Source organism: Eretmochelys imbricata, chromosome 1 (genome assembly GCF_965152235.1).
Source record: "Eretmochelys imbricata isolate rEreImb1 chromosome 1, rEreImb1.hap1, whole genome shotgun sequence".
NCBI lineage: Eukaryota > Metazoa > Chordata > Testudines > Cheloniidae > Eretmochelys > Eretmochelys imbricata.
Genome location: NC_135572.1, coordinates 231,857,155 through 231,929,243, shown reverse-complemented (window position 1 = coordinate 231,929,243; position 72,089 = coordinate 231,857,155). Strand labels below are relative to the sequence as shown.

At 44.7% G+C, this 72,089-nt stretch overlaps 1 protein-coding gene and 1 long non-coding RNA gene across 3 annotated transcripts; one reads left to right on the top strand and one right to left on the bottom strand.

Annotated features, from left to right (window-relative positions):
• Window positions 1-29,865: 29,865 nt before the first annotated feature.
• LOC144269579 (uncharacterized) lies at window positions 29,866-41,639 on the bottom strand. 2 transcript variants are annotated; one of them, XR_013346957.1, is made up of 3 exons: window positions 41,568-41,639; window positions 37,932-38,004; window positions 29,866-31,648 (listed from the first exon to the last, which is right to left on the bottom strand). It is a non-coding gene; the product is annotated as an uncharacterized LOC144269579 (long non-coding RNA). The 2 variants fall into 2 exon arrangements; XR_013346958.1 differs by having other exon boundaries at window positions 29,866-30,464.
• A 466-nt stretch (window positions 41,640-42,105) lies between these two features.
• On the top strand, window positions 42,106-46,341 carry CDKN1B (cyclin dependent kinase inhibitor 1B). The gene is made up of 3 exons (XM_077825354.1): window positions 42,106-42,938; window positions 43,536-43,666; window positions 45,129-46,341. Exons 1-2 carry the CDS (start codon window positions 42,461-42,463, stop codon window positions 43,655-43,657), a joined length of 600 nt encoding a protein of 199 aa, XP_077681480.1. The 5' UTR covers window positions 42,106-42,460; the 3' UTR covers window positions 43,658-43,666; window positions 45,129-46,341.
• The last annotated feature ends 25,748 nt before the right edge of the window (window positions 46,342-72,089 follow it).

Here is a 72,089-nt window from a genome sequence, read left to right as displayed (position 1 = left end):
CAGGACAATACTGTGCATCTTCTAAATGCTTCCTCTGTGTAGCCTGTAGGTGGCTCCCAAACTGAGTTGTCAGCAAGGTCAGCCTAGTACACAAGCGTGCTGTTTTCAGTGCAATTGCAAAGCTATGCATAACTGTACTGGGGGGTTGTATGGCAGCACACAGGGAGATAGATGCACCATTGCCTCACAAGTGAAGGCACCTAAACCTTCACCATTCTGATCCTGGCCTAGTACGTATGGGTTAGTAAACAATGAATGACTGAATTCCAATATTGTGCTGTGGGATGACATCCCAACCCAAACATCCTCGCCTAGGGCAGGGTCTGACTAGGCGCTGCCCCATGCGGAAACAAGACCCGAGCAGTCCTGGACCAAAGAACTTGTCAGACACAGCTCCAATCTTGTGCTCCTGACAACTCGAGCCAGGGATGTCATTGCACTACTGCCACTAAAGGGAATAGCAGCGGAAGCTTTTAGCCCCAACCCTGCAAGGTGCAAATTCTGAGACAAGTGTTCTCTGTTAAAGAATGTTATTTTTACAATGACGCATACATCTGCCGACACACAAACCATTATGCTACATTTTGTCCCAATAACCACTTATATGGTTTGGATTAGAAACCTAAAACCTGAATCAAATACATACCATAACTACAGAGCCAGAAGGTGGTGCTGAATTAACCTGTTCATACAAATTAAGGCCATGTCTACACAGCAGACTTGCCATGATTACAGCCTTCACTATCCAGCTCCTGATATAGTTGTACCAACACAAAAGTAAGCTCTGCCAGTACAAAGAATAGCTTTGTCTCTCTACATGAGGGTTTTGCTCCAGTACAGCTATACCTGTGGCTGGCCACCGGTGGATGAAAACAGGACAAATCTGCAGTGTAAGGATGGTCCAGCAATAAGGACACTAGCCTAGGGGAGAGCTAGGGTTAAGTCCCCACTCTGCCACAGATTTCCTGTGTGATCTTAGGTAAATCACTTAGCTTCTCTCTGCCTCAGTTTCCCATCAGTAAACAGGGAGAACAGCATTTCCCTACTTCACAGGGATAGTGTGAGGATAAATAAAGCACTTTACAAACATTACTTAATGTATCCTTGTAATATCTCTGTGAGCTAGGTATTCATCCCATTTTACAGATGGGGCAACAGAGGCACAGACGATGACTTTGCAAGAAAGTCTGTGGTAGACCCCAGAATAGAACCCAGGTGTTCTGACTCCAAGATCTGTCTCTTAATCACAAGACCATTCTTCTTTGGAAGTTTAAAAATCTTTGGTTAACTTTTTGTTTGCTTGCTTTTCTTGTGTGGGGGTAGGAGGGTAGGGTCAGAGGTTTTGCTATGTTACCTTGCACCTTTAGGGCATGTCTTCACTGCAGTTAGCTTGGTCTTCAGCGTGGGTGTTGCCCCTCAGCCCCCTGCCTTCTAATCACAAAACCCTCTCATCTGAGTGCGGCAGTGCTTTCAATTCAGGCTAGCTGGCCTTCTCTGGGGTATGGGCTAAACCCCAAGTGCTGCTTTCACTCGGGCTGGTAAACCATTTCCTTTGAAGTGTGGATGTAGGCTAAATCGCTTAAGTGCTGACAGTCCTCCAGTGCCTTCCCACAATCCCTCCTGTGGGCCCACAAGGACAAACTAGTTCTCCCATAATGCACGGTGGGTGGATTCATAGACCAGCTAAGCTTACTGCATAGAATCATAGAATCATAGAATATCAGGGTTGGAAGGGACCTCAGGAGGTCATCTAGTCCAACCCCCTGCTCAAAGCAGGACCAATCCCCAATTAAATCATCCCAGCCAGGGCTTTGTCAAGCCTGACCTTAAAAACTTCTAAGGAAGGAGATTCCACCACCTCCCTAGGCAACGCATTCCAGTGTTTCACCACCCTCCTAGTGAAGAAGTTTTTCCTAATATCCAACCTAAACCTCCCCCACTGCAACTTGAGACCATTACTCCTTGTCCTGTCCTCTTCTACCACTGAGAATAGTCTAGAACCATCCTCTCTGGAACCACCTCTCAGGTAGTTGAAAGCAGCTATCAAATCCCCTCTCATTCTTCTCTTCTGCAGACTAAACAATCCCAGTTCCCTCAGCCTCTCCTCATAAGTCATGTGTTCCAGACCCCTAATCATTTTTGTTGCCCTTCGCTGGACTCTCTCCAGTTTATCCACATCCTTCTTGTAGTGCGGGGCCCAAAACTGGACACAGTACTCCAGATGAGGCCTCACCAATGTCGAATAGAGGGGAACGATCACGTCCCTTGATCTGCTTTCTATGCCCCTACTTATACATCCCAAAATGCCATTGGCCTTCTTGGCAACAAGGGCACACTGCTGACTCATATCCAGCTTCTCGTCCACTGTCACCCCTAGGTCCTTTTCCGCAGAACTGCTGCCTAGCCATTCGGTCCCTAGTCTGTAGCTGTGCATTGGGTTCTTCCGTCCTAAGTGCAGGACCCTGCACTTATCCTTATTGAACCTCATCAGATTTCTTTTGGCCCAATCCTCCAATTTGTCTAGGTCCCTCTGTATCCTATCCCTGCCCTCCAGCGTATCAACCGCTCCTCCCAGTTTAGTATCATCCGCAAATTTGCTGAGAGTGCAATCCACACCATCCTCCAGATCATTTATGAAGATATTGAACAAAACCGGCCCCAGGACCGACCCCTGGGGCACTCCACTTGACACCGGCTGCCAACTAGACATGGAGCCGTTGATCACTACCCGTTGAGCCCGACAATCTAGCCAACTTTCTACCCACCTTATAGTGCATTCATCCAGCCCGTACTTCTTTAACTTGCTGACAAGAATACTGTGGGAGACCGTGTCAAAAGCTTTGCTAGAGTCAAGAAACATTAAGAACCATGGGCTGTACCCCCAGAAGTCCTAGTGACACACAGGTGTGTATGCAGCGCTAGTAAGTCAGGTAGGGCTTTGCAGTGTGACTGCTCAGATCCTGGCTAGGCTATAAGTATTCAGACCTGGGAGCTTGTCACCCAGGCTGACTTGGCAGTGACGGCATACCCTTACTTCAAAACCAGCTCAGCCTGGTAGTGAGCAAAAAGTTTCACTCTCTGACAGTTAGCTGGTGGCCTGTGTAAAATGAGTTTATTTGCCTCAGTCCGGTCTGCACTGAACTGGTGTCATTGCCACAAAAAAAATCACAATAATAGTCTCCCTTGCAGGCTGGCTCAGTGCAGGACCCGCAGACTATGAGTATGGGGGCTGAATTATAATTTCATCCCTAGAGGTGGCCCCACCAGAACAGGATTTCCACATAATGTTGAGGGGGTAGTGTGCTCTTCTACTGCCTATCCTGAACCCTCTCGGTGCTATAGATGGAATTTCAAGCTCCAGGATCATCAGGCTGGCACCTTTCTCCAGTGCTGCATTCACATACAATTTTGCTAGAAGGAGAAGAAAAAAATACCCCAACTCTTTTTTTACGTTTTCTCACATTTCTGATGAACTTTCTCTCTTTTGACCACCCCTGGAAACAAAAACAACCAAAAAATCAGGAGGATTTCACTGGCAATATTTGCAGCCAACACTAGGGGGTGGGGGTCTCAGAGTGCTTGTTCTTGCGGCACTTGAACACCCAGGAAAAGGAACAGCCCCATTTTTCCATCCCACTCTAAATGGAAACCTTTGAGGTTCCCCTTTTGGTACTGAAAATGTCATCATGACAACATAGCTCAAACCTGTCACTATCAGGCTTGGAGCACACTTACAAACCTCCCCCAGCGATCTGTAAGGTGAAGAGAATCCTTTTCCCCTTGCTCTCTCAGGAGTTGGGAGGTTAGAATTCTCTCAGCTCCATGCCTTGTGTCACTGGCCAGGCATGACTATTTAATACACAGTGTCTGACGAAGGCAGGATGGGGGCAGTCACAGGGGAATACGGGAAAAAATAGAGTGTGTTTGTGAATGAGGAATGTTCTCAAAGGTTTCAGAATTTGCCAAAAATAGACGCACATTCCTGAGGAAAATGTGCAGTGCATGTAAGAGTGGCGTGATACTTCTGCTACTGTTTAGGGGAAGTTGGGGAGAGAGGTGGAAAATGTACTGGAAAATATCTTCATTCAGTTCTCTCACTCGCTCGCTCTCTTGGCTTAAACACGAGAACAATTATTGACTTTCATCCCACAGTGCAAGCACATTGCTGCCAACATCTGTGTTCAAAGAACCCTTTGCACTTCACCATTAACTGAGGGCTTCACCTTCGCAATACTTAATGCAAAAGCTCATCTGTCCCATTACTGATTCTCTGGGGATTCAAAAATACAGAATGTTTAGGACCCTGTAGCTTTTCGCTCTGTCTTTTGGTGTTGTTTCTTTGTTCAGTTTTTCATTTGGGATTGTCGTGTCATGTACTGTGTCCCCACAGTATACACACACCCCCTCCCCGCCCCCCAAAGTGCTGTGTATTTGTCCCACTCTGTATAATCTGAAGGGGGAGGGGAGATTCTAACCTGTCCCAACCTGTTAGGATGAGCAAATGTGTCTTATTCTCATATTCTTCCTAGTCTCTTACTTCCTATCCCCCAAAGTTCAGAGTGACACCTAGTGTCGGTGACCTTGAGTAACAACAGAAAAACACACTCTTACATTGTTCTAGCTGTTAAAGCCAAGTATTGCCAGACAAGGTTATTTTTGCAGCAATGTGCATGGTTCCATTTTTTCGGAGGTGGTTAGAATAACCCCTCTAGGGTTTTTTCCCTTCTCTTCTCTCGCACTCCATGGGCAGCTGCTTTAAATAATAAAACACTGGTATGTTATGACCTAGAAATTTGTTACCAGGACTGGACATATCCCCCGGGTGGAGAAATTTATCAACATAGCTTTATAAAGGAAGACTTTATTCTGTAGTTCATAATGGCGCATTATTACACATAAAAGATCTACATTCCTTAGCTCCTTAGGGACCCAGTCCCACTCCCACTAAAGTCAATGAAAGTCTTTCCATTGATTTGAAGGGGGGATCAGTGCTTAATTGCATATGATTTACCTCTCCCTTTAGTCACATTCTGAGTAGTATATTTACCTGAATTTTACCAGGAGCAAAGTCTGTCTGCGTTGTTTTAAGCGTTACTGCGAAGTAACTATGTTTGTGTTCAGCTCTCTCTTCATATTTTCTTGTTGTTTTGCTGCATTATTTCTGATCCCTTGTTTACACAGAGCTTTTAAATAAAAGCAAAGCTAAGCTGAAGACTGTAGCCATGTACTTTTTGGCATGTTCAAAATTCTGTTTAAACTAATTGCTCCTAACACCTTGCTGGGTCGCAGCAAACCAGATGTTCTTCAACAAATAGGTCTCGCCACCTCCTTCATGAAGTGCATGTCTTGCCTATGGATGCAAAAACAGCTTTGTGCTGAGACGAAGTTCAGGATCTATCAAACCAGTGTACTGCCCATATTGCTGTACAGATCAGAAACCTGGGCTCTCTTACAGGTAGACTTGGAGTGGCTAGAGCCATTCCCTATGCCCCGTCAGTGCCAAATCCTGAGCATAAAGTGGTATGCCTTTGTGCAAAATGTCACACTCTTGCAAAGGTCTGGCCTTCCTTCAGTCACTCACTCTATTCGAAAGCGGTCTTGCATGCTCTATGGCCAAAATCACCCCAGCACCCTGTGCTCTCAAACTCTCCATCACCGTATGAAAGGGTGCGTGCCTTGAGCCTACCTGGCACCGCCTGCAACGCTGCCCCAAAGATTTGTGGATTCGCAGGATTGAGCCAGATCTAGGAATTTCACTACATGATGTCTGTTGTGATGCCATCAACTGCGGTCACTCTGGCTGGTGCAACGGTCCATAGTAGGCTATGCATGTTTGATGACAATGTTTGGTTACCAGGCTGCCCAAAACTGCTCCCTTCTCAGGGCTCGGGTTCACAGACTATATCCAGCCCAATTGCTATTTATAGTTCACTCAGTGTCCTTAAGATAGGGGCAGGTTCCCAGGCTGATTGATGTTTAATCATCCCGAGAAAATGAAGGGAAGAGATGTCTCCCTGCTGAAAGCACCATTCCACTGACTCAGCAAGAGGGTGAAGATCCCCACCCTATTTGTCTTGCAAACAGGCAGGAAATGGAGTCTGCCAGTTATGTGCATGGTGATGGCTGGATGGATACATGGATGGTGTCCCCTCATCCAGCTGGACAATCTACTGAACAGCCATGATCCTAGTATTAGACCTAGACAAAATTTCTGAGTTAACGCATTGTTGTCGCTTTCTTCTGAAGAACTGGTCGCTGCTGGAGACCAGGTATTAGATTAGATGGATCGATTGTGTGCTGCAGTAGGATAATGCTTGTTCCCATGAAAATTACCTTGACACTGTCTCTGAAGTTTTTAGAACAGAGGGTGGAATACTAGTCCTATTAAAGTCAATGGGAGTTTGCCCACTGACTTCAGTGTGGCCAGGAAGTCACCCTGAGTTTCAGATTTAGCGTTCATTTCCCAAGCTTAATAGTTTCCCCCGCAGAGTCACTTAAAGGATCGTGGGAGATGGGGGTGGGGGGTGGGGGAGAATGTTTTAATTTATTACAGATATGGGTTCTGTTAGTTTTGATCAGATTCACTTTGAAATGCTACAGGAAAAACATCTTATAATATCTGGGCTTTCTTCCATGAATCAAACTTTAACATTCACTTAAAAATGACCTATACCAAGCCATTCAAATATATGTGCACTACAAAATGAACTAGGCATTTTCCCTATACATAAATATGGTATGCCCCAATGACACAAATTACAAACAAATCTTAAATATCTTTTTTGGCACCCCTGGCATTTAGAGTCGTTTAAAACTGTTAGCTTTGTCCCATGTCTAAGTACACTTCCTATTTCTCGAAATAAGCCTAGATGTCTAATTAAGACTTTTTTTTTTAAAGTGGTCAATGGTGATAATTTAGCATGCTTAATTAGCCCTGAAAATGTCAGTACATATTTTGCAAGTGTGCATGTGTGAGACACACAGAGAGAATCCTGAAGCATTAAAATCCAGTGCATGCATTATACACTTGGCCCAAGCAGGCAACATTAAGTGCAATTTGCACCTTAGTATAATCTTTTAATAAGAATAGTTTAAACTAATAGATGACCTAAATATGTACTCATGCAGAGATGTCAGGCACAGTTAAGTCACTAGGGCAAGGGTTAAAATGACTTCAAAGTGCTCGCATTTGTTTCTTAGAGGATGGGTCAGGCAGGAACAGAAAACTCCATAAACCTCCAATTGACTTTAAAATTAAAAACATATGCTGAAGCCAGAAGCAATTTGGTTGGCTTTGTTCTCACCAGTAGGTGTCACTACAGTCAACACTGGTATGTCACAAGGGGCTTGTGAGAGACAAGGACTTCACATTAAAGAAACAAAAGTAAATCCAACTTTCACAAGCCTGATGTGCCTGCTAGACTGATATATTGCCTTTGCCAGCCCTCATCATTCAGTTTAAGATGGGTACAGTATAAACTCTTGTGTCACTTGAGCAGGACCATATTAGACAGTGAACTTAAGAGTTCAGTGCATATGTTGAAGATGAAAACACAGCATGCAAGTATGTCTTTTCATTTAGCTGCATTTTAGGCTCTCTTTCTCATTGAACCAGATCCCGTTCTCAGTTATAGCTGTGTAAATCCAGCATACACAAACTTCATTAATTTCAGTGGAGTTACTCCAGATCTACACCAGTTTAGTCTATGATTGCCATCTGGCCCATTTTATTCTGTATCTGAAAAAAAGAAATTGACAACCACACAAAAAACATTTTCTAGAGAATTTCTTCTTCAAGGGGTAAATTAATGACGTCTTTCATCCTGGAAGGTTTTTTCCAGGATTAAAGCTATTGTTATCATCATAGCCATCATCATCATGGTATTTTCCAAGTGGCCACCTTTCCGGGGATGTCTATATTGCAATCAGAGGCGTGATTGTAGCTCCCGCCGCTTTCATTTAGCTAGTGCAGCTAAAAATAGCCGTGAAGCCACAGTAGCCCAGGCTACAGTGCAAGCTGTACAAACCTGCGGCATCCTGGTACATTCTTGCATTCCTAGTGCTGGGGTCCGTGCTGTTGCAATGTCACTGCTAGTTTTACCCACACTAGCCAGAGTAAAGCTAGCCTGGGTAAGACGACTATGTGAGCTGCCTGCACTCACACTGCTGACTGCATACCCTTCCTCCGTACTGCCATTCATTATCCAGCTGGAAAGCATGGTATTTGCTGGGCTTTGTAGTGATCCACCTGACCTTCGTTTCTCCTGTTCGCTTCTTGAATCGCTCTATAGTTTTAGCTCAGGATTCTAAGCAGAAGTCTAAAAGTAGGGATGGGAAAGGCCTACTGGGTCAGTTGGTCCATCCCAAGGGAGGGTTGTTCTTTACTATATATTCTATGTTTCAGAGTAGCAGCCGCGTTAGTCTGTATCTGCAAAAAGAACAGGAGGACTTGTGGCACCTTAGAGACTAACAAATTTATTAGAGCATAAGCTTTCGTGGGCTACAGCCCACTTCATCGGATGCATAGAATGGAACATATAGTAAGAAGATCTATCTATCTATCTATCTATATGGATATATATATATATCTTCTTACTATATGTTCCATTCTATGCATCCGATGAAGTGGGCTGTATGTATATACATACAGAGAAGGTGGAAGTTGCCATACAAACTGTGAGAGGCTAATTAGTTAAGATGAGCTATTATCAGCAGGAGAAAAAACTTTTGTAGTGATAATCAAGACGGCCCGTTTAGACAGTTGACAAGAAGGTGTGAGGATACTTAACGTGGGGAAATAGATTCAATATGTGTAATGACCCAGCCACTCCTATTCTGTGGCCAAGATTTTCAAAAATCAATGGGAGCTGCTGCGTGCTCAGAACGTTTGAAAATCAGACAGGTGCTCAGTTATGGATTTAGAAGCCTAACTTGAGGCAGGCATTTTTGAAGATCTTGACCAAATAGTCTGGTTTTAAATGACTTAAAATGATGGAGCTTCGATCACTTCCCTCTGGAAGCTATTCAAGACTCTCATTGACTTTAAAGGACTTTGGATCAGGCCTTCGGTGATCACTCCTATGAGTTCTCATGGAAAGTCCTTATGAACTCCAGGCCTTTTGCACAGGAGGCTGTTTTGTTTGGTAATAACAATACCCAGCTGTTACCAGCTTTCCATCAGTAGATTTCCAAGTGCTTAACAAAGATGGTCAGAATCATTATCCCTATGTTACAGACTGAGACACAGCGTGAGAAAGTGACTTGCCCAAGGACACCCAGTGGGCCGGTAGCAGAGCTAGGAATAGAAACCATGTCTCCTGAGGCCTAGTCCAGGGCTCTGTCCACTAGGCAATACTGCTTTAGCAATGAAAATTAAATCAAAGGAGCCTTGCTACTTATCTGGTCTTTGCATTTAGGCTGGTTCTGGGCACACCATGGCTACATTTGTTTAGTCTGGATGACACAGTGGGTCTAAAGAATTATCCTAACTTTCTCCAAGCCATCATGTCTTCTTGTCAGTTTGCTCAGTGGTCAGAGAGCTTAATCTGACAGCATCACCTTTTTATTTAGCTCTAGTACAAGGCTGCATGTGTGGTGAACCAGATGACACGTTTTATTGGCACCCCATGGGAATTGCTGTTATCACAAACACGTAACAGATGGTTGAGAAACTCATGAAAATAAGGTGGACTATTCGAGTTTTCCACCATGACCTAATTTGCATGTAAGATGTTCCAGGAAATATGCTCCTCGGTTCAGTGGAATCTCCCACTTTCTGAATGGTGGTAACAATGCAAATTGCATCCAGCAGATGGTGTGATCTCATCTCTGGGCACAATAAAAGGATTTGGAGGGAAATAAAAAGCTACCTAACAAACAAGTCCTGTTATTTCCCTTTAGATAGTATTTGTTGGTGAACTTTGGATCAAGTGGCTGTGTATGGAGTTCTCCCCTGTGCATTGCTGTGACCTCTCCCCACCCCTTCCACTGGAGAGCTGCTGACCGGCCAGGACCTCTCTCCCTCTCCCCCCCAACCTCTGGAGAAACCAGGACAGGCTGGGACATCTCCCTCCCCTGGAGAGATGCTGACCAGCCAGCCCTCTCCCCCACTTCCCTGTCTATGGACTCGGAACTCCCTCCACCCCCTTACTGCACTCCCGGAAGTGAATCAATTCAGGGCCCAACCGGTGTTTCTGGGACTGAGCTGGACTTGGCCAGCAGTAGGACCAGCCTGGCACTGCATGCTGCCAGAGTGTTGGGGAAGAGAGGTGTCCAGGCTCCCAGAGCAGGACAAAGCTGCCCCATCCTGGGGATGTTGTACTTGCAGGCTGGCCCTGGCTTTGCCCGTGGCCTCCTGAAGAAAGAGATACAGGCAACGAAGAATGCCGCAGATTCCATTTTTTCTAGGCTGCTGTAGCCACTGCTCATGCTGCTGCTCCAGGTCGTTGGTGCCAGTCACAACTGAGTTCGGGGTGCTGAATTTACTGCCCAGGCCACAAGGTGCTGTGACTGTACAGTGCTCTAACTGCTCTGTGTGGACCCTGCTGGCTCACTCTGCAGGCTTGGGCTGTGAATTCAGTGCAACAAACCCCCACAAAATTGCCACCCCTTGCCTCATACCAGATCTTCACTGTGCAGTCTGTACATGTGCCATCAGGGCATGCCTGAGGTACACGACAGATTTGCTGTGTTTGCAATTTGTATTTAGTGACACACATTGTATAGATGTATAGATATCTGTGTGTGCTTTGACATACTTCAACCAGGAAGATGGGGAGAAAAGAATTCAGCACTCCCCCTAACCTCAAGAAAATGTACAGAGAAGGCCAGGAGGAGGGGAAACAGGCTGGGGTGTGACTTCGCGTGGTAGGAAAAGTAAGTTTGTACTCAGTAATGGGAAATGAAGCGACAGTTGGTAAGTGAGCCATGTCAACGTCCTGACCTACAGACACAGTTAAATGCTGAGACTTATATTAAGAGGTGACCTAAATGGTGTTGAAAGTGACATACTGTGGTGTGGGCCAAATTTCGCCCTGACTTCTGCTTGTGCAACCCCATTTGCTGCAAGACACTGTTTGGCCCTATGGCTGTGTGAGACGGAGTAACTTACACGTAGAGATTCATTCTGGCAAAGGTGCAGAGCCTAGCACAAGAATGTAATATTGTTTGTTATCTGTAACGTGGTAGCTCCTGGGAGCCACAGTGATGGACCAGGACCCGATTGTGCTAGGTGCTGCAGAAACCCAGAACAAAAAGATGGTCCCTGCTCCCGGTCATGGAACAATGGTTAGAACAACTAGGGAAGAGTCAGGGCACAGGACTATGATAGCCACACTCCATCCTATATGCGATCTTCAACATGCCCTGGAGATGTCCACTGCCAGGTGGGTGCTTGCAGGGTCACGGGGTGTATACCTAGTTCTCAAAAGTCCCTCACTTCCAGTGACATCACCCATTTTAGTCCCACAACTACCAGCATTGTTTACAGATTTGGTGCCCTACTCTGTTATTGCTGACAACTATTCAATTATTGAGGGTCCCTTCCAGTTTATGTCTTATGTTCCTGAAACCTCATGCTTCAGGGCTTCAGCTGGTCACCTGTAAGTGGAGTTTTTTGTCTCCTTCCTCTGAAGCATCAGGGATGGCCACAGCTGGAGATGGGACACTGGACAGGGTAGCCTGGTGCTCAGTGGTGGTTCAGAGAATTCACTCTCTTAGGTACTTGAATGGCTGGCTTTTGCTCACATGCTCATGGTCTAACCAATCATCTATGGGGTCAGGAAAGAATTTTCCCCCAGGTCAGCTTGACAGTGACCCTGGGGGTTTTTCACTTTCCACATGAGATGTGGGATAATTTGGGTATATCTCACTTGATATTGGTGACCAGTGGCCAGTGCCTGGTGCCCCAGAGGAAATGAACAGAACAGGTAATCATCAAGTGATCCATCCCCTGTCAACCATTCACAGATTTTGGCAAACAGAGGCTAGGGGCACCATCCCTGCCCATCCTGGCTAATAGCCATTGATGGACCTATCCTCCATAGAGTTTTTTTTTTTTTTAACCCTGTTATAGTCTTGGTCTTCACAACATCCTCTGGCAAGGAGTTCCACAGGTTGACTGTGCATTGTGTGCCATGGACAGAGAATAAGGGGGGTGGGGTTGGCTTTCTGTGCCAGGAGGCAAGCAACAGGAAGGTATAAAAGGGAGTACGATAAAGAAGTAAGCGCAATTTTATCTAATGTTCTGTCAGTTGCTTTCCCCTGCATCTTGGCAAGGGCTTAGACTAGATGTCCCTTGCAGTCCCTTTAACCCTATGGTTCTATGATGAGTGTAACAACCACTATTTACAGCACCTCTGTATCCCTCACTGAAGGTTCACACGAAAATGACCTCAGTGTCCCTGTCTTCCCCGCCAACTCCCAACACCGTGCACTCCCCGCTCATCAGCAATGCTCAGATTCAGCAGGCTACTCACACACCTGCCTAACTTTAAGCATGTGAATGTCCTATTGAAGCCAGTGGAACAACGATAACAAAACGTTCCGGCTAGTGAAGTGTGGCGATTTTCTCAGATCCCAGACAGTCAGAGGGTGAATTCGACATTATGTATCATTATGTAGTTATGTATCTGAAATTTGTCCAGGACACCAAGTCTAACATCACTGCTCTTCCAAAAAACATCATGGTATCTTTAGGGCCCATTCTGGCAAGGTGCTGAACACCTACAGCAAGATACTCAGTCCCCTTTCCTTCCATTGCGATTTAAGGGCCCCCACAACTCGTCAGTAAATGGGAATGATGGATGCCAAGCACATGTCGAAGTCAAGGCCCAAGCTGATAGAAGTTTAAGTCAGTAGGAATTGAGGGGGCGCAGAACCTGGCGAGACAGAGCCCTCGATAGCTACAAGTGGTCAGGGCCTCTATTTTACCGCTCATCCAAAAGGAGGCATCTCCAACAGCAGAGTGTCTGCTGACAACATACTGGGGCACTAGTTCAACACGGAGAGAGGAATGTTCCTGTCTGAAGCAGACCCCAACACCATACTACCTGGAACACTCTGTTTTCCTTTAAGATCTCCCAAAGCAGGCTCTGATTCAAGAAAGCACGCCAGTCCATTCCTATTCAGGATAGCATTTAAACACATACGTTGGACTCAAACACTTGTTTCAAGTTATTGACTTCAGTGGGAAGCTGAGCATGAGTGTAAGTGCAATCCAGAATAGGGATGCTTTCCTGAATCAGGGCCTAAATACTGACCACGATCCAAGATTGTAGTGCTGCAATTTCACTTCAAATCACAGGGAGAAATTGACTTGCCTTCCTTCCTTTTCCAATGGAGAAATTAAACTGCAATTTTTTAAAAAGTGATCAAATATATGTCAATATATGAACCTCTGAGCTCATTCCAACACACTATCCCCTGGTGCTCAGTCATTTCATAATAGCCTTGACTCCCACTGGGGTGGTGTGAGACTTCCGGAGCAGGAAGCAAGAAGATAAATTAAAATCCAGGGTCAAGTTCAGAATAAGTGTAAATGGGTGTGACTCCTTGAAAGTCAATAGAGCTCTGCCTGATTACATCAGGTCTGAATTTGTCCCCCTCCCACCCGCAGCTTACAGAACAACAGGTGCACCAGTCAGCTAAGGCTGAGAACATGGGTGCGGTGTTCTGACCTGTCATTCCTCCCCTTACCACTTCATTTTATCAAAACAAAAACAAGCCTCAAGGAACTTAAACCTGCTGTTTTTGTTCTGTTAATAAATACCAATTGCAGACTTGTTTTTCTTGATCGCTTTCTGGGGAGGGGAAGAAAATATTAGGAGCACAAAAGTGCGAGGTCTGACTAGTTTACACTTATGAAGACCGAGGGGGCTGGAGTTGATACAAAGGGTTAAGCTGACCTCTTCTGAAAAGCACCCACCTCCGTGGAGAAAGGGAACGTGACAATGAGAGCACAGGAGCTTTAAAAGAATAGCTGTAAAGAAAGCTTTGTGCAAGAGCATTTCATGTGCAGAATGATGCGCACAAGTGGACTAAATGACCAAGAGTGGGCATTGAAGCAGAACATTAAAAGCTAGGGACTAAAAAAAAGGAAGAGGAGAGAGGTTTCTAAAGAAAAAAAGGATGAGAGATGAAAGAGGGAGTGAGCAGGACACAGTAACAAAGTGGATGAAGTGGAAGGGCTGAATGGCATTGGCGGCTGTCTCCTGTTCCTGCTCTCTCTTGTTTATCAAACACCTTTGGAGTTCCTGCCTGAGGGCCACATCCTGCCTTTGAATGGATGCACCAGGCTCCCTCATGCACATCCGAGGACAAAGGAGAGCAAGAGCATGTGGAGAGGAGGTAGGGACCATGGAAGGAGGAAAGCACTTCCCTCAGGAGATCAGTAAAGCCCCTCTGTCCCAGCATTGTGGCTTGGAGGGCACAAGGGGAAGGAAACAGGAGCTATGGAGCAGCTGCTGTCTTTAATGTATTCCCCTCAAGACTTACCACATATCTAGATGGGACCAAAGGGCGCATTAGTTCCCATTTGGTGTCTTCATCCTCCTTTGGGAGGGTATTACTGTTTGGGCACAAGCCAATGACTTCATGGCTCTTAAGGGCATGTCTACACTACAACCGGAAGCAAGCCTCCAGCCTGGGTAGACAGACTCTGCTAGCAGGCATGGGCGGAGCATAAATGCCCCTTCCTGGCTAGCTCCCTGGCCCCACCCCCTTCCTCCTGAGGCCCTATCCTTATCCTGCCCCTTCTACCCCCCTCACCTGCCAGAGCCCCGAGCCCACCCCCCATGGCCGGAGGAGCCCGTGCCAAACCACCCTGACTCCTGGCCGCCTTCTGGCCCTGAGCACTGGCCCCTGAGTGCCGTCCCAACAGCCGCCAGCCAGCCCCTGAGTGCCAGTCCAACCCCCACGCCACTGGCCAGCCCCCAAATGCTGTCCCGATCCCTGGGCCAGCAGCTGGCCGGCCCGACTCCTGGACCGCTGGCCCAACCCCTGGAGAAGGCTGGACAGCACAGAGAAGCACTCCCTCCAAGAGGTTAGTACTTCTCCTCATAGGTGCCCAAGAATGATTCAGTTTGGATGGCTGTTCTCTTGCATGTTCTTTACCTATCAGGGTGCATTCACGGGAAATTCATGGGCTATTTATTCCCCTCCTATGGGTTTTGCCATGGGAAGGTATACCGTGGCCCATAATAAATATAAAGCTGAGTACTTACAATTCACAAACTGATACAAGGAAGCAGGCAAATGTTTCTGGCACTGTCTGCATTGGCCAAGGAAACTGCAGTATAAGATTCTTCCTAGAAAGGTTACAACCACTAAGGCCTGTCTATCCCTGAGATTTGGAACTGTGTACCACCACATCTGCTGCTAACTCAAGCCTGGTTTATGCTTCAAAAATGGTGGCTCCCCACGGTTTACCTGCAAGCATAGGCAAAGAATTGCCATGTTCAGCGTTGTTCCTGTAACCACAGCTGAAACCGGTTCTGGCCCCGCTCCCCCCATGCACCTCTCACAGAAAAAGCACTGAACCTTCTCCTTGTCTACACTTGCAGCTAAAACCCCATTCAGGGGATCTTGTTGCTGACACCTGTTATCAGCAGTGGATAGTTTTTTAGTGCAGAGAAGCCCACAATACCCTGGAGCTTGGCCGCCATAGACAAGGCCTTAAATTAGACTAGTTCTGTTCAGATGTATTTAGCAGTATTTAATTAGCATGGCCCTGAAGTAAAAGTCAGTGTATTGCCTGGATCACTGGAGTCAGAGAAATGTTTGGGCTGGAAGAAAAACTCAGGAGGTATCAAGTCCAGTCCCCATACTGAGGCAGGACCAAGTAAACCTTGACCATCTCTGACACGTGTTTATCCAAAACCTTCCAATGACAGGGATTCTACAGTCTCCCTTGCTATCCTGTTCCAGTATTTAACTATCCTTATAGTTAGAAAGATTTTCCTAATATCTAACCTAGATCTTTCTTGGTGCAGATTAACCTGGTTACCATTTGTCCTACCTTCAGTGGACATGGAGAACAATTGATCACTGTCCTCTTTATTACAGCCCTCTACACATTTGAAGACTTATCAGGTCCCCCGTCTGTCTTCTTTTCTCAAGACTAAACATTTCCATTTAAAAAAAAACAACTTTTCTCGAAGGTCAGGTTTTCTAAACCTTACATCATTTTTCTTGCTCTCCTCTGTTTGTCCACATCTTCACTAAAGTGTTTCACCCAAATACTCACACGCTACTCCAGCTCCCGCCTCATCAGTGCTGTGTAGAGAAGAACAATTACCTCTTGTGTCTTAAATACAACACTCCTGTTAATACACCCCAGAAGTATATTAGCGTTTTTCACAACTGCATCATATTTTTGGCTCATGTTCAACTTCTGATCCACTATAACTCCCAGATCCTTTCCTGCAGTTATACTGCCTAGCCAGTTATTCCCCATTTTGTAGTTGTGTATTTGATTTTTCCTTCCTAATTGTAGAACTTTGCACTCGTTTTTATTGAACTTCTTCTTGTTGATTTCAGATCAATTCTCAAATCTGTCAAGGTCCTTTTGAATTCTAATCCTGTCCTCCAAAGTGCTTGCAGTCCCTCCCAGCTTAGTGTCATCTGAAAATTTTATAAGCATACTCTCCACTCTGTTATCAAAGTCATTAATGAAAATATTGATGAGCCCTGGACCCTGGACAGACATCTGCAGAATGCTACTAGTTATGTCCTCCCAGTTTGATAGCAAACAATTGAATTTGGTCTTTCAATCAGTTGTGCACCTACCTCATAGTAATTTTATCTAGATCATATTTCCCTAGTTTGTTTGTGAGACTGTCATGTGGGACTGTTTCTAAAGCTTTACTAAAATCAAGGTATATCATATGTACAGCTTCCTCCCATCAAATAAGCCAGTGACCCTGTCAAAGAAGGAAATTAGGTTGGTTTGGTATGATTTGTTGTTGATAAATCCCTGTTGGCTATTACTTATAACCCTATTATCCTCTAGGTGCTTATAAATTGATTGCTTAATAATTTGTTCCAGTATCTTTCCAGTATCCAAATTAGGCCAACTGGTTTATAATTCCACGCGTCCTCTTTCTTCCTTTTGTTAAAGATAGGCACTAGGTTTGCCCTTCTCCAGTCCTCTGGGATCTCACCTGACCTCCAGGAATTCTCAAAGATTATTGTCAACGGTTCTGTGATTGCTTCAGCTAGTTCCTTGAGTACTGTATGGTGAATTTCATCAGGCCCTGCTGATTTGAATACATCTAACTTATCTAAATATTACTTAATCTGTATCAGAGACCTGTGTGTTTTGGACTATTTCTGCACTGCTGTAGTAAACTGTCCTAGCCCCATATGTTTAACTTGTAAAAGCCCAGGAAGGGAATCAGGGATTCTTAGACATTTTCATGGCACAGGCTGCATCTTAATAGAGAGATTTCCCAGGGACCTCCACACCCATTGGCAATTGCAAGACATCCCTGTGGCAGCTACAATGATTGCTGATATGGAAAAGGGACATGAGGAAAGTATTTTATTTTTAGCCTCTTTTCTTGTGCTTCAGCAGCTAGGAACAAAGAGGAGCCAGCACCATGTGAACAGCCAGCCCTCCACAGACCAGTTGAGAACCTCCAAGGTTTATCGCTCATTATAGATGCAAACCTACCTCTGTCTCACACATACCTGGTGTCATCCTGCTATTGATTGTTGCACGCCAGACGTCTTGACAAGTGCCAACTGAGAGTAGTCTATGCAGCATTCTTTCCCAAAGAATGAGAGAGACTGATAGGAAAAGACTATGCAGGAAAAAGCAGCAGATGCTGGAACCAGGAACAAGAACAAACGCCTGTCCTTCTACAGCCCCTTTGTATTAAAAATCCCTGAGCCCTAAACATGAAGTAGAAAAACATGTACCTAGCTACTTGGCTTTAGCAGTTCTTTTCTGCTTTTCTTCTGTAGTGCCTCTCTTGCTCCAACACTTTTTCGTGCAGTCCCCTACCCACTTTTGTTCCTGTCGCCATGGAACCATCTATTCTGCACCATAGTACAAACATGCCCCTAGCCCCATTTTTAAACACTGGTGAAGCCCAACACCAATTGCCTGCTTGGCCTGAAGCATGATTATACCTTTTTGGTAAACAGGTTTCAGATGGCAATGGTCTCAAGACTGGGTTTCTAACGTGGGATTTACACATTTTTGCCTGGGTCATCTCTGAGCGGGCAAGGCAGCTTAAAGCCATGTGAGTTTGAACCAATTTTTAAAAACAGGTATAGCTGAAACTTAAATTTTCATGTTGAATAGGTCTTTGTTGTGGCTTATTCCTTCTTTCTCCCATTCATTCTCCTATTTCCCCATTGGTTTCTGTCCTTTTCCTCTTTCTCTTGTTCTTGTTCTCTTTATTCCTTTATTTTTCTTTCATTCCTTCTCGGTGCTTTTTCAATATTCTGCCTCTCTCTCTTATCTCTGTGTCTAGTTACCACTTCCTGTTCTGCACCAAATTCAGCTGAATACATGGGGTAAAATTCTGGTGTAAATAGGTGTAACGTCATTGAAGTTAATGGAGTTGTGCCCACTTATACTAGAGCCAAATTTGGCTCCCGGGGCTGGAGATTAAGGCCTTGTCTGTATACAAAAATTGCACCAGCATAATGTTCCTTATATCAGTGGGAAATGCCATGTATCCACACACATGCTGTCTCTCATTGGTGGCTCTCCGGATTTGAATTGATAGAGGTTACTTTAGTTCACAAGTGACGCAACTTTTCTCAGATGGTGTTAAATCAGTTTAATGGAAGTGTGAATGCATCCCACTTCTGATTTAAGTGTACAAGTTGTCCGTCCACTGCTGTCCCACACTGCACCAGTCACTGCAAAACTGAGTCCTTGAGCAACTCCAGAAAGACCCACTGCCTCCGGGATGCCACCATCTCTCTTCAGCTGTGTCTTCACTGCAGAGGTAATTCTGGTTATCTACAAACTATGGCCCACGGGCAGATCCGGCTTGGGTCCAGCCCATGGGATTGCCACCCCCGTGGTGCCGTGGGCCCCGCGCTACTCCTGGAAGTGGCCAGCACCATGTCCCTGTGGCCCCGGGGAGTGGAGTGGGGGCAGAGGGCTCCACGTGCTGCCCTCGCCTGTGGGTACCTCCCGCCGCAGCTCCCATCGGCCGGGAACGGGGAACCGTGGCCAATGGGAGCTTTGGGGGAGGTACCCACAGGTGAGGGCAGCGCTCTGCTCTCTCCCAGGGGCTGCAGGGACGTTGGTGCCAGCCTTCTGGGAGCAGCACAGGGCCAGGGCAGGCAGGCAGGGAGCGGCACCAGGCCGGAGCCTGCACCCCATACCCCTCCTGCACCCCGCACCCCAACTCCCTGCCACACCCCACACCCCTCCTGCACCCCAACCCCTGCCCTGAGCCCCCTCCCACACCCCACACTCCTCCTGCACCCCAAACCCCTGCCCTGAACCCCCTGCCACACCCCTCCTGCTCCCCTGCCCTGAGCCCCTCCCACACTCCGCACCCCCTCCTGCACCCCAACCCCCTTCCTTGAGCCCCCTCGTACACCCTGCACCCCTCCTCTGCCCCAACCCCTTGCCCTGAGCCCCTTCCTGCACACCGCACCCCCTCCCACACCCCGCACCCTAACCCCCTGCCCCAGCCCTACATTCATGGCCCTGCATGCAATTTCCCCACTCTGATGTGGCCCTCGGGCCAAAAAGTTTGCCCACCCATGATCTACACTCAAGTTATCTCTTCTTATGTTATCCTAGCATGAGAGAGAGTGGCCACACAGCACAAATAACTCTTGAGCTGGAGAAGTGGGATTAGCAGCACACAATGGTTGTGTCAGTAGCTGAGGAGTTGGGGTAATTCTAGCTGTCTATGCCTGGATGGGCCAGTCAGCTCAAGTTAAAAGCACCACCACACCAGGGTTAGGGTTTTGTGTGTGGACAGGACTTGAATTAGGCGCAACACTTTGGTTATAACTCGAGTTAACTCTGCCGTGAAGCCAAGCAATAGGAGCTCCTTTTCAATCTCTGCAAGGGACAGGTGTGCAGTGTTCCTCTGAGCCTTCTCCATGCCAACAGCAAAGTTTGGAAGTTGCCCTGGCAACAGATGAATATTGGGATAGAGCAGGTGGGATCAATGGAGTTTGACCCTTCCACCCAGAATTCCTCTGGCCTCCAGGAAGTATCCCGCACTCTGACAGGAAAGTTGCCCAACATGCTGTGAGCCTGGTGGAAGTACAAAGCGCCCTGGGATACCTACCCACATTGCAATGCACTACACCGATTCCACACCATGCTGTGCAGGTATGTGGCTTCAAATGCACTGTGGCGTGTGCCAATGCCAAGCACAATGTGAACACGTGCAGTCGGTGCATTTAGTTACATGAGTTTAACTACATCAGTGTCACTTATCCTCATGCGATTTGTGTGTACAGACAAGGGGATAACATTCTCAAAAGTGCCTAAGTGACTTAGGAACCCAAGTCTTGTTTTCAATAGCCATTTAGGCACTTATGAGCCTACAGTATACTATCTTTTAGTGTGACTTAAGCACCTAAGTCTCTTTGGAAAAGGAGAATTAGTCTGGTATGTTACTTAGGCCCAGCTCCACAAAATTATTTACCACTTAACTCCCATAGATCTGGGCCTGAGGCACTTCTGAAAATTTTACCAAAGGCCAAGGCCTTAGACTTGGAAAAGCTGTTTAGTTCTTGCTCCTTTCCATGATCCCACCAGTAAGGATCATCTTTTTGTTCTGTAGCTGTACAGCGCCAAGCACAATGGGGCCCTGGGCTGTGACCAGGGCTCCTAAGTGCTATGATAATATAAATAATAAATAAGGCTAAGATTTAGTCACGGGTATTCTGGGTAAAAGTCATGGACAGTTTACGGACAATAAATAAAAATTCACAGCCCGTAACCTGTCCATGACTTTTACCAAAAATACCCCTGACTAAATTTCAACTTCTGCTCTGCGGGGGTCCCATGCTCCCCCCCAGCAGCTGCTCCAGGGGGACCACTCTCTGGAAGGCCTCTGGGTGCATCTGGGGCCACTGCTCCTGCCACCCCGGGACTACTGCTGCTTGGAGGGTCCCCAGGGCACCCCCAGGACTGCTGCTCAGGAGCTCCCTGAAACCAGCCACACTGGCCGCTGCTTGGGCAGTCCCTGGAACCAGCTGGTCCTGGGACCGATCTTGCAGCAGCTGGTGTGGCTGACCCCAGGGCAGCCCCCCATCACTCAGGCACTCCCCGGGGCTACCCCGAGGACCTCTGCTCGGGCAGTCTGTGGGATCAGCCGCATCGGCCGCTGCTCGTGAGGCTCCGGACATCTGGTCCCAGGAACTTCCCGAGCAACTGCCCTGGGTTGCTCCAGCACTGGCCAGTGCGGCTGGCTGTGGGGCCAACTGCTCGGGCAGCCCTGGAGTCAGTCGCACAAGCCACTGTGGAAGTCATGGAAGTCACGGAATCCGTGACTTCTGCAATCTCCATGAAAGAATCAAATCCTTAATAAATAACAATATTACTGGCACCTAACAGGAGGACAGGGATCAGAAAAATTTTACTCCAGCATGTGGGCTATATTTTAACAAGGCTCCAGGCCAAATTTGTTCTGTGGGCTGTAAATTGGCCAACCCTACTGTAAATGATTGACATCAGAAAGGCTGAATCATGAATGTGAAGTGATAGAGAACCGAATAAACATAAGCAAAGCAGCCAACTATACCCACAATAGTTACATTTAGTGCATCAACCCCAGCAACAGCCGTCCCACCTCTGCCCTACCTGCAGCAAATCCTGTCCGTTTAAAAAAACAAAGCCTTTACAGCCAGGAACTGACTCACAAGCTATAAAATCCACTTGCTTTGGTTATGAAACAACAATTGTCATATAACCATCAAATTAAATGAGCCCAAACATACAAATATAATTATTCTTAACATATCAAAAATAAAAATGAGTTTATTATAGCACAGTTATTAAAGAGCACCTGCAGCAGCTATGATGATTATTTAAAAGTCTCCTCTGCAAAATGCTTGGGGCAACTGCACTGACAGAAGTGTTGTTCATTATGGACTGTGCTTTGCTTGAAAATTATATTAAAATGGGTATTACATTCCAGGGTGCAATCTAGATCAGTGAGGGGCTGTGTCCCCACCTGCCTGCAACCTGGACTTTGCTGCTGGAGTTCCCAACCTGGGTTGCTCACGAACAGCCTGTCAGCATGCAGGCTACACCCAGAGTGTCTGTGAATAACCACAGCCCTGGTCCAACTCGGACCCAACAGCCTGTCTGCAAATGCCAGCCACACGCTGGCTTTCAGAAGCAGTGGTTACCATATGCAGGGAGACCCAACATGCTCCCGGTCCTGGATTTCCCCCCAAAACACATGTGTTCTGCACTGTCCAGCCCCCTCCTGGACAGTCCAGATATATTAGGTCCATCACTCCTCTAAGGGGATCGATATACAATAGTTTGCCAGCCACACAGTTCACAACACTGGATTAGTTTTGATTAAAGAATAAAACAAGTTTATTTAACTACAAAGAGAGAGGTTTTAAGTGAGTTCAAGAATCAGGTATTAGAGTCAGAAACAATTATAAGAGAAAGAACGATAAAACACTTTCTACTACTAGACTTAACAAACTAGACTTGGTTCAAGGTGAAGTCCCTTACCATGTTTCTAGTAACAATGCTGACCAAACTCTTAGGCCAGGTTCTGCTCCCAAAATCCAACAGCTGTTTCTTTGGTTTCTTAGGTGAAAAAGAGAGAGATAAATAGGGAGAAACAACTTAGAGTGTTTTGCCCCTCACTTTTATAGTTCAGTTACCCTTTGAGATGCATTTTCCCGACAGTTACCCCTAGTTAAAATTCAATCAGTAAAGAAGGCAGCATGGTGCCTGGTGGCGAAAGAGGATGCACGCTGCTTCTTCTCACCTGTTTGCAGGAAGGAGATTCTCCTTGTCTCCCCCCTCTTCCTCCTCTTGCTGTCTGAGGACCCTGTTTACAAATTATATGGAAACTGAGGTAGACACACATTCCTTTGTTTAGGACCTACTTGAGGACCCACTCAGCAGGGGCTATGTGCAGCCAATATCATTCAGGGGGAATTCATAGCTTTATATACGATGTTGCTACACACATTTTACCATATTACTGACCAGCAAGTTATTAGTTTTCAAATGATACCTTACAAGGCATATTTTGTACAAAGATTATTACAATGATATATAGGGTGTGAATACAGGGGTGCATTCAGTCACAATATGATTCAGACATGGTACCACCATAAAACGGTTTTTAACATGGTGGGGTGGCCAGTTTGAAAAGACCCTCACAGTGTTCCAGGCTCTGGTCAAGGACTATGTAATCTTTAGCCTGAATCTGAAAGTGATTCAGCACCATCCACAGCAGCTGACCAGACAGGTTCAAAGCCAGATTATTATTATTATTAGATTAGGGCCCCCAGTGTGCTAGGCACAATACAAGCAGAGACTAAGAAACAGCCCTGCCCTTGACAGTTTACAGTCTCAATAGACAAGAGAGACAAACTGTGGGAGAGGAAACAGAGCCAGAGAGGTGAAGTGGTAAAAAAAAAAAAAAAAAAAAAAAAGTGGGATACGAATATGTGGTGTGGAAGCCAAATCCCCCCAAAAGAACTGTTTCCAAGGGTGCAGTGGAAACATCTGTGACTGGCAGCTCAGTGCAGGATTGGTGCCCAAGCACTTGTCTACCCATGGAGTTTTTCAGGAACAGCAATTAAGGTTGTGTCTATACTATAGACGTCTGCTGCCAGGGCTGTGTCAGTCAGGGTGTGAAGAAGTGTGATCCCTGACCATGGAACTGTGCCAGCAGACGCCCCTAGCATAGCTGCCGTTACATCAGCAAAACTGCGCTCTTCCAGTGTAGCTTGTTTCATTCTGGGATGGTGGAATAAGCTATACCAGTAAAAAGCACAACTTTGCCAGTATAAACCGCAGTCACACTAGGAGCATGTGACATGAGTGCTTCTGGGTTCACAGCCAACTACTGTTAGGCTCCCAGTTGAGAGCCTCGCACACAAGGTCTTTATTTAGTTGTCACCCCCCTTCAGGCAGGACACCACCTCCAGCAGTCTTACCCAGCAGCAACAAGCAAGGCATTGGCAGCAAATCACAACAGTAGTGCCACATCAGGCCTACCTTCCCCCAGGGAGATTGTGGCAGGCAGCAGCCTCTCAAGCAGTTCCTGGCTCCAGGCAAACTTCTCTTACACAATGCAAGCGAAAGTCTATTCTACCTCCCAGCCTCCCATCAACTGAGTGAGTTGGGCTCCCTCCTTTTGACCCCTCCCTCCAAGGCTGACACCTAGGGCAGGTGTAGCGGGGAGGGGCAAACAAAGCCCACAGCAGCCCATTAACCCTTTCCTGGCCAGCGTGGGGTTTGTGTATCCCACCACAGAGCGCTTCACCGGAACAGCGCAGGGTGGTAAAGCACTCCTAGTGTAGGAATTCCTGAAAAATTCCAAGTGTAGACAAGCCCTAAGCCTGCCTTTCTCCCTGTGCCATACTGACAGTTGTAGCCAGTGAAGGTGCAGGAGCTGGAACACCATTGTTACAGGAGAGGGGGGTAGCCAGCAGCATGTTCCCCATTAGGGGTCCCCCCCCCACTTTGGAACTCACTGCTCTCCTTGCTCCAAAACAAGCCCAAATTTACTGACCTTTGGAAGAGCACTTTGCCAGGTCTGTTTCTTCTCCCTGGCTTTTAGGGAGCAGGGGAATTTGTCAGGTTGGATGGCTTGTGTGAGCACTGACTTTTGGATCTTAAACTTCGTTTATATGTTTGCTGCCACTCATTTTTTGTAGTTATCTGGGAGTACTAAAAGTATCTGCTGATTTAATGGAATTATTCTGTATTTTCAAAGGATTGTCAAGGGCACCCCAGGCCAATAGTTTCAAAAGCAACTGGCGATTTGTGTGCCTCAGTTCTGGGGTGCCCTACTTAGGACACTTTTAATGGCATTGATTTTGTGAGGTGTCTTAATTGTGGTACTCAAAATCACGAGTCACTTTTTTTTTTTTAAATGTAGCACTAGAGCCTTGGGACATGAGATCTTTCTTAGCAGTTTGCTATAAATGTATACAAATAATGCAGAGGTTATGGCCTATAACATGCTTACCAGAAATTGTCAACACAAACTTTGGTGCGTGTGTTTGTGACAGAAAGAATGCATAAGTGGGAGGATGTATGTGTTTTGGGGGATGGAGGAAGGGAAAGAAATGTTACTTCAAGTGAGGGTTTTGTTGTTGTTGTTTTAAAAATAAGGTACAAAATGTTACTGCTGGAACAGTGTTGCTCTGTGCTCTGACCCCTTTCCAAGACAAGATTTAAGTACTTACTGAGGAAGAGAAAACCATCGCATTTGACTTTCTACAGTATACGCTGTATCATTTGTTATAAACTATACAGGAAAAGAATCAAATGACTTAATAACTAAATACCAGCTCTGTAAAGCTGTGCAGAAATAACTAGGCTCCAGGGCCTAAGCTACAACTCTCCATTATAAAAGTATAGGTACAAAAGAAATATGGTTGATCTGAAATATTTTCAAGTTCTGCCAGTGATTAAATTGGGTCTTAACATCATCCCTTTTCCCCAGCAACACAGAGGGAGAGAAGAAAGCTGTTGAAGATGTTGTAGCTATCCTACTGAAGGAAAAAATGTACACATACTCTGGTGGTGGAAAAATATAAATAAATAAATAAAAAATCCAAGAAAAAAACCAAAACCAATTAGCATAAACTAAATTGATATAGGGCACTTTAAGGTCTATTTAGGTGCACACACAAGGAGGTTGTATCAATCAAACTAAATTGGTTTCTAAACGGATTCAGTTAAATCAATTCAATTTTCACATGTAGAGAAGAGGTAAAAAAAAATTTAAACCACCTAAGGCCCAGATCCTCAAAGGCATTTAGGTGCCTAATCCCCACTGACATCCCATGGGGAGTTACATGGCAATATAATTGCAGCTCTTGGCCTAAGTGATTTAGGAGCCTATGTTCCATCTTAAATAAATTACTTAGGCACCTTAGAGCCTAAATCCCATTGACTTTTAAATTGAATTTTGAAAATAGAATTTAGGCTCCAAAGTCAGTTAGGCTCGCTTGAAAATTTTACCCAAGTCTTTGTACACAGCACATATTCATTTGTCATGTTAGGACCCCGTTCTGCAAACACCAATGGATGTAGAATTTACTATTATCTACCCACTGTAGTAAACACCATGTCCAGAGTAAATGTTTGCAAGTTTGGGCCTTACTATGTCTTTCTAAAAAAAAGATACTCTAACTCAAAGTTATGGGCCCGATGCTGGGATTATTGGGTGAAATTCTCTGGTCTGCACCATGCAGGAGGTCAGACTAAATTAGCAGAATGGTTCCTTTGGTTTTAAAATATATGAATCTATCACAAACTTTAATGGAACTATTCACAATCGTAAATACTACATCCAGAAGTCAGTGTTTGTAGGATTGGGCCTTTAATTTACAGTAACTCCTCACTTAAAGTCGTCCCGGTTAACATTGTTTCGTTGTTACGTTGCTGATCAATTAGGGAACATGCTCCTTTAAAGTTGTGCAATGCTCCCTTGTAACGTTGTTTGGCAGCCGCCTGCTTTGTCCACTGCTTGCAGGAAGAGCAGCCCCTTGCAGCTAGCTGTGGGGGCTTGGAACCAGGATGGACTGGCAGGCCCCCTATCAGCTCCCCGCTCCCCTAAGTTCCCTATGCAGCAGCCATCCAGCAGGCTACCAATTGCCCGCAGTTCAGCTGTTCCTCCCCCCACTGCCATGTGCTGCTCCTCTCCTCTGCTTTAGAGCTGCTCCTGGGGGCCTCCTGCTTGCTGTGCAGGGGAGGGGGGAAGAAGGAGGCTAACGTCAGGGTGTTCCCCTTCCCTCCTACTCCTGCCCCCCACTTACCCCTTCTCCATATAGGTGGGGACAGGACAGGGCCCAGCACGAGAGAGCTTGCTGGCCACAGCTGCTTTCTCAACTTCCTGATCTTTTTAAAGGCAATGTACTTAAGAGTGGGATCAGCGTACTAAAAGGGGCAGTGCGCATCTCTCTCTCTCTCTCCCACACACAGGGTCTATGTCTATGTCTGCCATGCTATCTCCCCTCCCTCCATTCGTGTTGCCTTGTAGAGTGTGAGGCTACATTAACAATGTGTTAACCCTTGAGGGCTCAGCCAAATGCTAGTTCATCATTTAGCAGTAAGACATTCCCTGGGAAATATCCCACCCTCTAAGAGTATGGCTACACTACGAAATTAGGTCGAATTTATAGAAGTCGTTTTTTTAGAAATCGTTTTTATATAGTCGATTGTGTGTGTCCCCACACAAAATGCTCTAAGTGCATTAACTCGGTGGAGTGCTTCCACAGTACCAAGGCTAGCGTCGACTTCCAGAGTGTTGCACTGTGGGTAGCTATCCCACAGTTCCGTTGCCCATTGGAATTCTGGGTTGAGATCCCAATGCCTGATGGGGCAAAAAACATTGTCGCGGGTGGTTCTAGGTACATGTCATCAGGCCCTCCCTCCCTCCCTCTGTTAAAGCAATGGCAGACAATCGTTTCGCACCTTTTTTCCTGAGTTACCTGTGCAGACGCCATACCACGGCCAGCATGGAGCCCGCTCAGCTCACTGTCACTGTGTGTCTCCTGGGTGCTGGCAGACACGGTACTGCATTGCTACACAGCAGCAGCAACCCATTGCCTTGTGGCAGCAGACGGTACAATAGGCCTGAAAACCATCCTCATCATGTCCGAGGTGCTCCTGGCTGCCTCGGTAAGGTCGGTCAGGAGCACCTGGGCAGATATGCGTGCAGGGACTAAATTAGGAGTGATTCGACCAGGTCATTCTCTTTAGTCCTGCAGGCAGTCCTATTGTACCATCTTATGGTGAGCAGGCAGGAGATGTGGATGGCTAGCAGTCCTATTGCACCATTTTCTGCTGAGCAGCCAGGAGATGTGGATGGCTTGCAGTCCTTCTGCACCGTCTGCTGCCAGCCAAAGATGTAAAAGATAGATGGAGTGGATCAAAACAAGAAATAGACCAGATTTATTTTGTATTCATTTGCCTCCCCCCTCCCTCCCTCTGTGAAGTCCTGCCTGAACTACAAGAGGGAGAGAGATAGCTTAGTGGGTTGAGCACTGGCCTGCTAAATCCAGGGTTTTGAGTTCAATCCTTGAGGGGGCCATTCTGTGTGACAGCTGTTTTTGTTTCTCCTTGATGTAAAGCCACTGCCTTTGTTGATTTTAATTCCCTGTAAGCCAACCCCGTAAGCCATGTCGTCAGTCGCCCCTCCCTCCGTCAGAGCAACGGCAGACAATCGTTCCGCACCTTTTTTCTGTGCAGACGCCATACCACGGCAACCATGGAGCCCGCTCAGATCACTTCGGCACTTAGGAACACATTAAACACCACGTGCATTATCCAGCAGTATATGCAGCACCAGAACCTGACAAAGCGAAACCGGGCGAGTAGGCGACGTCAGCGCGGTGACGAGAGTGATGAGGACATGGACACAGACTTCTCTCAAAGCATGGGCCCTGGCAGTGCGGGCATCATGGTGCTAATGGGGCAGGTTCATGCCGTGGAACGCTGATTCTGGACCCGGAAAACAAGCACAGACTGGTGGTACCGCATAGTGTTTCAGGTCTGGGACGATTCCCAGTGGCTGCGAAACTTTCGCATGCGTAACGGCACTTTCACGGAACTTTGTGACTTGCTTCCCCTGCCCTGAAGCGCATGAATACCAACATGAGAGCAGCCCTCACAGTTGAGAAGCGTGTGGCAAAAGCCCTGTGGAAGCTTGCAACGCCAGACAGCTACCGGTCAGTTGGGAATCAATTTGGAGTGGGCAAATCTACTGTGGGGGCTGCTGTGATGCAAGTAGCCAATGCAATCAAAGATCTGCTGATATCAAGGGTAGTGATCCTGGGAAATGTGCAGGTCATAGTGGATGGCTTTGCTGCAATGGGATTCCCTAACTGTGGTGGGGTGATAGACGGAACCCATATCCCTATCTTGGCACCGGAGCACCAAGCTGGCGAGTACATAAACTGCAAGGGGTACTTTTCAGTGGTGCTGCAAGCACTAGTGGATCACAACGGACGTTTCACCAACATCAACGTGGGATGGCCGGGAAAGGTACATGACGCTCGCATCTTCAGGAACTCTGGTCTGTGTGAACAGCTGCAGCAAGGGACTTACTTTCCAGACCAGAAAATAACCATTGGGGATATTGAAATGCCTATAGTTATCCTTGGGGACCTAGCCTACCCCTTAATGCCATGGCTCATGAAGCCATAAACAGGCAGCCTGGACAGTGGTCAGGAGCTGTTCAACTACAGGCTGAGCAAGTGCAGAATGGTGGTAGAATGTGCATTTGGACGTTTAAAAGTGCGCTGGTGCAGTTTACTGACTCGGTTAGACCTCAGCGAAACCAATATTCCCACTGTTATTACTGCTTGCTGTGCGCTCCACAATATCTGTGAGAGTAAGGGGGAGACGTTTATGGCGGGGTGGGAGGTTGAGGCAAATCACCTGGTCTCTGGTTATGCGCAGCCAGGCACCAGGGTGGTTAGAAGAGCACAGGAGGGTGCGGTGCGTATCAGAGAAGCTTTGAAAACCAGTTTCATGACTGGCCAGGCTACGGTGTGAAAGTTCTGTTTGTTTCTCCTTGATGAAACCCCCCGCCCCTTGGTTCACCCTACTTCCCTGTAAGCTAACCACCCTCCCCTCCTCCCTTCAATCACCGCTTGCAGAGGCAATAAAGTCATTGTTGCTTCACATTCATGCATTCTTTATTAATTCATCACACAAATAGGGGGATAACTGCCAAGGTAGCAAGGGAGGGGTGGTAGAGGAGGGAAGGACAAGGCCACACAGCACTTTAAAAGTTTAAAACTTTAAAACTTATTGAATGCCAGCCTTCTGTTGCTTGGGCAATCCTCTGGGGTGGAGTGGCTGGGTCGCCGGAGGCCCCCCCACTGCGTTCTTGGGCGTCTGGAACTTGGGGAGGAGGGCGGTTGGTTACACAGGGGCTGTAGCGGCAGTCTGTGCTCCAGCTGCCTTTCCTGCAGCTCAACCATACGCTGTAGCATATTAGTTTGATCCTCCAGCAGCCTCAGCGTTGAATCCTGCCTCCTCTCATCACGCTGCCACCACCTTTCAGCTTCAGCCCTCTCTTCAGCCCACCACTTACTCTCCTCAGCCCGCCACCTCTCTTCCCGGTCATTTTGTGCTTTCCTGCACTCTGACATTGTCTGCCTCCACACATTCGTCTGTGCTCTGTCAGTGTGGGAGGACAGCATGAACTCAGAGAACTTTTCATCACGAGTGCATTTTTTTCACCTTCTAATCTTCACTAGCCTCTGGGAAGGAGAAGATCCTGTGATCCTTGAAACACATGCAGCTGGTGGAGAAAAAAAAAAGAGGCAGGGGTATCTAAAAAGACACATTTTCTAGAACAATGGGTACACTCTTTCATGGTAAACCTTGCTGTTAACATTACATAAATAGCACATGTGCTTTCGTTCCAAGGTTGCATTTTGCCTCCCCCCAACACGTGGCTAGCCCTTCCCCCCTCCACGTGGCTAACAGTGGGGAACATTTCTGTTCAGCCACAGGCAAACAGCCCAGCAGGAACGGGCACCTCTCAATGTCCCCTTAAGAAAAGCACCCTATTTCAACCAGGTGACCATGAATGATATCACTCTCCTGAGGATAACACAGAGAGATAAAGAACGGATGTTTTTGAATGCCAGCAAACATACACTGCAATGCTTTGTTCTACAATGATTCCCGAGTACGTGCTACTGGCCTGGTGTGGTAAAGTGTCCTACCATGGTGGACGGAATAAGGCTGCCCTCCCCAGAAACCTTTTGCAAAGGCTTTGGGAGTACATCCAGGAGAGCCGCAAATGCCAGGGCAAATTAATCATTAAACATGCTTGCTTTTAAACCATGTATACTATTTTCAAAGGTACACTCATCAGAAGTCCCTTCTCCACCTGGCGGGTCCGGGAGGCAGCCTTGGGTGGGTTTGAGGGGTACTGGCTCCAAGTCCAGGGTGAGAAACCGTTCCTGGCTGTCGGGAAAACTGGTTTCTCCGCTTGCTTGCTGTGAGCTATCTAGAACTTCATCATCATCATCATCATCTTCCTCGTCCCCAAAACCTGATTCCGTGTTGCCTCCGTCTCCATTGAAGGAGTCAAACAACACGTCTGGGATAGTGGTGGCTGAACCCCCTAAAATGGCATGCAGTTCATCATAGAAGCGGCATGTTTGGGGCTCTGACCCGGAGTGGCTTTTTGCCTCTCTGGTTTTCTGGTAGGCTTGCCTCAGCTCCTTAAATTTCACGCGGCACTGCTTCAGGTCCCTGTTATGGCCTCTGTCCTTCATGCCCTGGGAGATTTTGACAAATGTTTTGGCATTTCAAAAACTGGAACGGAGTTCTGATAGCATGGATTCCTCTCCCCATACAGCGATCAGATCCCGTAGCTCCCATTCAGTCCATGCTGGCGCTCTTTTGCGATTCTGGGACTCCATCATGGTCACTTCTGCTGATGAACTCTGCACTCACCTGCAGCTTGCCGTGCTGGTCAAACAGGAAATTGAAATTCAAAAGTTCACGGGCCTTTTCCTGTCTACCTGGCCAGTGCATCTGAGTTGAGAGTGCTGTCCAGAGTGGTCACAATGGAGCACTCTGGGATAGCTCCCGGAGGCCAATACCGTCTAATTGTGTCCATGGCACCCCAAATTCGACCCAGCAAGGCCGATTTCAGTGATAATCCCCTTGTCAGGGATGGAGTAAGGAAATCGATTTTAAGAGACCTTTAAGTCGAAAAAAAGGGCTTTGTCATATGGACGGGTGCAGGTTTAAATCGATTTAACGCTGCTAAATTCTACCTCAACTCCTAGTGTAGACCAGGGCTAACTTCACCACCTCAACCAAGCTTCACAATCGTTGTTGTGTACAGTACTAAATTGTTTGTTTAAAACTTATACTGTGTGTGTATATATATATATTTATATATATATATATATATAATATTTTTTGTCTGGTGAAAAAAATTTCCCTGGAACCTAACCCCCCACTCCCCCATTTACATTAATTTTTATGGGGAAATTGGATTCGCTTAACATCGTTTTGCTTAAAGTTGCATTTTTCAGGAACATAAGTACAACATTAAGCGAGGAATTACTGTATTTACATTGGCAAATCTATCTTTATGATTTTTTTTCCTGATACAGAACCCTGGAATAATTAATCTGAGGAAAACATGCAGGATTTATAAAGAACAGATAAAATTCAGACTACCCATCAAACAAATGCTTAGGGGGGCATATGTATATATATGCTCACAAACCCCAAACAGAGGGTCCCACTGGAGTCGGATTCCAAATGTGTTCACACGTGACGCGGTATTAATAGCCTTCATCTACCTTGTCTCTCCAATATCCTGGGACCAACAAAACTACAAGAGCACGGTGAGCACTGATAATGTCATTCAGGGAAGTGGTGTAGCTATGGCAACAAAAGACCTCCTTCTCTCGGAATATACTGCATCTATAGCTAAACCAGCATAGAATTAGTAGTCTAGGCGAGGCCTTAGTAAAATTCAAGTGATCTGTCTCTATATTTTTACAGTAGCACAGGTAATAGACCTTGGTGACATTTTTCAAATTAAATGTTTTTTCACTAAAAAAAAGATGCATATTCACGTCAACTGAAACATTTTGTAACAAATTCACCAAATTATTTGAGACATGAAAAAAAGTTCTGAAAAAGCAGAAATGTTTCATTTTTGACATTTTTAAAATGAAACATTTTGATTTTTTTTAATTCAAAACGACTTTAGAATTTTAGAAATATACTTCCACTTTATTTTCCAAAAGGTTATAAAAAAACACAAACAAAAATAAATGTTTCATTTTGGGTTGAACAAAAAGTTTTGTTTGACTAAACAAATGTTCTGACTTTTTTTTTTTTTTTTGGTTTGCTGAAAAATTTAAAAAGAAATATTTTGGATCAATCCCAAATGTTTTTTTAGGCTTGGCCACCAAACCAAAACATAAGTTATTTGCACAGCTGTAATAGCTAACATCCATTAGTTATCCCTCAGTGAAATATGACTTTTTGTCAATGAAGACATAACCTTAGGCTCATTCCCTACCACTGTGTTGATGTTTAGGACCTCATTTTCAAAGCTATTTTCAAAGCACCTAACTCCTGATGGGAATCTAAATACCTTTGAGGATATGGACCTCAGGGTATATCTACACTTAAAATGCTACAAAAGTGCAGCTGCAGTGCTGCATCTGCATCAGTGTTGCACTTCAGTGTAGGCGGGGTTTTCCTTCTGGTGTAGGTAATCTACCTCCCCAAGAGGCTGTAGCTAGGTGGACAGAAGAATTCTTCTGTCAGCGTAATGCTGCTGACACTGGGAGTTAGGTTGGTATAGCTATATCTCCCAGAAGTATGGCTTTTTCACACCCCCTGAAAGAAGTAGCTATGCCAATGTATGTTCCCAGTGCAGACCAGCCCTTAGTCCCAAGAAGCCTATCTTGGCTTGTGGCAAGGCTGACAAGCTTCTTTTAGCTATTTTTTGCTTCACTGGGGATAAAGAGGTCAACTAAAACTGAGGAGGAGGGGGCCCTCGGGAAATTTATGAGTGAAAGCTGCTGCTTAGTTACTCCTATAGCCCACAGGGGGTGAATCTGAAAGCACCCTCCGCCCCAACAGCCCAATAAGTCTCAAAGAGGGGATGCCACGACCCGTACTCTAGGCCTCCACAGGCCTTCTAAGGCCCATGATGGAGAGTTTGGGGACAGGTTAACCTAAGGTTTGCAGCAGGTGCATTCTGGGGGAAGGGCCAAGGACAAGACTCATTATGGATTGTAGGTTGAACTTGTCATAGGGCTGAAGAGCTTACATTGACTCAGGGAAAGGGGAATCATGGTGCATGGGGGAGGGACTCCCAGGGAAGTAGCCATGCAATGCAACAGCAGCTTTTCTGTTCCCATGGCTCTTGTCCTCCCGTGCAGGCCAGCGAACAGCAGGCCAGGGGGGAAGGGCGATTCATCCCCCAACTTTCCTGCCAGCCACATTTCCCCCGTTGCTATATATCTTAGGAAGGGACCCTCAATCCTGCAGACCTCATGGCTTAATTTTCAAAACTGCTGAGCACCTACAGCTCCATTGATTTCAACAGGAATTGGTGTGTTCAGTATCTTTGAAAATCAGGCCTAAAGAAGTAAGACATTCTTAGTTTTCATGGTAACTGATAAATAAACTCTTTGCTATGGACGAGTAACACTGTTGCCAACTATTGTGATTTTAACACGAGTCTTGTGATATTTAGTATTTTTGTGAAAGCCCAAGCTCCTGGACTCACTTGATCACAGGAGAATCTCAGCTTACATTAATAAAAAGTAAGTTTCTGTCCCTCCTGGTTACAGAGAGAAGATGGAAAACATGACCCCTAAAGGCTCAAAACAGCTCAGAAGCTAAATCAAAACACCCCAATTTTTTATTTAAAACAAACAAACAAACAAAAAAATCCCTCATGATTTTTAAGCAATATTGGGCTAAAGTAGTCTGAGTTTCTCAGGGCATCGCATGTGGGAAGAGTTAAGGTGGTCTGGCCACCTAACTGAATTTCCATGCTTTCAGAGGTTTGGGTTTCTTTTGAGTTTAACCTTCACTCTGGATTTCCAGGGTTTCCAACAGTTTGTTTATTGATTTCCTTTTGTTTTATGTCTACCTTTCAAGAATGTTTGTACACATAAACTACTGATACAGTCTAGCAACCCTAACTTTGGCTGAAAATGACATTTAAAATTGTTTTCAAACCAATAATCAATATGATGACAAATTTTTTTAATTGAGGTTTTCAGGTAAACAGCTTTGAACAGAAGCTTCAGTTTACATGGATATAACTAGGACAGAGGAAGTAAGAACACTCTAAAAACAATCAAAAAGCTGTACACACACACACAGCTTTCTGCCCCCACTGAGAGCCCTCAGGTAAAATTTTGGGATGTAAATAAGCAGGAAAAAAAAAATCTTTTCAGCACTTTTTTAAACCATCAGGAAGAGAACACAAATCCAGTTGTTTTTCCTTTGCAGATTACCTTTAATAGAGACACCTTCTTATTAAAAACAAGCAAACAAAAGGACATTTTCTGCCCAACCCAGAGTTCCCGGAAGCATTATACTTGGTTCCACTGGGAAGCAGCTGGTTATGCAGAAACTCTCTTCCCTTCTTTTAAAATACCTTTCATACGGGTCATAGGGGTTTGCTTCTTTTAGATTTCGTCTAAATTCCCAGATACTTGCAGTGAAATAAGAAAATTTACCATGTGGGGATGTCATGTTATAATATGTTAGTGCACTAATGATGTTGTATCATGAAGCTGTGCAATTCTGTAACATGGTTTAGTATTATTAACACAGGCAAGATATAATAAGTTTGAGGCACTGCTCTACGTTAATTATTAATATTATTACACTAGTACCTAGGGTCCCATTGTGCTAGGTACTGCACAAACACAGTTCCCCAAACAGCTAAACAGTCAAGTTAGACAAAGTATGGGAGGGGACTTGGGCAACAAGAGTTGAAAGTACCTGCTCAAGGTGACACAGCAAAGCCAGGAATACAATGCAGTCTAGTCCAGTGTCCTATTCATTGCATTTAGCACAGAGACATGACACAGTAATTTTTGATGTCTGAGATGGGCTGTAATTTTAAATCAAAGTTCTTTAGAAAATAAAATCATCTCCTAAAAAGAGTTTAGGAAGCAGCCAAACCAATTCACTTATTTATACAAGGAAAATGTTTCTAGCCCTCTTGATCCTCAAGCAATTATTACCCCTAAAAAAAAAACTTTGGGGCAGGTCCTTGGTGGGTGTAATAGCTATTGGAACTAAGACGATTACACCAGCTGAACTGTCCCTGTCTTTTTGGGCAGGGTAGTAATGTGTGTGCCTTTTGGACAGATTCAGTAATAACCATCACATATATGAAGTACTGATTTTATGAAAAAGCCTAATACATAAAGATGTAGCATTTACTGAAAGAAAACAAAACACAAAACTGACATTAAAAAACTCCCCACCAAACCCTTCCAGCAATGTCCAGTTACTGATTTAGAGGTTAGTGCTGTGTTCTGGAAAAAATCCAGGCACCATATGATTTCATGCACTAAAAACTTTAAACATTTCAGAGAAACATAACATATGACATAGGGTGTTTTTATTTAATGAATGGCTTTAAAAAATGGAGCCAGTGTCCCTTTCACAGATGTACATCTTGGGCCAAAAGCATTGCTTTAGAATGTGTCATCACTTGGGAACCTAAAGAATTGTGCTTGAGAAAACATTGCTAGAAAATAATATCCCCTTCCCAGAAAGGTTCACTTCAGACTTTGTAGAAAAACAGAACAACTCATTTCCACTGGATATAATTTATCTATTGAGAAACTTACTTAAAGGCACCAGGTTGCTGGGCACATAGTTAGAAAACTGTTTACCCTCATAGTAATAATAATAATGAATCATTATTATTAGCACTTAGCTCTTATATAGCACTTTACATCCTCCAGCCATTTTACAATCATGAAGTAGTTAGTCCTCACAATACTGCTGTGCAATAGTAAAATATTATTAGCTCCTTCAGGGGATGTGTGTGGAGATGCACTGGAATTTCTGGAAGCACATTGCACTTGACTTAGTGCTTGTCTTCACTGCTAAAAAACCCCGTCTTTTTACCTCAGAGTAACTAAATTGCATGAGCTGTTCTGACGCACAAACACAGGGAAGACCAGGCACTTCAGTTTTACCGAGAGGTAAACTCACCAAGGTAAACATCTTATATCCCCAGCTGGGATTGACTTTGGTGAGTTTACCTCACTGTAGAATGAAAGTGTTTGGTCTTCACTGTGTTTTTACTTTAGGATAGCTCCTGTGCATTAGTTTTTCCATAGAAAAATACCTGTTCATCAAAACAAACATTTCATGGGAGACGGCTCCTTTTGACAAATTTCTTGACTAAAACTAAAATTTGGGGAAAAAAGTTTTAAAATTGTTGAGACATGCCGTTTTGACATTTTTAAATGAAAATTTCGGTTTTCTGGTTGAAAACACCCTTTTCCCTCCAAAATTGAAGCTAATTATTGTACATTTTTAAATGGTCATTACTAAAACAAAACCTTTCAAAATTATCAAAATGAAATGTGTCAACTGACTTGAACCAAACACTTTTTGGTTCAGAATCGTTTTCAAAATTTTGACTTTTCATCCCAACATGGGACGGGAAAAATTTCCAAAACTTTGAAAATGTTTGTGGGATGGGAAAAACATTTCCTGCCCAGCTCTAACTGAGACTTTAACATGTTAGTTAAAAGTGTTAGCAATACACCATTTTAATTAACATATGAGTCGCGCCTTTTCCCCCTCAACCACTGATGCGATGGAAGAGAAGGTTTCTTGCATTCTCTAGCTGACCTTGCTCATCGATGGGACTAGCCCTAATGGACATATATAACGGCTCCTTTAATAAACCTAGATATGGCAGGCCAATTCAACCCACCATTCAGCATATATGCACTCTCTATGGCCCCAATCCTGCATACAATTAAGTATATGAGTAGCTTTATGCACGTGAATAGTCCCATTGAACTCAGGGGGACTACTCAGGTGCAGTATTGGGGCCTGTGTCTGGAATTATATTTACCCCATAATCATAAATTCCTTCGGGAAGGTAGCATTTTGCATGCAAATGGCTTTTTAATGGGGTTTGAATTATAATGAGCTCTCACAGCCTTGGATAGATCAAAAACAAGCTTAGTCAAATCATTGAAATAGATCATCCCCTTACCATTTTCTTCATCCTGACTGCAACAGTGCCCAGTAGAGTGGCTGTTTGATTATTCCCGCCTGACCCACACTTCCTAGATGAATTTAAAAACACAAAACAAAACAAAACACCAACCAAAAGATATTAAGTGGCTAGCTTAAGTATGCTTTGTCATTTTTGCAAGTGCCCTCCTAAATGTTAGGGGGAAGGGGCAAAATGAAGATGGGAAGCTTGCATAACCAGTTCCCAGAGTAAGAATACAATTGAGGGGCTCGGCTAACATTGCAGCCCGAGTAAGAGCTGAGAAGCAAAGTACAAGGTGGGAGATACATGAAAATCATAGCACTGCTCTGATCAGAACTCTAGATAAACTGTTCTCATTCCTTTCCTTTCTGTTTTTCTTCTCAAAGTTTTTCTTCATTTAATCCTCTCTTCCAGCTTTTGACTCATTTCTTCTACAACTGAAACACACACACACACACATACACTCAATCTTCAGGCGAAGTACTGGAAAATAATGGCTCAACAGCTCAGTTATGATCATTTCCAGCACGAGGCATAACTGAACGTCGAACGGGATTAAAAAGTACATCATGTCTCCTTCAAACTATTTATCTGAAAACCTCGCTGTTTTGCCTGTCGTGCCCTCTTTCTGCGGGAGGATGGCGCTCTGATATTTGAAGATCTTTTCTTCAGGGCTCTATAGTAGTTTTTCACGCTTTGCTGCTACTACAGCAGACGCCTGCCTCTCTCACTATTTGCTGCAGCAATCAGGGGGTGCCTGACTGTAAACAAAACACTTTAGATCATAGCAAGGTCGCTCCAGACACAGCCTTTCTACTTACAGCCTAAACTATTTAAGGTGGAATGATTGTGATTTATTTCTTCTAAGGGGAGAAAAATAAGAAAAAAAACCCTCTCCTGTTGTGAATTAGCTAATGAGCCTGACTCCAGCAGCAAACACTGGTCATAAAATGATAAGCAGGATGTAAGCTAAGAATTGAGTTGCTCCTTGAGGAAAGACCATGATAACTACAGGTCATTTGCAGATTTTCTCCAAAGAACTGCTGAACGCTCCAAATCATGTTTATCCCATACCTCTTGGAATGTCTTCTCATGTGAAAATGATTGCATTGCTGAGGCTACAGTCTTGAGTCTGCCCTGCTTTTGCACATCACACAGTCCTTTATACCAGTACAAAGCAGGTGTAAAATACTTCCACTCAGAAGGGTGGTATTTTATCCCTACTTTGCACCGATATAAATGACTGCAGCGTTACAGTCTCCTATGCTGCAAGGGCAACACGATCTTTTAGGATGGTTTACTTCTAGGGTCTCTCGTAAACGCCCAAGCTCCCACCTGCTTTCTTGGCAGTCCATTGGGTCTCTGGCTGAAAGAGGTGTGTGGCTCATTTAGGCCTTCTCTGTACTAGAAAAGTGAACCAGTTTAGCTAAATAAATTGTTAATCTGATGCAAGCCCCTCATGTAGTCAAACTAGTGCTCTTTTCTAGCATAGACCAGGTTCTAGATCTGGTGCTGTTTGGATGCTGAGTTCCTAGCTGGACATATACATGAATGGTTATCAGTTGTAACTTATCCAGGAAAGCGCCTGGAGTCATGAGAACGTCAGCTTTACTTATTTTAATTTTTAAAAGTAAGTTTTTAGACGTGTGGTAGCAGAGAGAAGTTGGAAAATGAAAACTAAGGGCTAAAACCAACCAAAACCAAACCAGAAGGCAAATAAAAAGGTACACAATTTTATTGTTTCATTGAAATCTCATAATTTTTAACATAATCTCATGGTGTATGTTTTTTGTTTGTGTTTTATTATCTTTTGGGTTTCTTTGGCCTGATTTATGATTTGTTGAATGACTGGGGCTGGCAATATTAAGACCCATCAAGCAGAATGGTCCAAGCATTAAATAGAAAACTAAGGCCAATACAATACAAAATTATGCCCACTTAACTGATGTCAGCATACAGCCACCATAGTTATTAAATCACTTGTGGGTCTGTGTGCACACTTGGCTCCTTGGGTCGGCAGTGCACGTCTTCACCAGGAGTACTTGTATGAATTGTTGTGTTAGTGTTGGCACTGTGGGACAGCTCCTGAAGGCCAGTAACAGTCAATGTAAGTGCTGCACTGATCTAATTACATCAACTGACTCTACAGTGCTTGGAGAGGTGGTGTTATTTAGGCCATGTCTACACTAGCACTTATGTTAGCAAACTTTTCTTGCTCAGGGGGTGGGAAAAAACCACCCCCGCGTGACATACATTTTGCCATAATAAGCTCGTGTGTGCACAGCACTATGTCGGTGGGAGATGCTCTCCCGCCAACATAGCTACTGCCGCTCGTTGGGCTGGTTTTATTATGGCAAGAGGAGAGCTCTCTCTTGTTGCCATAACATGGCCACATGAGCGATCTTACAGCAGCACAGGTGTATTGGTACAGCTGTGCCACTGTAATTTCATAAGGGTAAACATGGCCTAAGTCAGTGTAGAGAGGTACTTATGTGGGCGGGAGCCAAATTTAAGAGAAGATAGGTCAATGCAAGGCAGCTTACGTCGACCTAACTGTGTAGTGTAGACCAGGCCTAAAATTAGGAACTCCCTGCTCTGAAACTAATTTCTTCTAAGGCCTTGGGTAAGTCACACGAACCTCTCTCTGCCCAGGAAATCGGAATGATCATTGAGATTGAATGGGGCAAAAGAGGAAAACAGTGTTTTCCATCTTTAGTTTTCCTCTTCCTTCCTCCAGCCTTACTCCTGGTGTTGTGCAATGACTATTATTTTTATTACATCATTGCCTTAAGGAATGTTCACTGTGAAAGCTTAAGCAGCCCATTAAAAACTTTGGTCCCAGAGAGAGAGAGAGAGAGAGAGAAAGTAAAACAAACCCAGTTGCTTCAAGGTCAGTTGAATCCTCTTTCTCTCCTCCAGTTAAACTCTGGGGGCTCTCTGCTTAAAATAGTTTGTCCAAAGCAGCAAATCTGGTGGTGCATAGGCACACAGAAACAAAACCGAATTACAGTGAAATTATATCATGTTGTGCAGGATAGAGGGGAACACAAGCCCCAGAGACTGGGATCTTTCTGTTCCCATTACAAAGGCAAAGGAGTACGTACACCCTTCAGCAAGGGCTGGTGGCAGCGTCCCCGGGGGCGCTCTTAATCTCGGAGGATCCGATGTGGTCTGGAGCCCTAGCAGAACCCTCCTCCACCCCTGACAACGGGACCTCCCGTTCACAGGCAGGAGACGGCACGGGCTGTGACCAGGGCCGGGCAGGGAGCAGACGGTGTTAAAGGTACGCAGTACCAGTGGTTATCGGCTCCGACCCTGCTGGAGCTGACTGAGGCGGTGGGCGCGATTGCTGGAGCATCGAGCCCGTCAGCCCAAACACACACTGCAGAACTAGGCTCGCTCACTCACGGCGATCTCAGCCTCCGCGAAGGATGCGGGAGCCCCTGCTTCGGCTACTTCTTTGCTCGCTGGTTAGCAGGAGGTGTCCCTGCTGGCTCCCTCCTTACTTACACCTCCCTAGCTCGCTCCTTATCTGGCGGGCCCGGGGGTGCCGTAGTACCGAGGGGTCCCGCTTCCCCCTCCCCAAGCTCGAGATCCCCGCCCAGCCCCAGCGCCTCGCCGTGAACTCCTGACCTTCCCGTCTCCAGGGCGAAACCCTTGGCGCGGGGGGCTGCGAAGCGCCGGCTGCAAGAACGAAGTCAAAATGTAACCAGCCGCCCCCCCCCCTCCCCATCCCCCCCACGCCTCGCTGCCGGCCCCGCGGCAAAGCCGCTCCGCGCTGAGCCTCCGCCGGCCCCGCTTGCGGCAGGGCAGCTGGGACCTTCGCAGGGCCGCTGGCAGCGAGAGACGAATGGCAAAAAGCGGTTTGCCTCCATCTCCTCCCCCCACCCCGCTTTTCACAAATGATGACGATTAAAGCGGACTGAGCCCGAGAGGTGGCAACTGAGGCCGGGCCACCTTTAGAGCGGGCTGTTTGGAAGAGGTGAGGCGCACAGATGGGGCGGCGCCCTGCGCATTAACCAATGGATCGCCTCCGCTGTTTAAATAGACTTGTAATGTCAATCATTTTCTTCTTCGTCAGCCTCCCTTCAATCGCCATATTGGGCAACTGAGAAAAGGGCTCGTCTTTTCTTGTTTTTTCCGTCGTCTTTTTTTTTTTTTTTTTTTTTTTTTTTTTTTTTTTTTACTACACGGCAGCTTTGACATCGGCAAGGTTCGCGAGCGCAGTTTGGATCGGGGGAGCCGCAGGCTTCGCATCAGCCTGGAAGTGGGCTTGCAAAAGGGGGCTTGGCTTTTCCCCCATCCTCCGCTCTCCCCAGCGTCCGCTGGATCTGCCCCGGGCTTTCTGGTGAATATCAGGGGTTCTCTCCCCCCGGCCCGTGTCTTATGCAAGTGTTTGTTGTTGTCTCTTCTCGAGGAGCGGAGATCGAGTTTAAAAAGAAGAAGAAGAGACGAGGAAGGACATATTTTCACGTAGCGAAAGAGAAAAACACCCACCGCCGCCAGAAGAAAGAGGGTGGGGGGAAATGTCAAACGTTCGTATTTCGAATGGGAGCCCGACCCTGGAGCGGATGGAAGCCCGGCAGTCGGAGTATCCCAAGCCTTCCGCTTGCAGGAACCTCTTTGGGCCCGTGAATCACGAAGAGTTAAACAGGGACTTAAAGAAGCACCACAAGGACATGGAAGAGGCATGTCAAAGGAAGTGGAATTTTGATTTCGAGAATCACAAGCCCCTGGCTGGCAGGTTCGAGTGGCAAGCGGTGGAGAAAGGGAGCTCGCCCGACTTCTACTTCAGACCTCCGAGGCCCCCCAAAGTGGTTTGCAAAGCTGCCACCCATGAGAGTTTGGATGTAAATGGAAACTGCCCAACAACGGTGATTGTAGTCGGTTCTCAGGGAATCTCAGAGGACACTCACTTTGTAGATCAAAAAACTGATGTATCTGAAAATCAAACGGACTTAGCAGACCAGTGCACTGGGCAAAGAAAACGACCAGCCACGGATGGTAACGTACTCTTAGAAAACAAAAGCTTTTTACTTTCTGTGCTGTATCCTTGTCAGTGTTAGTTAGCGCCGTATACCTCCTTCGCATATACATCGCGCTCATGTCCTGCACACGGTAAACTGTTCGACTGGTTTACTGGCAGACAGCGTTTCAAGATTTACCCCTCCTCTTAGCTTAAAAACCCAGGACGGTCTGTACTCTCGGGAATCTTAAGTTAAATTGGCTTCTGGAGTCCATGGATCATTTGCAGTCAAATGCCCTTAAACTAACACCTCCTTCCTCCCCCCCCCACCCCGACCGTAGTAATCGCTTTGTGAATTCTGCATCCTTTTGACTTGATTAAATAGGTACAAGTTTCATAACACATGTGAAGCAAAGTGTAGAAGGATATTTTGGACAAAACAAGAAACTTGTATCTTTATTTAAGCAAAGAAACAACTCTTCTCCCCATCTCTTTCGTGCAATATTTATGACCCCTGAGGGTCATAAATATTCAGGGTCCTCCAGTCCCCCATGCAGAGCAAACATCTGGCAGCAAATGTAGAAAATATCAAGTTTTCACTTTTCTTTTTGTTTCTTTCAATGTACCCCTCCTAGATTCTTCTCCTCAACCTAAAAGAGCCAACACAACAGAAGAAGAGGTTTCAGAAGAATCCCCCAGTGCCAGTTCAGTGGAGCAAACACCCAAGAAATCCAGCCCAAGAAGACGTCAAACGTAAACTGTTTAGGTGGGTTCCCATTACAACGGTGGGGTGTTTTTTTTTCAAACCAGTGTAACTGAGTAAAGCATTGAAGGACTATGGAAGGGTCCACTCTGAGGCCATTCCAGCATCTATGATAGTAGTTTCTCTGAAAAACTTTGTGGGACTTGGTCTTTTTTTTAATACGCCTTCAAAACAGAATTTCCAAAGGGCTTTAAAATAGAAGTCTACAGATTAAATACATCTTGTCACTATGCTTTAGGAAGACTATGCTACACTTTGCGGGGTAGGGGAGAGGGAGTGTAAATGAGTGAGTTTTTATTATGTGCCATTAATAAACAATACCTTCGCTCTGGTTTAAGATTTGGGTCACTTAAGTAAGGAGGAACCTCTTACCAATTGTATCGGGCCCATGCTGGTAGAAGGAATGAGTTTCAAATACGTTCTTTCTGAACTGTATTGAACTTTCAGATGAGTATTAATGGCTTTTCCTATTGTCTTTGCACATACCAGCAAACTTTAATCGTGAGACATATAAGTAAATAAGGACTGTAAATCAAGAAGCTGAGCATTTTCTTTGTATCAGAACTGTTCTTTTTTGTTATATTTATTTATTTTTCTACGATCACACACATTGGGATTTACAGTCAGCACACTGCGTTAAGGAGAGGGTGTTTTTCAACGTAAGGGCCTGGGGGTCGTACATTTACCGATGGTTTCAAAGTAGTAGGGGTTAAAGGAAAGAGCTTCCAAACATGATCTGCGATTGTGCAGAACAGATTAAGCTGTAAAGCAGAAATTAAACCAAATTACCTCTGCTGCGGTAAACAATCCAGGAACACGTCAGCATGCATGTGTATGCAAATTGTACTACTACCGTCTGTTTATTTGGGTGTTTGAAGGGGAAACTAATGGTGTCGGCAGACAAAAAAGAAAAGGAGTGGAGTAGAGGAGGGTTTCCTGGGCTGTTTATTTTTATTATTGCAACCCAAAATACGTTTGAGTTTAGAAAGATAGAAGATCAGTTGCAAACGAATATTGCATTAATCTTAAATATGTGGCTCTGGGTCAGCCATCAGACTCCTTGCAAAACGGTTTACTAACACAGCATTTATACTACTTTTAAAAAGTGAAATATGGGGCGCTCTGGAAACATGTTCACTTGGTCTCAACTCTGTGTGGGCCTGCTGGATTTAAAAAAGCTATGTGTGGATCAGCAGCCCTCCATAAGGGTGGGGTGGGGGTGAGTTTCCCTTGTTTTTAAAGGAATATGGCCCTCTTCTGCTCATATACTACTGATTACTGGTCAAAAGTTTTGTTGGCACCACACCCAATTTTAAATTGCTCCATCCCCAACAATTAGGGCAAAGAATGCCAGTGATTGATTTAGTTTTTAAATAGTGCCTTGTGTGTCATGATCTCTCCTAGAGCAAAGCAATCACATTTCTTTTGGCACTTCTAATACCTTCCCTTTTTATTTTCATTACAGATTTAAGAATATGCATTTCCTTGTTCATCGGATGCCTTGGTGGTTGATGAAGGGAGGAAGATGTAAAGTTATATATATATATAAAAATTAAAATACATATCGTTGATTCTCCATGGGATGGAGATCCTGTACAAGCACTGAAAAAAAAAAACAAAAAAATAAACAATAACACTAAAATTTTAGGCACTCTTAAAAAACCTGCCTCTAAAAGCATTGGATGTAGCATTGTGCAATTAGGTTTTTCCTTATTTGCTTCATTGTACTACCTGTGTATATAGTTTTTACCTTATGTAGCACATAAACCTTTTTGGGGGGGGAGAGGGAGGGGATGGCAAAGGGTGACCAATTGAAACTTGCATTCACAATCTAGCAAGCAGGGAAATTTATGAAGAGAGGCAGTGTAGAGGTTTTCTTAAAAAAAAAATATTTAAAGATGTATTGTCTCTTTAAGTGGGGTCTACAATGCCTTTTTTTTTTTCTTTCTTTTTTTTTAAATACACCATAATGCTAACACTGGCTACAGCAGACTGTTACAGGCTGCTTGTGAATTTCTACTTATTACATTAAGCTTAAGAGGTGGGAGCTCTGTTTCCGTTATGTAGCAGCAAAAGGATTTTTATGTTCTGCAACTTCTTAAATCTCTTAGGATAAACCTAAAGAATTTTGGAGTAGTTCCATTGACTCCAACTATTACCCATAACATTGGCTGGATATTTTCAAATGAATCTGGAGAGTTCATATTCCAAAACAGAATATTGTTGATTACTGATCTCTTTTCCCTGATGTTCATGAGTGAATGAAAAGGGACACTACATCTTTAAACAGTATTTCTACACTGCCTGTGTATCTGTATGTAAAAATAAAAACATAAAAGTTTGAAGTGTACCTGTGTACATAACTCTGTAAAGACACTGAGAAATTATACTAACTTATTTATGTTAAAAGATTTTTTTAATCTAGAAGAAGCTATTTTTTCCCCATAAAGCCAAAGTGGCATGTTTTGTGCATTTGTAAATGCTCTATTTGGTAGACTTGTAGGGTTTTTTTGTTTGTTTCTGTTTTTTTTTTTTTTCTTTTTCTGTTAATTAATATGGCTGTGCTGAAAGGATTGCAGACTGAGCCAAGTTTAATATTTTTTTTGTAATGCGTGAGAAAAAATTGCCAATTGTTTCACATCAAGCAATCAATAAAGAAAACTGCCATATATATGAAATGAGTTCTCTGCTGTGTGTTTCAATTTCATTCTTTACCTGGCCCAAGAGGAAGTAGATTACTTCAAGTAATACAGCAGGTTTCCCTCTGTGTGTCTAAAGTACAGGGAAAAGTAAGGAATAAAGATACAGCATTATAAATATATACATTCCTCAGGCCCTGTGTCATAATTTACTGTTACTTCTACCAGTAATAGGCATTATCTCAGACTACCCGGGAGCAAAGGCCCTCAACCTCTTGATTCAATGGGGGAACTTAGCTTCTTGAGTCACACTATTTTGTTTAAAAACTATACTTTTGAAATCTTAATCCAAATAACATCTGGTCATAACATACTCAAATACTGGACCATAGCTTGCCATTAGATGTCACAGGATTTGGCCAACTGTATGTTAGACCTAAGCTGTTGTTAAGGCCCAAATCCTTAACGGTATTTAGGCTCCTAACTTCCACTGAAATCAATAGAGGTTAGGAGCCTAAATACCTTTGAGGATCTGGGCCTTAAATCCCTCAACAATCTATGCCTGGAATCTCAGCTTTATTCCCCTCCCTGCATTTTAAAGAATTTTCAAGTTCTGATAGGACTGTTTCTGAAAAAACACTTACATTTACAGCATCTTACCAAATATATCCATTTCCCTTGTCCACACAAAATAAGTGAATCAACAAAAGCACAGGCTTCTGCACATATAAAAACCCCCTGATAATTACACTGACTGTAGTAAGTACACAACTGGGTTTGCTTTTAGTATGTTTGTGCTTCTAAATTATCTCCATGTTTGTAGAGCAAACACATCGGTTTTTGTTCCATACAGAGAGTTAACCTTAGGAAATATTCTATGATCTATGGCTATGGCCCTGATCTTGCACACACTTATAAAAGTGCTCAACATTACTCACCTGAGTAGTCCCATTGAAACCATTGGGCCTACTTTCCTGCTTAAAGTTGAGCATGTGCATAATTGCAGGGGTTGTTTGTGGCATCAGGGTCTCAAGTAGGAATGCCACCTGTCCAGAGCACCCTCAATATGTCACACTAGTAAGGCTATTCTCTCTGTTCTAATATAGAATGATGCGCAGTATAGGGTGAATTAGGACCTAAACAGAAGTGGTTTCAGATAGGGATAATGTTTTTCATCTGATTTTAAGCTGCTTCATTACAAAATCCTATGGAGAGCCAGTTTCCTGTGGAAAGGAACACAAACCTATGCCAACAGGTAAGGCTGCTATCTCCTATTAATCTTGTTGACACAAAACCAAAGGGGTTGCATCACCACAGGAAAAGAGCATTAAACAAAACAACTTGCATGCGAATCATCTACTGTAAAGAGGAAGGTAAACTGAGGTTTTTATTAGTAGATCTAAGCCCATTTAAAACTAAAGGTGATTAGAAATATTTCATTAGTTCTTTCACAATTGCTCTTTCAAACTTTTCCATTGCCAGGGATGGAATCAGCACGGGTTAGCAAAACCTCCCATCTCTTCAGGAGGTTGTTTTTGGGGGGCTTTCCCAGATACCTTGAGCAAGTCTGTGCCTCAGTTCCTCCTCACTTTCCTCTCAGCGCTGCGGGGGGATGCACTATGTGAGCATTGCCAGCTCCTTACAGGGCAAGCCCTATAGCACTGTAAAGCTGTATTGTTCACACTGCATTTGCCACAGCTGCATGCCTGGGCCTGTTCACGTTGATCAGCTATTGACAGCGTTGGCACAATCACTTTTTCCGAACATCTGGCTGACCATACATCCATGCCCCCTGAACCTACGTGCAACAAAAAAGCCCCAAATCTCAGCGAGTTGAAATTTCTAGCCGGGCAGACGCACCTACTTAAAGAGTCCAATTCACTTGCTGAAATCCCCTATTAAGCAAGGTCCTGTTATTTATTCCCTCCCCGCCTGGGCTTTCCCTCTCTTGCTGCCTTAGCTTCGCTTAAAATACACTCGAGGAGCACAGGGTGTGCACTAGCCCTGTAATTAAAGGCAGGAGAGGAAAACCGAACCGTTTCTCCCCAAGGACAGCAACTCGGACCAGCCGGGAAGAAACCCCGACTTCTGAATCACTGAGGCACGCGCTCCCCGGCTCTGCATGTGCTTGATGCGAGGCAGATGCCACCCGAGGACTGCGACTGTCCCAGGTCTGGGGAAAGGGAGTGGCCAGTGTTTGTTTCTCCCGTGCTTTTCCTCGTCTGACGGCTCGGGATCGGTTTCAAATCCCCCCCTCCCCGCAAGCCTGTGGATGGCATCCAGCCGCCTGGATGGCCTAACCTGCTTTCGCCTCCAAAATCTTAGGGTTTCAAAAGGTCTCCGCACGCGGGGTTGATAAGAAAAGCCCTAAGGTGAAGCGCACCAAGAGGGCGTTTGCCAGGAACAAAAGTGGCCATGGATGGGAAATAAACACGCAGCGGCTCCTCCCTGCCTCAGCCTGACCCAAGGGACAGCGCGAGCGAAACCTCGGCCCGCCTAAAAAGAGCTTGAAACGAGTGGGAAGGGAGGGAAGCAGAGGTGGGTGAGGCTCACGTTTGGGGGTAAATAGGGTGGGATCCGTAGCCCGGCTTCCCCGACCCAGTCGAGTAATTGTCCGGTTCTGAGCAAGGAGAGGGGAGCGGGGTGCAGCGGGACGAGGGATTACTTTGCGGGATGGGCGTGCAGGATTTTTTTATTTTTTTACTATAGCAATACGGAACGGCAGGCGATGTTTAGAGCTGTGCGTTGCAGGAGGGGCCCTCGACAAGGAATCCTGAGCGAGCGATCATTTTCACCTGGGGCCCGTCAGCACACCCTAGCTTCAAAAATCAAAGAAGAAAAAGAGCCCCCAAATCTTGGAGTGGAGACCGGTCTCCCAGACCTGTCGAAAAAGAAACCCACCGTCTTCCAGAAAACAACCCAGCACCGATCTGCAGAGCTTCGGGCCGTCCCTGGGTTAGCGGCACCCTCTCTCCTTGCTCACATGCCCCCCCCCGGGGGTGTGGGTAGGGGGAACGAATAAAACACACTCAAAAGTGATCTCACAATTCATCTTCCCCTCTCAGTAACCTTCCTCCCTTTGGAAAAACAAAGCAAAACAAAAAACCCCTTCCCTCCATGCACCGGCAGGGAAATGCAAATCACAAGCACAGAGAAAAGACGAAGGCACGATTGCATCATTGTAATATGTCCCCCCTCACCCCCCTCCTGCCCCCCAGCTCGAAAAGTGTTGTTGCAACAATCATGGCGTTGTTTCAAGTTGCCCCCCTCACTCCTCCACTCCCCCCCCCCTAAAATCAGCGGGTTGATGTGGGGAGGCGACTCAAGGGAGGCACCTTTGGAAAGTTGTGTGTGTGTTTTTCTTTTGAAATCCAGATCGCGCTGCAGTTGCGCTAGGAGGGAACGCTTGGCGGCAGGGGGAGGGAGAGGTGGCTCATTCTCTCTCGCTCGCTTTTTTCCCCCTGCTGGCCGTGCTTGTTGTTGTAAACTGGATTGGCGTCGGCTGAGCCCAATGAGCCTGTGCTGGGGGAAACAGCCCATCGGCGGAGCGGCCATTGGGGAGATTTAAGGTGGACCTGTGGGATCAGCCGGGCCGCAGCCGCGAGCGGCTCCAGAGCCCGCCCGAGGGACGGTGGCTTTGCACCAGCTAGAGCGGGGCTCATTTACATACACTCCCTGATTGGCCTGCCGGGGCAGTTCGAATTCTTCTGCTGCTTGCTTGTTAGCTCGGCGGCGTTTTCCCCTTTAGCTGGCTGGAGGCAACCTTGCCTCGCTGTCTTTCCCGGGATGCCATGATGACCAGCAGCTCCCTGCTCTAACCCTGGTGGGGTAGTGGGAGGGAGCAGCCATGCTGTCACTTACACACACATACACACACACACAGTGTTTGTGTGTGTGTGTGTGCGTGTTGTAAAGCGGCTGGCTTGGTTTGAATCTCAATCTCAAACTCCGGAGATCACTCCCCATTCAGCCTGATGCAATATCACCCTCCCCTTCCCCCACTCCCATTTCCACTGCTGCGGCAGAGTGAGGACGAGGGGGTGCTAAACAAACAGCCAAGAATTCGGCGAATGCGATGTTGCACAATGTGTCAGGGAAGCAGTTTAGCAACCTCTGGCAAAATCAATATACATAGGACAGGAGGGAGTCTTATGGCGATAACATTTCACCAGCAGGGTCCTTCTGAGGATGGCTGGGAGCCTCCCCCCCCCCACCCCGTCCTGCTTGTGGGGAGGGGGGATAAGCACGACTCCTCTACACTGATCAATTAAATGAAGGGGTAGTTTTAAAAAAAAATGAAGGAGTGAGATTTTACAATGTCACATTGGAACGCAGAGCAAAACCCTAACTAGGAGGCAAAGATTTGTCTCCCTCTGGTTTTGTTTAAATTGCCTTAAAATTAATCGAGAGAAGGGAGTCTCCAGAGGAGGGAGAGGGGGTGGCGGGAAGAAGCAGTTTTCTCTGTAGCAAAGTTTCTTTGTGTGTGTGTGTACTTTTCTGCCTTCAGGATTTCTTTTTTAATCTTGACAAAACCTGTTTTAGAGGGAAGAAACATGGTCTAGTGGTTTAAGCACAAGACTAGAAGCCAGGACAACTTGATTCTTCAATTTCACATTTACTGTTTAACCTTGGAGAAGTCACTTCAACACTCTGTGCCTCAGTTTCTGGAAAATGGCTAAAATACCCTCCCTCAGAAAGGCACTGTGAAGTTTACATTGTTTGTAAAATGCTTTCAGATCCTTGAATAGAGACTGCAAAGTCTTGCATACTGAAGGATCACACACGATGGATACCACATGAACCCGTCAAGCAAATCCACAAAGGTTCACTTTGCAGGTCCCTATTTGCATCTTTACTAATTTTAAATTCCCCCTTTATTTCCTTTACTTCATTTCAGGAAGTTGTTTTCCCCTCTCTGTATGAGAGTATACCCACTGCTGTAATGCACTCCAACTCTGTTCTACCTCTTGCAGCAGTGTTTTGCCATATTCTGAAGGATGCTATATAACAATGAAACATGTCTTATCCCAGAGTTTGGGGTAAAGGTTCTGCAGGGGAAAGGAAGATTTTATTATCTAAATCCGTTTCCTCACCCCAGCCAGAAAAGTAGGCATATGATGGGTTCCTTAACCAGAATTGACTTTAGGATGACCAGGTGTCTGGTGTTTGACTGGAACACCCACTCGAAAAGGGACCCTGGTGGCTCCAGTCAGCACCGCCAACTGAGCTGTTAAAAGTCCGGTCGGTAGTGCTGCGGGGCTAAGGCAGGCTAGTCCCTACCTGCCTGGCACCGCGCTGCGCCCTCTGGAAGTGGCCAGCAGGTCCGACTCCTAGGTGGGGAGCAGGGCCACGGGGCTCCATGTGCTGCCCCTGCCCTGAGCACCAGTTCCGCAATCCCTTTGGCCGGGGGCCTGCCTTAGCCTCGCTGTGCTGCTGACTGGGAGCTGCCCAAGGTAAGCCTGCGCCCCACCCCCCTGCCCCAGTTCTGTGAAACTTGGAGCCCCCTCCTGCACCCCAACCCCCTGCCTCAACCCACAGCCCCCTCCTGCACCCCAGAGCCCGCACTCCCAGCGCAGAGCCCTCACCCCCCCCCCGCACCCCAACCTCTGCCCCAGCCCAGTAAAAGTGAGTGAGGGTGGGGGAGAGCGAGCTATCGAGAGAGGGGGAATGTAGTGATCTGGGAGCTCGGGGAAGGGGCAGGGCTAGGGTGTTCGATTTTGTGCGATTAGAATATTGGCAACCCTAACTGACTTGTACATCAATCTGATAATTTCACTAGATCATATTTGCACAAATTTGACTGGGAGGAAAAAGTGCGTCTTATCAACACACATACTGGCAGCCATTTAACCATGGACTTGTTCACCGCATTTCTCCCACTGCCAAATCTGCCTCCTTGGTTTTCTCCCCATTGCCCAGCTTGCATCCTGCCCCCCATCATTCAGTTTAAAATTTTCCTTATTTTTTGCCTAACTGATTTAAGTCTCTTCACACAACCCCAGATTATTTTAAAATCTAAAACAAAAATAAATGAAAGTGGAATAAACGTGAAAAAATGTTGCTACTTTATTCTGCTCTGGTGGGAGGGAGGGAATATACTCTCCACTAAAATTACTAAGCTAATTTATATAAACACCTCTGAATAAAGAAGTACACACTCTTCAGATTGCTGTTCCAGTACGATTTCCTCTGCCTCTATCTGAAAGAAAAAATAAAGTTGGGTTACCACTATAAAAGTTACTAAAGGAAACACTAAAAGTTACTAAAGTTACACAAAGAAATAAATTACAGGTAAAAAATACATCTGTTCATATACTATGAAGAGCTACCCCACCCAGTCCTCCCTCATTACCATCTAACTGTTCCTTGGCTACAGCTGCACATAAGTACAGAGATGTCTGGATATCCCTGCCTCTCACAATGAGACCCAGCACTCTCATCCTTAAAATTCTGGCCTCCTGGGGAGACAAAAGGAAGAGGGAAAATTAATTGTCCAGCAAAGATGACATTAAAATTGCGAACAAGTGAAAATTAAGCAGATGAGAACTAGCAAGAGGTTTCCTAAATCACATTGGTCCAGATCTGACATTTAGGCACTAACTCCCAATGATTTCAGTGGGAGTCAGGTGCTTAATTTCTTTGAGGATCTGGATCGTCGAGTCTTCCAGGGTAGATAAGAAGCCTATTATTTATTACAGTAGTGCCTAAAGGCTCCAAACAGTGACTGTACATACATAAAAGAGTTTATAGTCTAAGTGTATAAAGAGAGGCAACATGTGGATACAACAGACTGTGGGGAGCGTAAGGTGACAATGAGACAGAAGACCTGGACAAAATATCTGTCAGGGTTTCTTCACCATACTCATAGACTCATAGAGTCATAGATTCATAGATATTAAGGTCAGAAGGGACCATTATGATCATCTAGTCCGACCTCCTGCACAACGCAGGCCACAGAATCTCACACACCTGCTCCTGCAATAAACCTCTCACCTATGTCTGAGCTACTGAAGTCCTCAAATCATGGTTTAAAGACTTCAAGGTGCAGAGAATCCTCCAGCAAGTGACCCGTGCCCCATGCTAGAGCTGAAGGCGAAAACCCCCCAGGGCCTCTTCCAATCTACCCTGGAGGAAAATTCCTTCCCAACCCCAAATATGGCAATCAGCTGAACCCTGAGCATGTGGGCAAGATTCACCAGCCAGATACGCAGGAAAGAATTCTTTACAGTAACTCAGATCCCAACCCATCTAACATCCCATAACAGGCCATTGGGCCTATTTACCATGAATAGTTAAAGATCAATTAATTACCAGTATCATGTTATCCCATCATACCATCTCCTCCATAAACTTGTCGAGTTTCATCTTGAAGCCAGATAGGTCTTTTGCTCCCACTGCTTCCCTTGGAAGGCTATTCCAGAACTTCACTCCTCTGATGGTTAGAAACCTTCGTCTAATTTCAAGTCTAAACTTCCTGATGGCCAGTTTATATCCATTTGTTCTTGTGTCCACATTGTACTGAGCTTAAATAATTCCTCTCCCTCTCCAGTATTTATCTCTCTGATATATTTATAGAGAGCAATCATATCTCCCCTCAGCCTTCTTTTGGTTAGGCTAAACAAGCCAAGCTCCTCGAGTCTCCTTTCATAAGACAGGTTTTCCATTCCTCGGATCATCCTAGTAGCCCTTCTCTGTACCTGTTCCAGTTTGAATTCATCCTTCTTAAACATGGGAGACCAGAACTGCACACAGTATTCCAGCTGAGGTCTCACCAGTGCCTGGTATAATGGTACTAACACATCCTTATCTCTACTGGAAATACCTCCCCTGATGCATCCCAAGACTGCATTAGCTTTTTTCAAGGCCATATCACATTGGCAGCTCATAGTCATCCTGTGATCAACGAATACTCCAAGGTCCTTCTCCTCCTCCGTTACTTCTAATTGATGCATCCCCAGCTTATAACTAAAATTCTTGTTATTAATCCCTAAACGCATGACCTTACACTTCTCACTATTAAATTTCATCCTATTACTATTACTCCAGTTTACAAGGTCATCCAGATCCTCCTGTATGATATTCCGGTCCTTCTCTAAATTGGCAATACCTCCCAGCCTTGTATCATCCACAAATTTTATTAGCACACTCCCACTTTTTGCGCTGAGGTCAGTAATAAAAAGATTAAATAAGATTAATAAATACACCATGAAGCAAAAGACCAGGCCACCAAGCCAGGCTCTCAGGCCCCAATCCTCAGTGGTATTTAGACACCCAATTCCCATTTAAATCAATGGGAGTTAGGCACCTAAATACCTTTGAGGATCTTGGCCTTTTCTCCTTTGCAGGATACCTTTAACTCTTTTAGTCCTGGTCTATACACAAGGGTTGCACTAGTATAAATTTCCTTTTGGCGGAAGTAGGTTTTCACACACATCTTTCTCCAGTTGATGCATCTTTTAGTTAAGTCAATACAGCTGTAACTCCCTTTTTTTAAGGGTGCAGCTGTTGACTGGTGGAGTTAAAATGCTGCTACATCAATGTGGATGACTACTTCCATCCGAGTAGGTGCATTGGTGCAAGAAGTCCTCTCACAGCTGCACCACAACCTGGAGAATTGACCTGTCTGGTAACCTTTCTAACCTCTACTGCCCAGGGCTCAGGCTGACCAGAAGTTCCCCTTGGCTTTAAAAGGTCTTGCTAAATCACCCAGGCTACATAAGCAAACTATAAGAGCATTTTGCTTCTTACCAAACAGATATACTGCCTTGCGCATCTGCTTGGACCTAAAAAGGAGATCATGGACTCTGCTGGATTCTGGGATGAGGAAACTCATGTTGGAATATGAAAGTCTACAGCACCTCTCAGAGTAGAAGGTCTTTGGGTCTGATCCAATGCCCATTGAAGTCAATGGAAAAATTCCTATTGGATCAAGCATTGCCTGTTGACATTGGATCAGGTTCAGCGACCGGCTTCAGCCTACAGCAGGGTTCCACGGTGAGTGTGTTGTCACCTGGAGCATGAGTTGCAGATCGATAATGATTGTGTAATCTCAGATGTGGAGATTAGCAGTTATGTGTTACATTGATCATGTGCTGAATGTCCTTCCTCTCCTAGTTACCTGAGGCATTTAGCACCTAACTGTTGGATTTTTTTGAAAACATATTTACTGATCACCTTCAATGTACATTTAATGTTGATGGGAAATGCTGATTGACTCTCCTTTTTATTCAAAGTCCTCTGTCCGCAGGGCAGATGCCGCACGGGCAGTGCCAGTACAGGCTTCCATATGCTGCCCTCCCAATATGCTGGCAGTAGTAGACTAGTGGGCGAGGAGAGTTACCTTCATACCCTTCCGACCTGGGCCTCTCTTCTGAGACTGCCAGCAAGGGTTCCAGCTGCTTTGAGTTTGCATATTTTTTTGTGATGTAGACCCCATTAAGAGATGGATCAAGACCAACAATTCATTTCACGTAGGCCAACAGAATAGCCATTAAGTTGTAAAGGCTTTCAGGCACTGCTGATTATCCAGATTTAAGCCAGTGACTTATACAGGAAAGGCTCCATATCACATTACCAATCCCCTGAACTACCCTTGCATGGACTAAAGAGTTCTTCAAGCAAATCGACCATATCCCTGCTGGGAGCAGTTTCAGCAATACCCCTTATTCTCCTTTTTCACTGGCGGGAGACACACGCATTGTTTTGGGGTCTGGGTTGGCCTTTTCTGCTGGATGAAAAGCCTGGGGTTAGTGTTGTAACATTTTTATCCAGTAGTTTGCACTTTGTGGACTAAAGTGCTGAACAGTTCCCAGCGGAGCCGACAGGCTCACTCACTTATTTATTTTATTCTGTTTTGGGAATGCTTTCAAAAGGGAAAACTTTTTATATTATTATTTTTTATTAGTGGATTAGTAGAAGAGAGACCTCTACTGGCTAAACTAGTGGAGCTGCTATAATTTTATTCTCTTGCACACTTCTGCCTTGTGACTCTGGTTTTAGACATAGGCTTTCTTTCCATTCAGCTACTTTCTGAATTCACTGCTGGTCCACACAAGTATCCTGAGGAAATGTAAGAAGCTACGTCCGACATTTTGTTTGAATGTTAAAGGAATATCTAGATCTATGGCATCTGCTAGCTACCAGATTAGTAACAATGCTTAGTGTAGTGGGAATAATTAGCTTTTTTAAACAGGATTTTTTCTAGGAGATGAGTTGAGGGGGACTTGAGCACTGAAGCATGGGAGAGAATTGGAGGCTTATCAGTGATGGGAGGATAAGGCAGCAATTGTTTTCAGCTGCCTTTTATTCTCTTCTGTTCTTTTTCCCACTGTCCAGCTGTTACCCACTATCATTCTACATGCAGGAAGGTTTAACCAACTAGCCCTCTTGGTTTGGTGAGGTTTAGTTCCCTCTCTCTGCTATTACACAAGAATTACGATGGCAGACCGTTTCCATCTCTCTCAGCAATCACCGTGGTAGGTGACCAACTGTTTATATTTGTATGTTAGAAAAATGCTAAATATAAAGTGTGCTAGTAAAAATGTCCCTATTTACACATATGTAAAGGAAAAATAGCTTTGGTGTTTATAAAAGGGTGGCACTGGGTGACTCACAGGATTGTCACTGGAGTGTGGTGCCTTTAATCCCTATGTTGCCTGTCCAGGTTGAAAGCTGTTGCCATCTGTGTTGTTCTTTGCACTAAAACAAATAAAGCCTGTGTTTAGCAATTTATTTTTAATTCCAACATTACATAACACAGCAATCAAACCCTGTTGTAAGCTGCAGCTTGCAGGTCACTCTCTGACCCAGCAGTCCAGGGCTCCGTCTTCCAATGTATGGTGTGACTCCTCTGACCTTTGCAGCCTCACTCACCCCATGTCCTTGCACAACAGCTGCACCTACACCATCTGACAGCTGTTTAGTGGCCTGTGAGAAATGAGTTGGTGGCCGCTGTCAGCTCTGAAGACTTGACTGGACCAGAATCAGACGATCCTGCTGCCACTTGGAATCTGAAATCTCTGACTCTAACATTTGCAAATAGTTTGGCCAAAACAGACATGAAACAGGCATCTCCTGATCTAAATTGCTTTTACTTCCTCTTTCTTTGCAGGAGGACTATCCTGGCATGGGTCTAAGTATGTGGAAAAACCCTGGATTCTGACTTCCTCCATTCCTGCACTTGGTACAGAAAATGACTGGTGCAAAAGTGGCTTTGAGCAGCACACTTGGGCCTTTCCCTCCAGCTGCTGGCACACCCCTATATAATGGTGGTGGTGGTGGTGTGAGTGTTTCCTAAAACTATTCTGGCAGCTCTCGAATGAGTAGAGAACCTCTTTACAACAGAGGTTTCCCTCAGAGGCTATTTCTGCCTTGCTTTTTTTGCTGCCAGAGCGACATATAGGAGCATTAGGGCAACAGAGACTCAGGCCCAAGATCTCTGGGGAAAAAATTAAAAATATCTGCTAATGATTTTATTTTTGATGGAACAGCTAGTTGAAGGTTGGATCTACATTTTCTGCCCCAAAAAGACTAAAAAAAAAAAAAAGTTATCTAAGATAGTGCTTCATTAGTTTTGCCTGCATAATTAACTGCAGAAGACATATAGAGTATTTCTAGATCTTATGGCTACCTACGGCATGACCTGGCATACAGGCCTACTTTAGAAACTGGCATTGGTCCTGTTGCAATGGGTTACCATGGCTGTGGAGCTGCTGCTGAGAGGCTGCCAGTTCCAAGTTTCACTTGGATGAAAAACAAGCTTCTGGAGTTCCCAATACAATGGTCTCTACCTCAGGGCTCATTCTAGGACTGAGACTTTTCAACCTCTACACAAATGACCTTCCCTGCACTAATGCCAGGTGTTTAATCTATGCAGATGACATCTGTCGGGCAGTATAGGACCAGGATTTTAGTCACCTAGAAGGAGTCACGAATGAAGATATGAGAGAGATGACTCACCAGTGTAAAAGATGGAGACTTTAACCAAGTGGAAAAAAGTCACTTTCCAGCTATTTCCATCCAAACCACACAAAGGCCAACAGATACATCTTCCTTAATGGACACAGGCTGGACCATGACCCAAAACCTGTGTGTTCAGGTGTGACACTGGACCGCACAATGACATTCAAGGAACACCTTACCAAGACCTCACTAAAAATAAAGATTAGAGACCACCTGATCAGTAAACTAACTGGTTCAACCTGGGAAGCCAGGTGCTTAATTTGTGCCAGAGCTTGCTGGGCCTGAGCCCTGGCACCTTTAGGCTTGGCAGTTCATAGTCCCAGCATCTCTGGGCTTGCAGCATGAGTTATGAATCTAAAAAAATTGCCTGAGCCCCGGCACTTCTTTACAAATTGCAAATTAAGCTCTGTGCGGACACCAAGAAGCTCTGGGTTTGCCTTTTACTACCACAGGATTGTTCTTCATTAGTCCTGTGGGAGAGGAGCTGAGCCACATTGGACAGTCAGCTGAATGAGACTCTGTGCACAACAACCGGTGCCATGAGACCAACCAACTAGGCCTGGCTGCTGGTCCTGTCCAGCGTTACCCCTTCTGACATCAGGTGACAAGTTGCCTTGCAGAATCTTTTATTTCAGATGCAAGACGTCACATCTACCTTTTTAAAAAATGTGCCTAATCCACTGATCTACCACGGTAGCTCAAGACACCCTGTTTGGATAGTTCCTTTGAAGAACCTTGATGTTACCTCCAGATGGTGTACGTGGCAAGACAAAGCTTCACATGTAGCCAATGACTATCTCATGGCAGATCTAACAGACCAGCCCCCTATTTTTACCTTCCTTGCCATCTGTGGGCAAAGTGCACTTGCTTCAGATGTAGAATGATCAGATGTGCTGCAACAGTGGGGCGTTTGTGACTCACCCCCTTGCCACTGTAGTCAATTAGAAGAGGTAGATCATAGGTTTGCAGACTGCATTCATCAGCAAGGGCTTCCTGGTTCCCTCGTGCGCTTGCACAATGCCCTTCCCTCAGCTATTGAACGGTTAAGACATTTAGACTAACACCCTTGACTGGAATGTCTATGTAAATGCAATCACAATAAAAAAAAAACAAGCTAAAATATATTTTAGCCAACAGTAAAAAAAGGATCACTGTTAACAGACTGATTGGAGCCAGGACTAATACTGGAATGGTTGACACTGATAGGAAAGCTCAAGTTAGCATTTTGCATCATGCTAAAATTTAGATTTATAAAACAGACATTGCATTGGGATGATTGGATGTTCACATTTCAACATGACCCCATGCTGCCTGATCCTTTCTGTTGCCTGGTCTCTGCTTGTCCCTTCCCAGAGCCTATTAGCTGTGCTGCCTTCCCAACAATGTACACTACTTACTGATCAGCTGAGATAAGAGAACAGAGGCAAGAGATTCTCAAGCATGCAGCAGCAGCAGCTTTAGGCTTCAGCAGGAGAAAGAACTTCACAGCCCTAGCAACGTGTGGATTCTTGAGCTTGTCAGTGCCCAGTCTCAGATGCGAGGACTTGCTTTGGTTCGGTCATTATCTAGGCTGTGTCAGGAAGATCTTTGGTTAAGCTGTAGTTCAGAGAGGGAGAAGAGACAACACTTCTACATTCTTATCACTTTCACACTGGCCAGGCCTTAGCAGGAGTAGAATATAGTATTCAGGCCTTCCTGGTTCTAGTAGGAGGAGGAACTTGAAAGGCTCGCTCAGTTCAGGTTGCAAAAAGAGGAAAAATTTAGGCCTAACTAAAGAAAACCAAGACAGCAAAAGAGAAATGCCTCCGTCATCTGTCACATTCATTCTAACTGCAATTCAAAATTGTTCTCCTAGTTTGCACACCTCCCCATGTACTCTATCCATTCTACCCCTCTGCCATCATTTACCGCCCTGCCTAATCATTCTGCTACACTTCATTTCTGCACCTCTGCCCTATGCGGGCTGCTTTTTCACAGATACAGCCCCATTTAAGTAAGACATGTCTACACTTTGCGCTGGGGATGGGATTCTTACCTCAAGAAGACATACTAGTGCTAGATCTAATTGAATTAGTGTGCTAAAAATAGTGTAGCCATGGTGGTGCAAGAGGTGAGCAGGGCCTTGCTGGCCTGAGTACGTGCCTAGTATCTCACATGGGTATGTATTCGGGGCAGCTAGCCCTCCCACTGCTTGCACGGCTGCAGCTAAACTCTACTTTCAGAGCACTAGCTCAGTCAGCGCTGTGTATCTCATCGAGGTGGGACTCACACCTCTAGCCTGAAATGTAGACATAGCCATAGAAATCTCCCTCACTCTGTGCCACAGCTTCACTTTTTATTAGTTCTCACTTTAAAGTGTAGCTCTGCTCTAAGAAGTGACTGTAAAAATGACACAGTGCTTAACTGATCTGCTCACTGTGAGATTTCAGAGTTTTATCTGTTGACTTTAGTGATTAAAATAAGTTTCCCTGGAAGTTCTGGGAAGTCAATTCAGCCAAGAGAGAGTGGAGCTGGGTTTCATTCCTTCTTTGGCATCATCAGCAGAACTGTTTACTAAACCCCAAACAGTTACACCTATGCAAACCCATTGATGGCATTGAGTTTACACAGCTGTCACTGAGGACATAATTGAAAGACAAAAGGTTGCACAGTTGTCACTGGAGGTATAATTTGGCCTGCAGAGTCTCTATTACTGGTGATGGGTAGGAAAGAACGCAGCTTGTGTTTCAGTGTGTGTTTGCTGGTCTGGAATTAGGAAAATTGAGTCACATAAGTTTAAGGTCTTGGCTCATATCTTCAAGGCACTCAGTGGCTTGGGCCCAGCATCTCTAAAAGATTTCCTAAAGCATGATGAAGACCATGGTCAACAGCCCTGCTCTTAAGGCCCAGTGGACATAGGTGCTGGAACTATGAGTGCTGGGGGTGTGGCAGCATCCCCTGGCTCGAAGTGGTTTCCATCACTTACAGGGTTTACAGTTTGGATCAATGGTTCTCAGCACCCCCACTATACAAATTGTTCCAGCACCCCTGGCCAGTGGAATGTTCTACAATAAGGGTAAATCTCCTCTGTGCAGTAGACAAAGCTTTCTTGGGGGCAGGTTTGAGAATGTGGAATGAACTCCCACACGAGTTTTCATAAACCTTAGCACCTTCTGCTCCAAGTGCAAGGTCCACATCTTCCACCTGGCTTTCTCTAATATAAATGCATACAGTGTGTAAAGTAAAAGAAAACCCAAAACAAAACTCTCCCAAAACAAAAACACTCAACAGTTCTCCCCTGGGGGAGAGGATGAGAGAGAACAAACCACATGTGGCAAATATTAGTCTCATCTCTTAATGCACTACTGAAAGACACAGATTCTACAGTGATGAAGGCAGTAAAAGAACCTTTATAGAATAAAAAATAAGTACACATTTTTCCAGTGAATGAGACACACTTGATATGGAAATCATTGAGAGACAATAAACACGGAGCACAAAAATGTCATTCTCTTTATAGAGTCACTTTTCAGAGTATAACTGTATTTTCCCAGTAGCTTACGATTCTGGTGACCATATCTTCAAAATTGAAAAACAGGACACGTTTAAGATCATTTTGGGCCACACAATAGGCGTACAAAAGACAAAAATACTCTTTTTTTTAAAGTGCGTGCTGGTGTCTTTACTGCCAGCTTGTGACTCAACAGCCACACATATATTTTTCAGAGCAGAGCATTTTTTTCCCAATTACTTAGTGTCCTGAATGTGCATAGCATGAAGCACTGAGCAAGTGTCATTAATAGTCTCATGAGTAAAAGAACACTCTACACTCATTTGATTTTTCTCTTGACTCCATGCAATGCTCATCACACTGAATCTCCATTCCATTGTCATTCCTCATTCTTTGTTCCTTTGTAACACAGAGCACATTTTATTTGGTGTAGCAATATACCTTGAACAAACTCATTGTTTTGTTTAATTGCATGGAAAACTGGGATATTTCAGATGTCTCAAAAGAAGTTCCTGGGACACTGGCCAAGGCTTCCCAAGTTCAACAGAGATGTACACTCTCTTTGCTTATGATTGATTCTTTGAAGAGTTCTGTGATGTTGTCCAGGAAGACATTATGTAAAATATAAAATGCATTTGTTTCCTTTGGCTCCAGTAAGGGCCTGACCCAACTCACATTTAAGTCAATGGTACCTGAATCAGTCTCAGACTCCATATGGGTTTAAGGATCTGCTTTAGCACATTTATTTGCAAGATTGGGCCCTAAATCAGTGATGAAATAAAACCAGCCTTTTTAATTCACCACATGGCAAGGTAAGAGGGTACAAAGGAGAGGATGGGGCCAAATGGGTTCAAAGCACTTGTTTAAATGCAAATATTTGTTGACAGTGAATCAAAGCAGACAAGGGAAGCTATGAAAACCACATGAAATGTACATAGATATTTTTGTGTTTCTTTTTTAAAGTCTGCTAAAAGTAAATTTTTGTGAAATGTGACAAACCTTCTTTTGCCCATGTAAAGAACACACAGGATGGTGGAGTTCTTTCCAAATTGTCAGAAAGTCTCAATGTCAAGAATTCTGGCTGAAGATAAATTATCTGTTTTATTGTTGCATGTGACCTTTAAGCAATTGATTTATGGTAAGCCAGGGTGGCAACCTTAAAAGACCAGAAGAAACTAAGGACACCTGGATTATGTTTGAAAGTCTGAACATAATTTTCTGCTTCTTTAGGCCAGTCACAAAGAATTACAAGTTTCTTGGGCCAGACTCTGGGCAAAGAAGGCGATTTTCACTTTTTAACTTGCAATGACCAGAGGTTTAGGTTTGTCCATAATTCTTATTCAACATGGGAGATGCTCCCTACTGACAGGTGGCTATCAGTTTTCTCTGTGGGAACAGAGCAGAGACAGGCTATACTCCAGCTTCAATATACACTTACATGGCTAAGAAATGATGTACAGGCTTTTTTAAAGAAGGGGCATGCCTGCTTTGAAAAGACCTACAAAGCTAGCACCCCAAATTTCAAACCTCCGGGAATGGAGCCAAGGCTCTTCCAAAGTCAGCAAGTCTGGCTGGAAGACCGAGTGGCTTCTACAGGAGTCAAAAGGTACATGCTGTAGGCCTGGCTTGCCATGAGCCACTGATTCACCACCTGACCTTTGTTGCAATTTGTTGCCACTTTGAAAAGGAGCTGTCCCATTTGAACTGAACTTTCCTGTGTAAATGAACATTGCCGGGTAGGGCAGGATTTTGGCTGCAAATGGGCAGCACAGAATTCTGGAGAGGGGAGCTTTCTGCTGGCGTGAAGATGGCAGATTCAGTTCCTGTGCCAGCTTCTCCTCAGCAAATGAAGGGGGCAGATGGGGTAAGGAAGAGGAACAGCAGAACTAAACGAGACTGATTTCCTACTGGTGTAGGCTCTCTTTGGAATCCTAGGCCTGTGCATGGCTGCTTTCACTTACACAATGCCAGGATCAAGGAGATGTATCTCACTAACTCTTTGTGGCACTCCCTTGTGGTGAGAGGAGTTCAGATGCAGAAGAGCATCTAACCCAGGAAACCCATCTCCAGATAAAGTAGGATGGTGGGTTATAAAGGTTTTATCAATATAGTTTTAGAATGGGCATATTAGCTATGGGTGAGTCCTCCCAGACAAGTGGTGAGTAAGACTCTGAAAACACACAGAGTTGTGTGTGTGTAACTTTATTTGTGTGAGGTAGGCCTGGAGCCATAAAGGGACCTAGACATTGTGACACTGTGTTTCAATGCCTACCTTTCTAAGTACCTAGAAAATCACAGGAAAACACAGGGATCCACAAATCCTGAGTTAGGTACCCTAGTCTCCCTATAACATGAATGGGGAGAGATAGGGGTCTAGGAGTGTGATTCACAAAGCCAGCATGCTGGTCAGTGAGCTGCCTAAGCTAGCCAATGGAAGATGGCAAGGAGAGGAGTGTGGCCTAAGCACCACCCCTCTCACAGAGCGGCATTTAAGTTCGGGCTTCAGGGAGGTGCCTATCTCTGCTCACAATCCATGAACCAGAGGGAAGATAGGTGGCTGTTTGCATGTGGAGCATGCTCTGGTGGGCATGCTCGGAGGCTACCTAGGTCTACACAAAACAGCTAGGGGGAGGACTTCCCTCAGAACTTTAGCCCAATGGTTCTCAAACTTTTTGTATTGGTGACCCCTTTCACACAGGAAGCCTCTGAGTGCGACTCCCCCTTCAATTAAAAAAGCTGTTTTAATATTTAACACTATTTTAAATCTAAATTTATAACCCTATTGTTTAAAATGAATTTACCTTTTCTCACCACTTTTAAAATAAGATTAAAACATTTTTATTTAATTATAATGATAAGCAGAAAAGTTATTTTAGAAAAAGATTTACCGTTTAATGATGTGGGGGTGCAATTTTCTTTGTCAATATCACTTTTCACAGCAGACTTAGCGCCCCGTTACCACCCTTACTTCTGTGCTGCTGCTGGCGGCAGCGCTGCCTTCAGAACTGGGCAGCTGGAGAGTGGTGGCTGCTGGCCAGGCACTCAGTTCTGAATGCAGCACCACCACCAGCAGCAGCAGCCCTGAATTGTAGAGTAAGAAGCAATGCCATGCCATGCATGTAACGTTTGCCCTTTGTGATAGGAGGAGTGTTACAGGGTCTTAAGGCAAATTTTGAGGTGGCTATCGCCCCTGCAGGCACCCCCACAGTGCCACTCCTACCTGTGTGTCTGACTGTTAAATTATAAATTACTTTTTTATTTGCTGATCTCAGTGTTCTGATTGGTCGGCAGTTTAACGCAGCTCTTCAACTGCTGAACAATCAAGTCCTTGAATGTTGTCTCAGTTCCACCTTTTTAGTCTCAAGACAACAAACCGGCACGCACGATACTACAATCCTCAGAGTCCAATTTCCTTAAAGTGGTGATAATACAAATATATAGTTTGTTTAGGAATAACAATCGCTGCATTATACGTTTACAATACTTTCTGAAGTAAATACACTACATTGTGACAGAAAGGTGTGTATAATTTTCTAAAATACTAGATTTAAACTATATATTTTATGGCAGTTGCTCTCTGTTTTATGTATGTACTCGCAACCCCCATGTTGTACCACCCCAGGGGGTCACAACCCCCAGTTTGAAAACCCCTGCTTTAGCCCAGTGGTTAGGGTGCTCACCTAGGATGTGGGAGACCTCCTGTTCCAGTTGCCTCTCTGTCTGATGAGGAGAAGGGATTTGAACAGAAGCTTATCACCTCTCTTCTGCATGTTCTAACCATTGGGCTATGGGATATTCTGATGTGGGGCCCCTTCAATCTAGCCTGTTGAAGTTGTTCCACTTCAATTAAATAATTGAATAACTAAATATTAATTGGGCTAGAAAAAGAGTAAGAATGACTCTGTAGCCCAGTGTTTAGAGCACTCACCTGAGAGATGGCAGCTCCCTCTTCTTCTCTGCTCCTGCTCAAGCAGAAGTGGGACTTGAACCAGGGGCTTCCCACATCTTGGGAGCGTACCCTAACCACTGGGCTAAAAGTTACAAGGGATGTTCTCTGCCTCGCTTTTTTTTTTTTTTTTTTTTGTAGATCTCGGCAGCCGAAGAGCATGCTTACCAGATCGGGCCCTGCACATGATTTAGGCAGCGGAATGCCTATCTTCCCCCATTTGTGAATCACTCTTAGGATTGGAGCTTAGGCAGGAGACAGGTGTTTGGGTGCCTAGAGGGAGGCTGCAGTGCACATGCTCAGAGACTGAAACGTAGGCGCTGAGGGAACTTTTGCAGCAAAAGCTTAGGCGCTCAGGGAGTTTAGGCACTTACAGGGTATGGTAGCAGCCAAGTGGGAGTTTTGTGGATCACAGTGCTGCCTAAAAATGGGATGTAGGCATTTAAGTCTGGGGGTTAGGCATGTAAGTACTTTTGTGGATCTGGGCCTAAGTGCGTGGAGCCTGTATCTTTATATCATGCTACTCCACCACAATGTCAGGCTACATCACCATGCTTGTTTGTATTCTGTATAGGACACATTTTGCAAGAAAATTATTTTTGAAATGTTTGAGAGAGTTAAAAAAATTATGGGGACTATTTTTTGTAGTTGGCTGTCTGTGCAACTTTGATTTGGCCTCCTTGACCGTATGATTATGACCTGGTCTTTAATTACATGATTACATACTATTTTTTCCAGAGGCCCCCTGCCTCATTCAATATTTCTTTTTATCCTCTTCATTCAAATCCATCTTAGAGACTCTGCACTGAATAAAAAATTATTAGTTTCCTCATGGGCTTTTCTGTGGTGCTTTTACCGTAGTACCTGAGTGCTTCACAAACATTAGTGAATGTGTCGTCACTAACATCCTGAGATTAGCTGGTATTATCCCCTTTTTACAGCTGGGGAGCTGAGGTACAGAGAGAATAAGAGCAACATTTTCAAGTGTCAACTAATTTTGGATGCCCAACTTGAGACACACTCATTTTCCAGAGTACTTAGCATTTTTTCATAGCACATTAAAGGACAATTCCAACTGACTTCAGCTGCAGCTATGAATGCTCAGCACCTCTGCAAATCAGTCCCCATTGTGTCAAGTCAGGCACCCAGAAAATGAGGAACACAAAATTAGTGACAAGAGAAAAGATTGGTTTAAGCGACTTGCTTAAGTATCATGTAGGAACTCTGTGGCAGCGGCAGGGGTAGAATCCATTTCTCCAGGGCAGAATTCAGCTGTCTTAACAATGAGACCAACCTTTCTCTTCCTGCACTTGTTTACTCCAGAGAACTCTGTCCATCCTGTGCACTGAAGGAGGAAGGAATCATGTGGAAAGAAGAGTATGTAATCATGTTATTAAAGATTGTATTATAATGCATATGGACAAGTGGGCAAATTAAGGTTGCATAGGCAGCCTTAAATCTGACATTGCCTAACTTTGGAGAGCGTGACCTTGCAACCTTAATAATCTTCTTCTAACGTAGGAAATTATACACACAAACTATTTTTTTAACCACAGACTGAAAAAAAAAACCCCACCAGAAATTCAACCATCTGGAGCCATATTGACCCCCATCTTGGGTCATTAGCAGAGTTCAAATCTTTAGGTCCACAGCACCGGCCTCTACCACTTAAGCTAGTAGAGTAACAGATAGCAGTAATAGGCTGTTATCCTCTGTGTGGACCAGTCACTAGAAAGGATGAAACACATACTTTGCCAGAGGGTTTCATAGCTTTTTTGACAGCAGAGGAATTTTGAGACTCAGGACTCCTGGTCCAATTTTAGGTTCTGGAGGGGAATGTGCTCTAGTGTTTATAAACCATACTGCCCTGTCCCCTCCCAACTTTGCACCTAAACACCCTTTCAGCCCCCTCCTTTCTCTTTCTTTCCACCCACCACCAGCTCCCGTTCCCCAACCCCTCTGTTCCTCACCTTCTGGCTCATGAAACTACATTCCCTTCTTTCCTTATGTATCCTTGTCAGACAGTTTCCTCCTTTTCCTCCATGCTGCCTGGGCACAAGCAGTGGGACCGTTTCACGCACAGGAGAGACAGTCTCTCTGCTCTCCGTTCCTGCACCTGACACCACAGTCCTGCAGTAGCCAGAGGTAACAACTATAGAGAAAGTCCCTGCAGTCCTGTGATCGGATGGCACATCCATAGGCTGTATATAGAATATCTATCTTTCTGTTTATCTGTATATAGAAGCTGTGAGGTGATGGAGCATGCCAGTTGTGACGAGTCTTTACTGAGTCTTTTTCAGAGGCTTAAAACTGGGCCATATTTGTGCGAATTTTTACAGGGACAGCAACAGGAACATCTCTATAGCAGGGAGATCACTTCCTCATCCAAATTCAAGTCCCTGCTCCAAAACATGAAGGCACTAGAAACAGTTTTTCAGTGAAATGGTTGTAGCAATTTTTAAAATAATGGGCAAAATAACATATTTTCTCCTAATCTTGTTCTTGGAAATAGCTGAACCATTTTAGATGAAACTTAAAAAATCAACTGGAGGCAGACACTCAGCGTAGAAACATTTCAGCCTGAACAGTCTAAATTTGGTAAAGTTATAAGCAACTGAAAACAAAGTTTGATGGTGGGAGGTGTCAGCAACCTTAAGTACAGGCATTGCTACCAGCTCTACCTATAATTTCGGTGAATAGGTATGAGTGTGGGTATGTGAAACTGCTACCTGTTTTCTTTACCTTCATGCTTCCTCTGTATTTTCTTCCAATGGCTTGCTGACCGAGAGAAAATCTACCACTTGGGCAGTGCCTCAGCCACTGTGTCATTCTTTCACTTGCAGAAAATATTATAGAACATAATTACACCTGGTGCAAACGGGTTCAATTCCGCTGAAGTCAATTGTACTTCAATTACTTACACCCACGGTCTGAATTTGGGCCTAGAAATCTGGGAAGTACCTGACCCTCAGAGAGAGAGAGAGAGAGAGAAAGAGAGAGTGGGAGGAGGGCTCATGGAGGAGCTGCGGAGACAGCTAGGCTTGGGGAATAATTAGAATCCATTTCATATAGGCAAGCAGCCCACTGTGGTTGAGTTTTGTATAGATTCCCCAGGTAAGCAAGTGTATATTAATGAAGTCAGAACCAGTATCAGGCATGGAGAGGGAGTCTCATTCATTAACTAGCATTGGAACAGTCAGAGCATAGGTACATTCTAAACTTTGATTTGTGATTTGACAAGAACTCCCAAAAGTTGTCCCTCTAACAGGGACAGTTTGCATAAGGGCCTCACCTGGGTGCCTTAAATGGAGTTGGTCAAAATTTTTCCATCCAAATTATTTTTGACAGAAAATTAGATTTTTGACTAAGTTAAATTACTTGAAAACTTGTCTGCTGTCTGCAGAAAATTTCAATATTTTCACTGAAAAACAGAATGCCTGAGATTCTCCATGACAACACCAAGAGGGGAGAAAGTGGTGCATGCGGGAGATGTTCTCTGGCCACCGAGTCTGGACCAGAGATAAAAATGAGAGCAAAATATTTTGGTTCACGATATTTCATCAAAAATTTTCTGTAGAAAATTTAGACAAATATAAAAAAAAAAAGCTTTGTCTTGAAATTTTCCACAGGTTCCCCAAGCCCCATTTTCCAACCATCTCTAGGCATGAAAATGGGCTGATTGCAGCCCCATGCATCATACAGTAGAACCAGAGGTCCCAGCATGCAATTCTCTATATTGAGCCAAGCAGCATGATAGCACTGCATGATGGAATTTTTATTTTCCACAGGCAGTAACTCTGTACTAAAGATGAGGTGTCTTAGGTCTTGTGCTACTGAGGTGTCACTGCTACTGAATGCTTTCTACTGGCTTTGTCTCCACACAATGCCAATTTTTTTCATGAGCTCTAGGGGATAATTTTCAAGTGCTCTGTACATGTTACAGTAGGGACATCTTCCCTCTTCTCTATCATTTGTTGCAGGACATCTCCCTGTAGGAGTTGGGGCACATTTTCTTATCTATAATTTTTGCAAATTAAAGTTTAAAAAATAAGCATCCGGGGCATGGGGACGTGGCATATTTTGCCCTAAATCTCAGCAGGCCCACTGTAGTCCTACTATTAAAAACCAGGCCTAGGCCAAGGACTGTCATGAGAAGCCACAACTGCTCACAGCCTCAAATGTTACCGTATGTTCTCATCTCGCTGAGCAGAGGTGGAAAGGTGTAGTTGTGCAACCCAGTTGCAAATAGCTACAGCTTGGTAATCAGTCTCTGATGCACGCTATGACTTGTCTCCTTATATTTACTGATCTGATACCTGTCTGTTTCAGGTGCTGCTAATGAAACAATTTATTTCAGGTGGTTTTGGGTTTTGAAATGAATGCTTTTAACAGGTTTTTACAGCTGCAGCCTTTTTCTGAGTTTTATTCTTTTGCCTTCCACAAAAGGTCCTTAATTTCTCCACAGGAACTCGCTTTGGCGTGGAGAAGGCAATGTTGTGAGTTTCATTGCCTGTCACTACTAAGGCTAGATTTTTTTTTCCTGTCGAAGGGGTGATGTGTTTCAAAAATCATTTTCTGTCTATCTTAGGTATTTATACGGCCCACATTACTGTAGTATCCGAGCAGCTCACAACATTGCTGTGAGGCAGGGTAGCATCTCTATTTTACAGCTAGGAAAATGAGGCACAAAAATTAGGGGTATATCTTCACTGCACAGTAACCTAGATGATTGGCTAGCCTGTGTGCAAGCATCCCCATGGCACAGCCCTACCCGCATTACTGTGTCCTCACTGTTTCTGCACTCATCCATGTGGCAGGGGTCATGGCCCATGGGTTAGCGCTGAGACGCTGTAGGATTCTTTCCCAGTCAATTTGTATCAATTGTGGGAGAACGTGCCTGTGCTTTGGAGTGAATTGTAGGAAAGGCATTGGAGGACTATCAGCACTTCAGTGATTCTGGCCTGTGTCATCTCTAGAGGGGCGGGTTCCAGCCCAAATTCAAAAGAAGCCCAGGTTCTAACCTGTACCCCCAGTCATGTAAAAATAACTCAGGCTTAAAGCATCTTCAAATTCAGGGTAGAGGTTTTTGTGTGTGAAAGGTATGGGGTTGGGCTAAAACCTGCTCAGGAGCCTGGGTTAACTGTGCAGTGAAGACATGACCTGTCCAAACAAGGTCTCAAAGGAATTCTGTGGCAGAGCAGAGAATTTAATTTTGGTATCCAGAGTCCCAGGCTACGGCCCTAACCACCATCCTTTCTTGACAATCATCCTTTACTGTAAACATGAATTATCCTTTACTCATTTCTGTAAATAGGAATGATCACACTGGAATAGACGAATAATCCATGTAGTCTGGTATCATGTGTCTGACAGTGGCCTATGTCAGGTGCGCCAGACAAAGCCTCATCATATACTTTCTTGTGTAATATTGTATCATGGAGAAAATTACTTCCTGATCCCATACGGTAATCTGCCACTATCTTTTACATTACATTTTCTTATCTATATAATTTTTGCAAATTAAAGTTTAAAAGATTAATTTCCTAGAGTGGGGAAGGGGCATATGAGAAATGACAGGCTTTGTCATTTTATCTGAACAAGTGTAAATGCAAATACTATTCTCATTCATATAAATATTGACTACTTTTGGAGACTATGTTGTTTACCTTAATAGTATCCAGCAGCAGTGAGTTCCGGAGGTTAATTTTTGTTAAAGTATTTCTTTGGACCTGTTTTAAATTTGTGACACTGTAAGTTTCATTAAATGCCCTCTTGCTTATGATGGAAGAGGGTAAATAGAAGCACTCAACTAATATGTATTTTGTATAAATTCTGTTGTTGTGTCTCCTCTTGCTGTTTCCTTTCCCAAATTAATTAACTCTGGTCTTTTATAACTCTTTGTATGAAAACTGTTCTCTGCTTCTATTATGTCACATAACTTTCTTTTTCCCCTACGGACCTTTTTTATTTCAGTTATGTCTTATTTGAGATAAGATGATCCAGATGGAATGTTGTGGTCCAGAGAAGGAGATACTGTACCACCCTTTAATGAACGACATACTATGATTTTTTTCCCCAAATGATTATCTATCCCCTCTTCATTACAGTCTAACATCTTATTCAGTTTCCTCCTATTGTTTATAATTACATTTTTTTAAAAATCCTATGTTAAAACAACTTTATTAAGCTTGCAAAGTCAAGCACTCAGAAGTTAGAATATGCCAGAATTAGAGTTACCTGTGCAACCTTAATTTGGCCCCCTTGTGCATATGCATTACGATACAGTCTTTAATTACATGATTACATACTAGTTTTTCCACAGGATCACCACCTCATTCAGTGCACAGGCTGCTGGCGCTCACTTAAGGAACATCTATTCAATATATTGTT

What these genes read in the sequence shown, in the direction of transcription:
- CDKN1B (XM_077825354.1), top strand. Translation starts at nt 42,461, where the DNA reads ATGTCAAACGTTCGTATTTCGAATGGGAGCCCGACCCTGGAGCGGATG. An exon ending in AAAACGACCAGCCACGGATG is followed by an intron (nt 42,939 to 43,535) that starts GTAACGTACTCT and finishes TACCCCTCCTAG; the next exon opens with ATTCTTCTCCTCAACCTAAA.